The sequence below is a fragment of the Gossypium hirsutum genome, chromosome A03 (genome assembly GCF_007990345.1).
Source record: "Gossypium hirsutum isolate 1008001.06 chromosome A03, Gossypium_hirsutum_v2.1, whole genome shotgun sequence".
Lineage (NCBI taxonomy): Eukaryota > Viridiplantae > Streptophyta > Magnoliopsida > Malvales > Malvaceae > Gossypium > Gossypium hirsutum.
Genome location: NC_053426.1, coordinates 2549020 through 2621108, shown reverse-complemented (window position 1 = coordinate 2621108; position 72089 = coordinate 2549020). Strand labels below are relative to the sequence as shown.

General features: G+C 32.7%; 5 protein-coding genes and 1 pseudogene across 5 annotated transcripts; 2 read left to right on the top strand and 4 right to left on the bottom strand.

The window, feature by feature from the left end:
* The first annotated feature begins 10770 nt into the window (after positions 1-10770).
* On the top strand, positions 10771-15056 carry LOC107963667 (maspardin). The gene is made up of 8 exons (XM_016900099.2): positions 10771-10988; positions 11757-11882; positions 12331-12429; positions 12720-12862; positions 13335-13443; positions 13909-14016; positions 14253-14393; positions 14498-15056. Exons 1-8 carry the CDS (start codon positions 10917-10919, stop codon positions 14900-14902), a joined length of 1203 nt encoding a protein of 400 aa, XP_016755588.2. The 5' UTR covers positions 10771-10916; the 3' UTR covers positions 14903-15056.
* Positions 15057-15103: 47 nt separating this feature from the next.
* Positions 15104-17393, bottom strand: LOC107963668 (putative transferase At4g12130, mitochondrial; annotated as a pseudogene).
* A 4433-nt stretch (positions 17394-21826) lies between these two features.
* On the top strand, positions 21827-22713 carry LOC107963666 (uncharacterized). The gene is made up of 2 exons (XM_016900098.2): positions 21827-22046; positions 22123-22713. The coding sequence occupies exons 1-2, from the start codon at positions 21987-21989 to the stop codon at positions 22711-22713; spliced, it is 651 nt and encodes a 216-aa protein (XP_016755587.1). The 5' UTR covers positions 21827-21986.
* A 21-nt stretch (positions 22714-22734) lies between these two features.
* On the bottom strand, positions 22735-25580 carry LOC107963665 (peptidyl-tRNA hydrolase ICT1, mitochondrial). The gene is made up of 7 exons (XM_016900096.2): positions 25055-25580; positions 24664-24723; positions 24487-24569; positions 23643-23707; positions 23524-23557; positions 23280-23350; positions 22735-23174 (listed from the first exon to the last, which is right to left on the bottom strand). Exons 1-7 carry the CDS (start codon positions 25344-25346, stop codon positions 23084-23086), a joined length of 696 nt encoding a protein of 231 aa, XP_016755585.2. The 5' UTR covers positions 25347-25580; the 3' UTR covers positions 22735-23083.
* A 743-nt stretch (positions 25581-26323) lies between these two features.
* LOC107963664 (myeloid leukemia factor 1) lies at positions 26324-28439 on the bottom strand. Its single transcript, XM_016900095.2, has 6 exons — positions 28219-28439; positions 27436-28004; positions 27276-27356; positions 27132-27207; positions 26924-27016; positions 26324-26831 (listed from the first exon to the last, which is right to left on the bottom strand). The coding sequence occupies exons 2-6, from the start codon at positions 27982-27984 to the stop codon at positions 26623-26625; spliced, it is 1008 nt and encodes a 335-aa protein (XP_016755584.1). The 5' UTR covers positions 27985-28004; positions 28219-28439; the 3' UTR covers positions 26324-26622.
* Positions 28440-53027: 24588 nt separating this feature from the next.
* LOC107963663 (deoxyribodipyrimidine photo-lyase) lies at positions 53028-55696 on the bottom strand. The gene is made up of 9 exons (XM_016900094.2): positions 55255-55696; positions 54734-55077; positions 54414-54654; positions 54160-54317; positions 54051-54087; positions 53894-53952; positions 53691-53772; positions 53552-53623; positions 53028-53442 (listed from the first exon to the last, which is right to left on the bottom strand). Exons 1-9 carry the CDS (start codon positions 55573-55575, stop codon positions 53260-53262), a joined length of 1497 nt encoding a protein of 498 aa, XP_016755583.2. The 5' UTR covers positions 55576-55696; the 3' UTR covers positions 53028-53259.
* Positions 55697-72089: the final 16393 nt, after the last annotated feature.

The following is a 72089-nucleotide window of genomic DNA, read 5'->3' as shown; positions in this document are numbered from 1 at the left end:
TTAAAAGTTACTATTATAGTTATTTTTTTAATTCAAAAGTTATTTTTTTAATTATTAATAAATAGTCATAATTATTCATTAGATATCTATTAAATAATTATATTTATTATTAAAAATATGACTGTCCATTTAGGTAATAATGTCTCTATGAAGAGAAATAAGACTTTCTATAAATAAGAGTGAATTTTCATTTGTATAATACATCTAAAAATATAAAAACAAAGTTTTTTTTCTATTTCTGCCACCATTTTTTGTATTCCTATATTGTTCTATAAAGAATTATTGCAAAAATTCTTTATAGAAATTAATATCATTGCTATGATTTACTCATTGTTCAGTGAACTGTTTCTATCAGTGTAAAACGTAGACAATCATTGGGTTTCATTGTATCCTTGATATTCATTTGTCAGTAACTCTTTTACACACCATAATATAGGTGAAGGGCAAATAGAACATTAAAGAAAGTGATATTGATACACGCCTTGAAGTATTCGTTAATTTCTCATAAGTTTATTTTTATCTTCACACACCAACAATTTTAAGGTTTTTATTTTCGCATTTTATGATAAATTAAAAAAGACTTGTCAGTCACCACTCATTCACATGCCACTACAAGCATGGTACTATGAGGACGGATATTGGCAAATGTAGTTGCATCAAGGTTAGTGACCTTGTCAAATTTTGATTTAAAAGAAATCTTTATTGCAAGAAAATGTATGTTAAAATTATTGTTTTACTCTAATTGCATGATTTAGATTTCAATTATTATATGGTTATTGAACTGTATTATGCAAAAGATATAGGTAGTGGCGGAGCCAGGATGTTAATCTTAGGGGGGGCAAGCTAAAATTAGATGTTTTATGTAACAATCGATTTAAAGGTAAAACACTTGATTAAAAAAAGCAGTATTTTAACATGACAATCGATTTAAATATAAAAAATCGATTCAAAAGAAGCAATTTTCCAAAAATTAAAAAGAAATAACATATCATTACTTAAAAGTGTACACGACATTTTTTCCGGGGAATAAAATTACTAAATATAGAGTCTAAATCAAAAGTTTCAGCAATCTCTCTCTCAATATAAACAACAAAATTATCTATAAGAAACTCTTCCTTCATTTTGTTGCGAAGCCTTATTTTGACAATTTTCATCACCAAAAATGCTCTTTCTGTAGTTGCAGTTGAATCAGGAAGAGTCAACAAAAAAAGGATTAATCTATCAACAAGAAAAATACCTTTGATATTTGTGTCTGCTAATCCTTGACAAAGATCAGAACTTGTGGACAGGTTTTACTATTTCAGATGATTTGGAACATTTTACTTATAATGTTGTAGCTGATTCTTAAAGATTACTTTCTCTTGCTCAATGAAATAAATAGGATAATATTTTTCCACAATACAAGAAATATAATCCATATTGAAAGATTTATAAGCATCCTTAGGATCCAAAACAGAGCTAAGGGTAAGAAGATCAATTGCCAGTTCATTAAATTTACTATTTAGCTCAAGAAGTTGAGAATCTATAGCAGCATTGAATATCTCAACCTGATAATGGTGCTCCATATTGAAATCAATATGTTGGTGATGACCGTGGTTTGCCACATATGGAGAATCCATTTCAAGAACCTCAATATAGTACTTTTCACAAAATGCTTTCACAACTTCCAACAAATTGTCGCAACCATCTTCTCTCGACTTTTGTTTCAAAGTTTTGGTGTTTGAGACTAAAGACATAGCATTTACTATATCTTGGGTTTTTTGTTGTAGATGCTAACAACTAATATCTATAATACTCATTAACTCTTTCACTAGTTGTAACGCCCTAAACCAAGCCTAAATGTTATGACTGAATCTCGGAAGTTACTTTAACAATACTTGAAATTGACTAGGGTTGAGGTGTTTTGTGAAAACATAGAAATTTAAATATTTAATGATTTTTTTCTTTGAAAAAAATACTTATTAAAAATATAATCTTTTGAAAGTAAAGTGCGACATTATATTATAATGTCATTTTAAGTTATTTGAAAATAAAGATTTTGTATTATAATTATTTACTAAAAAGGTTGTGTAAAAATCTTTCACAACAGACTTTCATAAAACTACTTAGAAAATTACGAATTATAATTTTGTTTTAAACCATGTAAAATTGTAAATAGTTTAAATAAACTCCATATTTTAAAATACTTGAAATCGCATGATTTTTTTTTATGCATGCATAGCAGTTCTAAGTTATAAAATGACCAACAACTCAAAATAAAAAAAGTGTCCAAAGTCACAAACAGAAACCATATAGTTTAAAAATCCATAAAGTAAACTATTCGAGAGGCTCCACCGAATGCTGAATCCAACCCTATGTCCGAGTATTACTTGAAAGGTTATAGCACTAAAGGGGTGAGCTTTTAAAGCCCAGTGTGAATCTTTTAACAAATAAATGTAAATAAACACATAATGATCAATCAAGTAAACATTTCACTTTATGCACATGATCATGGCGATGTTGTTTTATAAAACATTTAACACATTCTACCCCATCATCGTTGCGCACCACAATCAAGTTCCCTAGAACTTGTCCATCCAAATACTCTAATTTGTAAACAGTTTCACAGTAATGCAGATAAACTGTCACTTAATAATATTGTGGATAAGCCACCACTTTTGCAAATAAACCACCACTTTATAATATTATGGACAAGCCACCACTTTTGTAGATAAACTATCACTTCTTCATTCTTTCACATATCTCACACCATGCATGTGATATTGCAACAAAAATCAGTTTTTCACTTTGGCATGTGAGACATGCTCATTATATCACTTATCACTTAAAATCACATAGGCATGCTTAACATGCTGATCATATATTTACACAATATATATATCAATATTTCACATTTTATAAATCATGTGAAACTCACATATGCAATAACATCACATAACATGATAATGAGATTTTCATACATTTTATATCAATAATAATAATCAAGATCACACATCATACAAATCACAAAAAACAACAATTTAGTTTCACTTACTTAAATATTCCAATTCAATGGGTTTTTATTCCTCTTTTCGAATACATAAAGTATTCTTGATAAGCATCATTTAATAATACTAATAAAATTTTAACAACATGAAATATATTTTCATATTTTTTTAATTAATGTAAAAACCCACACCTGATTGTAAATCTGATGTGTTACAAATCTCTAAGACACCTACACTTAGATCTATCCAATGGATCAACTAGTCACACAAACGGTAGTCCTTCGTCAAAGTTTACCATGATCATCATAAAAGATAAGTTTATTAAACGAATCTCCCATTTGACACTTACCCTTGTGAATTAAGAATCATGATTCCTTTCACGAGTTTGATGATTTTTTGTATTGATGTTGATTAGCTCTTCAAAAAAACATCATAACTAAATGTTAATAAACAAGGGAAAAACTCACCATAACTCTTATGAATATTCGGTCAAGAGAGAAATAGTGAGGGAGGAGTGGTTCTCATTCAACCCTTGTACTTACTTTATCTCGGTCGAAAAAGAGAGATCGATGGATCGTCTTGATTTCGATCCAGAAAAATTGAACTATCTAAAGAGGGGCTTGATTAAGAGTAAGTTTATGAAATAAAGACTTAAAATATAAGAAACTAAGTGAAATAAATAGTGTATGATTTTATTTACTAAAAGAAATTGTGTAGGTTAAAAAATGATGAAGAAAAGAGGAGGAAACACATCCGTCAGCGGTGGTGCTACAGCAACGACAATGGCGATGGTCCGACGACGGAGGCGGGAGTTCGACGAAGGAGAAGAAAATAATATGGGTTTAGTCACTCACTTAAAAGAGTAGAAATGAGAAGAGAGAAAAATAAAAAAATAAAAAGCAAAGAGTTGCATAGTGGTTACCATAGTGGTGGATGCTGGCGCTAAGGACGATGAAAGAACAAAAAGAAGAAGAGAAGAGGAGGATGGATGATGGAATGGTGTTGTTTAGGTCAAAAGGTGGTGGCTAACAGTGGAGAAAAGGAGACCAAATCAAAATAATGGTGGTTCATGTGAGGAAGAGAGAAAATAGAAGAGCAAATAAGAGGAATGACAATGAAAAGGAAAAGAATGAAAAGATGGAACAAAAGGGTGTTCTTCATCTTGTCTAGGTTTAATGAATCACATAAGGTAAGGGTGAAGAGAATGGTATGTTGAAGGGACAAATGAGCAAAAAGGGGATTATGGGAGTGAAAAGAGAGCTTAATGAGGGAAAGTTGACTCACACATAAGGAAAGAATTTGGAATTGAACATAGAACCTTTAGGAAATTAATTAAGCTCTTAACGACTTGACCACTCGCTTGCTTGTTCCCCTTTTAACCAAAAATATTTAAAAGCATGGGATGACCTTTGTTAAAGGTTTAAAACAAATTTGCACCAAATAGAAATTAACAAGAGGGAAGGGATTTGTAACAGCCTGGTTTTAGCTAAATTGAAACAGTGGTTTCAAAATCATAAATCCGATGTTGAAAAATTATTTTAATATTATTTTTGGTGTTTACAGCATGATAGCATGCATGTGTAAAAATTTCGTGAGCTAATTTTATCGTTTAATAGTTCAATTTGAGAAAAAGGACTAAATCACTTAAAATGCAAAAGTTGCATTCTATTTTTTAAAGGTGTCAATTGGCCTTGGATTTTAAGTTTAATGGCCTTAAATGGTAATTAGACCATTCTATATGTTAATGGACATTAATGGACATCCATTATATGATTTATATGTTTATTATTAAGGTTAGTATAGTAATTCATTAATAAAGGTTAATATAATAAAAACAAATAGAATTTTGTCCACCTGTTCTTCTTATGACCACATATTGAAGAATAAAAGAAGCCATTGATGAACACTTAGGGTTCGGCACACATTAGGCTTGATTAAGGTACGATTTGAGCTCGGTTTTTGATGATTTTTACGTTTTTGAGATATTTGCTTTGTATTCTAGCTATCTCGTACCATAGATTTTGAACTTGTTAAGGGTTTAAAATTTTGAAATTGTTGAATGCTTGAGTAATTTGATGAATTATGATAGATTATGAAAGTTTGTTTATAGTTAAACTAGTTTTGTAAAATGATTTTTGACAAAAAGTCAAAAAGGGATTAAATTGTGAAAAGTGCAAATTGAGTGGTTAAAATGTGAAATAAATGAACTATGTGGGCTACTAGGGACACTAGTGAAATTTGGCTATGATGAAATTGGATTAAATTGTTTGAATTTGTATTTTTGTGAAATAAGGACTAATTTGTAAAAGTTGTGAAACATTAGGGGAAAATGTGTAAAAATGCCTAAGTGTATATTTTTCGATTAAATTGAATGAGTATATGAATAAATAAGTTAATTTTGAATTTATAGATCAAGAAAGAAAGCATTCGAATTTAGATCAGGGGAAAAGCAAGGTTGTCGAATAGTTGATCCGATTCGTCAATTCCGAATAGGAGGTAAGTTCATAAAATTGAACTTAAATGTGTACCTATCTATTTTGATGGATGAAATTGAAACATTAATTATTCTATTGAACAAATGTTGAGATATTAAATGAAAAGTACGAATTGAATAAGGCAAGTTGCTGAACAAGATCATGGCCTGGCTATGACAATCGAATAATAAGACCATAACCGGGTTATGGCATACGAATGAAAGACCACGGCAAAGCCTTTGCAAAGTATGTGTGTAAGACCATAGTTGGACTATGGCATTGGAAAATTGATGAAATTGTATTGTGAGCATTAGTAAACCGGAGTGGTTTGATAAGGGTATTGATAAGAAATAGAAATGTATCGGTACAGGTATGTACGGAAAACTATTCAAGTATCGAGTTGTTAAAGTTGTGAACTTAAAAATTGAGATATGGATAAGTTTTATTTAATTCATGAAATGAAGCTTTAAATGTTAATGATATTTTCCAATTTGAGTTGTTAATGAGTGTTGTAATTATTTCATGTTCACATACGAACTTACTAAGCTTATAGCTTACTTTGTTTAATTGTTCCTATGTTTTATAGTTCTACGAAGCTAGCTCGGATTTGGGAATCGTCAGAGACTTCATCACACTATCGAACATCTATTTTGGTACTTTTGAATCTATGTATATATGGTATATAGCATGTATAGGCTTGAGTCATTTTGGTATGTTTGATGTATATGTATTTTGGCCATTTGTAATGGCATAAGATGATAAACTTAATGATGCTTTATGAAACTGCAAGGGTTTTACTTTTAATGTTTGGTAATAGACTTATAATGAATGAATGGAGTTGAAGTGATTATGTATATTTGAATTGGTTTAGTTAGATGAATTATATATGTAAATTATGTTTAGTATAGCAAGTTAAATTGTTTGGTATTTGATTGAGTAAATGGTATGGAATTGGGTATTGAATTTAGTTGAAATGGATAATGTATGATTATGTGTTGATTGATGAACTTTGGTTACATATTTGTGACTTAAAACATTACCATATGAACTTGTGTAGGTATGTGTAAAAAGGGTGGCAAATTGGCTTTGCAAATGACCTATTTTTGTCCATACAGGTAGAGATACGGGCATGTGTCTCAGCCGTGTGCAACACACAATTAGGTTACACGGTCGTGTGTCCCTTGGTGTTGAAATTGAGTTGAAATTAGTGTGCTCCACACGGCCTCACACACGGGCATGTGACTGACCGTTTGGCACAAATTAGTATACCCCCCTAAATGGCACATGGCCTAGCACACCGGCGTGTGACTTGGCCCTGTTACATAAGTCAGTATACCCTATAGGATTGGCATGACCTAGCACAAAACCTGGCACACGAGCATGTGTGGCCACTTCGAAGGGCACACAGGCATGTGGTCGGCCGTGTGACCCAAGTCAGTATGTATTCCCTATTTCCACATGGCTTGTGACACGGGCGTGTCTACTAACCGTGTAAGGCACACAGTCTGTTCACACGGGCGTGTGACCCTTGTATAGATGAAAAATTTCTAAGTTTTTCATAAATTTTGTATGATATCGGTTTAGTCTCGAACCACTTCTAAAGCATGTTTAAGGCCTTGTAGGCCCTTATAAGGGACAATGTGAATATGATTGAATGGCATTTGAGTAAGAATGCATAAATGTATGAATTATGTATGTTAAATGATGTGATTGATCGATAATACCTTGTAACCCTATTCTGATCATGAATACGGATGAGGAGTATTACAAGATTTAAACTCAGATCATCAAGGACAGCTTTACCTCTACTTAATCATTATAATTGATATTTATTATCAAATGTGATAAGGTCATCTAAAAGAAATTCGGATGTGACCATTCTCATTTCATTAACCTAGTTTCTACTAACCCGATTTTTGGGATATGACACTAGATATAAGATAAAAATAAAATCAAAAGATGTAATCTTCTTATATGTTGCAGCTGCATCCCCGCAGATAGAATAATTAGAGCCACTTTCAATACTATTTTCTAGAACAAAACAAGTAGCATCAAACATGGTTATCAAGCTACAAACATAACTAAAATGAGAGCTCCAACGGGTTTCTCTAGCTCGTTTCATAGTGCTAATTTGGTTAAGTCATTTATCAATTTCAAGTTCATAAATTGCCAACATATTTGCCATTTCAATTGCTTAGGCAACTTGTAATTGATCATGGCATTTGCAAGATGCACTAATTATATTAATAATAAAGTTCAAATCAGAGAAAAAATTATGAATAGGAATTACCTCTCGAGAAGCAGCAACTAGTGCCAACTAGAGTCGATGAGCCAAACAATGAACATAATATGCATAGGGATAATCATTTAAAAACAATGCTTGCAAACTGTTCCGTTCACCCCGTATGTTGCTAGCACCATCATATCCTTGACCTCAGATATCAGATATTTTGAACATCAAGACAATGCCAAGAAAAAATAACACATACTTCCTCTTTCAAAGTTATTGGTGCAGTATTTTAGACATGTACAAGATCAAAGAAACATTTTTTTATAAATCCTTTCTAATTAATATATCTCAAAATAATATCCATTTGATCCCTTTTAGATTCATCACATGCCTCATTAATAATGATAAAAAAATTTAGAATCTCCAATGTTTTCACGAATTTTATGATGCACTTTATTTGCAAGAATATGTAAAATCTCCTTTTGGATCATATGAGAAGTATATTTAGGATTTTTTAGAGCATTGTCCTAAACAACTTTGGAAACTTTATCAATATAGAAAGCTAACAGTGTAATTAATTCAAGAAAATTACCTCGATTTCTTGAATTAGAAGTTTCATCATGACCTCTAAAAGCACATCCTTGCAAAGTTAACCATTGAACAACATCAATTGAAGTCTTAACTTGTAAGCGGTTATATTTTTTTTTATCTAAATTTTGTGCATCAATAACCTTATCAATGTGCCGAGATTGATTTAACAAATCTTGACAACTTTTCTCAGCATTATTATGTGAAGAGCATGGATCTTGGCCAATATGATTCAAGAAAGCAAACTTTTTTCCATAATTAAGTTTTTTCCAATTATTAAAACCTTTAACAGAATATGCATCCGTTCCATGATGAACAATTTGTTTTGAGAAAAGATAGCATGAGAAACACATTTTTAGTAGGAGAATACTCCAACCAAGTAAATTTGCAAAACAAATTCGGACAAACTAGGAGATAAGATTAGGACAAGCTACGTGAAACCACTACCACAAACAAACTTAAGTGTAAAATTAGAGAGAAAACAAGCAGACCAAACAACAAACTCCCAACATTTGCAACCATACATAGCCAATAATGGCGAAACACAGCCCAAGAAGTAGAGGAACGAACAACCCGAGATCAGAGGAACATGGGATCCTCCTTTAGACTCCACAGCAAGTAAACCAACACTTACAAGCCAAGTTCAGTCATCGTAGTCGATCAACTTTCAACTAAGTTAAGCTTATTTGTTTTTTGTATAAAATAGGGTAATCTACAAAAATAGTCACTTTTGTTTGCCTCAGGTTACATTTTAGTCACTTATATTTGAAATGTTACGTTTTAGTCACTTATGTTACTATTTTGTTATGAAGTGATCACTTTACCGTTAAGCTCCGTTATCTCTCAACGGTAATCCTACGTGGCAGTCCAACTAGATTTTAGATGCTAACTTGGATTTCTAAATAGGATGAAAATAGATTTCCAATTAAAAACTTTAATTAATTAAAATTTTTAAACCTAAACCTTAACTAAAAAAATGTTCATCTCCTCTTTTTAATTTTTCTTCAGTCTCTCCTTTTTTTCAATGGTTTTTTTTTTCATTTGACTAGAAAAACTATTATTAAGATCAAAATAATTGAAATCAAATTGACTGCTTCATAAAGATGGATTCAATGGAGGGTTCAGGTATGTCATCTTTGCATTCCTCTATCTTTTTTATTCAATACTGAAAAACAAAAGATTAGATTTTTTATTGTTTAATGAAAACACTAAATTAAAATTCTTGATATGAATATTAACAACTAAAAGAATTTCAGATAAAAAAAAGGGATACCTACAAAGGGATTGTGAACAAACAAGCCGATTCAGATTAGAAAAAATCGGATTGAGAAACTAATTATTCAAGAACGTGAAGAATTGGAAAATACAATTATTAGGAACAAAAACAATTACCATCTTCTTATTTGTCGACAACCACTTCATTTTAAGTTTTAAAACATAAATTTGTCGGTGAAGAAGACATACATAGACCCTCCATTGAATCATCTTTTGTTTTTGTACGTGAATAAAATTTTTTGATGATAATAGCTTTTTTAGTCAATTGAAAAAGAAAATAAAAAAAATGGGGAGATAAACGGTTTTTTAACTAAGATTTAGGGTTTAAAATTTTTAATTAATTAAATTTATTTAATAAAAAATCTATTCCCATCCTATTAGTAAATCCAAGTTAGCACTTAAAATTTAGTTGGACTGCCACGTAGGATTTCCGTTAGGGAGATAACGGAACTTAACGGAAGAGTGACTCTTTCATAACAAAATAATAACATAAGTGACTAAAACGTAACATTTTAAATATAAATGACTAAAATATAATCTAAGACAAATAAAAGTAACTATTTTTATTGTTTATCTTATAAAATGATGTAGATACCATTTTTAATGAGAAAGTCATTCAACCTATTTTGTCTCGCACGCTAAACGGAAATATTCATATTTTTGTCATGTTTGGGGTCTTTGATTGTTGTTTTTTATTTGGTTCTTCTTACTTTGCTACAGTTTTTTAGCTTTCATGAAAGTACTACTCATTGTGTATCATTTATATGAATCACCTTCATAGATATCTATGAATATTTTTTTTCTCAAGATAAGAAAACAATTGTGCTCTGAATTCAAAAAAATTCAAAATTAAATTATAATTTTTACGATAGTAAAAATATACTTTCTTCATTTTAATAGTTTATATCTTTAAATTTTTTAAAAGATTAAATCAAAATTTTATCATTTTTAAAGGGGTCAAAGTATAATTTTACTTTTATTAATTTAAATTTTTAAAAATTTTAAAAAAACTTAAATAAAATTTTTTTTTTATTTTAGGGACCCCTGGCAGCCCATAGTTACGCCGGGACCAAAATATATAAATTTAATACAAGTAACAGATTAAACTAAAAATATAAGTACTAAATTAGAAAAAAATGAGAAACTTATGCATCAAATCATAGATTAAGCCAAGTGAAAAGAAAATTAAAGGAATAATAATTAGAAAGAACAGCTAATACTCATTGAAAGTTAGAAAACAATAATAAAAGGGACAAATAAATAAATAAAAACGGAGGGATCATCGATCGAATATCGATTTAATTGATTGATTCAAAACAACAGAATCGAATGGAATGAATGTAAGAGTCAGTGGATTCAACAATGAAAGGCGTCTACTCGGCGCCCGGAGATTATATCCACTTCAAGTCCCAAGTCCCTCTTCACAAGATCCCTGTAATTTATTTTTTTTATTTCGTTTTTTTAATTTTTATAAAATTTTGATCATAGGTTTAATGGCTTACGCTTACTGTGGTACTGGGTATGTTTTTGTTTTAGCTATGGTCTATTGTGTGGTTGTCATGTTGGTGATAATTTCGATTGCGGAATTGCCAAGTGTTGTTCGAGCTGGTCCTAGAATTTGTTTAATTCTATGTTTTACTTTTATACATTTATAATTCAAGTTGTTTTATTAATTTTGTTTCATCTGTGAATGTGTTTTTCTTTATTAAGCCACTGATCCATATGAACTTAGATTTCCCCATTGAGAAATTTTTTTTAAGGGATTTCAATTTGATATCTGAAGGGTTGGTTTTGGATTATGTAAATTTTTGAATTTTTATCTGCCCAGGTTTACCAGTTGACATTGTTATTGCACTGGGGAAGAATGTATTTTGATTCTATGAGACGTTATTAACCAGTTTGTAGTTGTCTGGTTTTCCTTAATGCTGCTGAAGTTTTGTTATTATTTTTAAACTTCTATGCTTATGATTTTGGGTTCCTTATCTTCTCTATGGTGTAACTTGGCAGCTGTTTTTAAGTATATGGTTGGTCATACAAGGTACATTTTGATTTCTGATAAGTTATGCTTTTTTTTCAAGTCTAGGATAGTTGACCAGTCCTTGGTTTTTATATTGCTTAGCATGTGTCTCGAAAGGAGACACACAGCACGTCTCTGCTATTACTTCTTATACTTATCTTTGAAGTTTCATATTGTTTTCACAGATTGGCACAAAGCAGTGGCGATATTATGATTTTGGTCCCAAAGTAGTTCCTCCACTTATATGTCTTCCTGGAACTGCTGGGACAGCAGATGTCTACTACAAACAGATCATGTCCTTGTCCATGAAGGTTGTAAGATATTTATTATAATCTCTTTGATAATATCTTGGTACTTTTTTCCCCCTTGTTTTAGTTCTTGGAAGAATTCCTTTGGGAGCTGAGATAGGCTGTTTTATCTCTCTAAACCCACAAGAACAATAAAAGGAAACCTTCATAGGCTATCAGTTCTTTTTTATGGCTGCTATATTTGTCTCCTTATTGCTTTTTGTATTAAGATATACTGGATGTTTTGTAGTTCTGTAACTTCTGTTTTGTGTGAGACTTGGTTCCTAATTCCTTATAACCACTGCCAGCCTGAAAGGCTCCCATTTCATTTGTTGGTTGGTGGAAACATTTTACTTGTTTCTTGTAGATGGTTTTTCAAATAACTATATGGTCTCTTACCAAACATTACGTTTATGACGGTGACGTATTTTTACTTGTTTCGTCTAATAGTTTAAATTTCACAAATGTTCAGGGTTATCGGGTAATTTCTGTTGATATTCCATGTGTTTGGAATCATCAAGAGTGGATTCAAAGTTTCGAAAAGTTCTTGGATGCCATTGATGTTCACCATGTGAGAAATTATTTAATTTTTTGGCATATCCTTCATTCCTTCCCTACCTACAGCATCTGTTTTTTCCTTTTCTGCGGATATTTGATATTTATTATTCCTTTTATATCTTTCGGAATGAAGAAGAGGCTGCCTACATAAAGTGACACAATATTTTACTTAATTACTCTCATAGTAAGTTCGTTTCATGGTTCTAAAATGGCAATCGTATCCCAATTTGCTGGTTTATGGCAGCAGCTGTTAATTTGAATTCTAGCATTTGCGTAGTAAACTAAGTAACATATCTTTTACAGATACATTTATATGGCACATCTCTTGGAGGCTTCCTAGCTCAACTTTTTGCCCAACATCGTCCTAGACGGGTTAAATCCTTAATTCTATCAAATACATTTTTGGAGACAAGCAGTTTTTCAGCGGCAATGCGTTGGGCACCTATGTATGTCTCTATTTTCTTCTTATCAACTCTAGGCTGGATTATATTATAGTTGTTTTATTTGTTGGATTGTGCATGCAGTGATCATTTTCATAAGGTTTGCCTCATAGCGTGCTTTAAATTTATTGGCATTTTGAAAACAAATAACCATTCATGTGCAGTTTAGTGTGGCATCGAGTAAAGGACAATTTTCCTTGCAATGAGTCAATTCCTGTAAATTGACCACCTGCTTGCACGCGTGCATTTATTGGGTGAATGAAAAACTGTATTCATTCTGCTTTCACATATTTTTTTTCTATATGAGCTAGTATTGCCTGTGATATAGGTTTACCTATTGCTATACATAGTTGTATATTAACTATTAAGTTTAATCAATACTTTTTAGTTTCTGTTCAGTTTTTTCTCCTTTCATGATCTTTATTACTTGTTTCTTGTAAAAATGAGTGTTCCTAAAATATTACCTTGTCACATGCAGTGTTGGTTGGGCCCCATCTTTTTTGTTGAAACGATACATCTTAACAGGAATACATGATGGACCTCAAGAACCTTTCATTGCTGATTCTGTAGATTTCGTTGTTTCACAGGTAAGTTTCTAGGAACACAGACCATTTTTCTTTTTTGGTTTATTGTGACCATCATTTTGTGTGAGGCATGTGTTGCTTTCATATAGTTTTCACATGAGATCTTGAAGCAATCTTGCATCAAGTTTATAAATGTACAATGCATTTTTGGTCTTCCGCTTGATAGTTTATAAATGTACAATGCATTTCACATCCTCTTCTGCTGTTAGAATTGGTCATCCTGGCAAGAAAAAGTTCTTGTTTCCATAAGCTAGATGTAATACTAGTACAGTTTTGCTAGATTTTTAACTTTGTTCTATCAATTTAGAAATGTAATCAGGTAAGGTGGATCTCACTCCGTGTATCATCTTTATGTTCAGTGAAATTCTGAACGCTTTTACTTTTCTATAGGCTATTGCCTTTCTGTTAGAAGTCTGCATTATGTATCATGCTCTTGCCATCTGAGGCCATATATGACAATCATTTCAGGTCGAAACTCTCTCAAGAGATGACTTAGCATCCAGGTTGGCTTTCACAGTTGATAATGCTTCAGTTGGGCCTCTTCTACTTTCAGATTCATTCATTACTATAATGGATGTAAGTTGTCTGAAACTCACTTTTCATGGGTTTGTACACAAACATATTTCAAGTATTCATGCTTTTATAGGAAACAAGGGTTATTTCCTACGTACATCATTAGCTTTTTTTCCTTTAAAAGTGAATGAAATATATATTGTAATTCCTTTTAAGTGTGATTTTATAATAATTTTTCGTTGAGTTCTTCATTTTTAGCTGATGGCTCCATTATTAACATTGACTATGTGGTCTTGTAGACAAATGACTACTCTTCAATTCCTCAAGAACTCAAAGATCAGCTTGGTGAGAGGTATCCCGCTGCTAGGCGAGCTTATCTGAAAACAGGCGCGGATTTCCCATTTCTTTCCCGCCCAGATGAAGTTAACCTACATCTTCAGGTACATAACGTGTAATGCTTAAATACATGACTTGTCTCATAATGTTTAGTACTGTCAGTATATTTAGAAGCCTGTTATTTCTACTGGTGTGTTAAACATGGCAGCTGCATCTTAGACGAGTTGGAGTAGAAGCTAAGCCAGATTTGGTTCGAACCATCCCAAAAGATGGCTCTGGTGGGAGCCCCGGCAAAGAGAATGATGAAAAGAAGGATCATGATGACCAACCAAACGGCAATGGGGGCAATCCCGAAAGTACTTCCAAAGAAAGCCAGTCACCTCCGGCTCCTGAAAGTTCAGAATATCACGGCCTATATGATCAGCTACTCAGCAGTGCAAAAGTCATTTCCATAGGTCGCCAAGATTCAACATTGATGAAGAATCAACACATTTTAGCCACCGGAGTCCTTCAGGTGACTTGGGAGTTCTTTATCTTCTCATTGCTTCCCATTTATGTTTGCTCGTTGTACATTACTCAAAATAATGTTTGGAAATTCAGAGAACTGGTGTAAAATAGAACATAACTTAGCAGTTTCTTTCTCATTGTTGTTGTTCACTGATTTTTCTCATGTTTTTTGTTAGCTATTTTAGTATTGTTAACTGAGTTGATAATTTTTAAGAGTTTATTGATCATGAAATCACGTGTAATATAATTACTTAATCCGAGGTTATGGTTGTTGGATTTTTTATATTTAAACATTATTTTAATTCAATGAAAAATAGATTTGCATTTGCAAATGTTCTACTTTCTTCTTGCCTTTATTTCTATTTCTTGAAGTTACAGTTAAACTGAAATTCAAACAAAATGGCATCAAAGCTCTCTTCTAGAAGAATTTAAAATCTATGAAACACGGACACGTGGAGGAGCCCCTTGTTCCGGTGTCTTGTGCCATGTGAACAGCCAAGCCAGGCCGAAAACCTGGTGAACTTATCAATGCATGTAAGGCAGTCTATGCGACTGCTGTATGTTGCTGATCTCGAAACCATTCTGAGGGCCACCATGCTGCTCTAATTGCTTCAACCTTTATATCTTCCTGTCCCAGTATTGTCAATGAATCAGACCCTTTGAAGGCTTCTTCTAGCCGCAAGACACCCATTCCACAAAAACCAAATGCAGTTGTCACACTCCCTGTTTTCTTACCGGAGGCAGTGTTAATCACCTCCGAACCAGCAGTAACTTTCCTTTCTACCTCTGAAATAACAGAAAGGTGTTAGCCGTGTCGTTGCAAAGATAATTAACTTTGTCAAATCCTACCCGAGGGAGATTACCTTTTCCGTTATTATCAAGAAACTTTAAAGGAAGCAAACGTTTGCGAATAACCCCCCTGTGGTGTGTACGAGCTATATAAGCTCTTGCCCGACATAGCACCCTTTATCGAAGCTGATTGCATTTAGGCCTGCAAAATTGTATTCAAGTGGATTTGCCTTCCCTAAACAACATAATAACAATGTCACAAGCAGATGCAAACTATAAAATTGAAGTTGAAACATGCAAGAAATATTCGAGAAACTTAAGTACGCCATTAGCAGCAAATCAAACAAGCACCTTTTGGAATTTCAGTTGAGCCTTCTGCAACTCCCTTTTCTAATCTCCACAAAAGGTATTTCTCTTCATCCGTTTCTTTATCGGACTCAACTAAAGGTGCTGCAACAGAGAAAATAACACATATAAGTGACAAATAGGTAGCATGCATGAGCGGTGCGACTCTTACGAAACAATACATCTTAAAACTGATTGTTATCTCAAAGCCAATGACGAAAGTTCGGTGAACTCACGCGTGGTACCAGATGGGAAAATTCCCCTAAAACCGAGACAATCCAATCTAGGATCCTTAAACCATTGCCATCCAACACCATTTCCATGTGAAGCTGAATTGCCAGAACGATCATCGCCACCCGTCCAACCAACTGAAGGTGCCACTGGTTCTTCAACGGATGGGGTATTTTTCAGACAGACCCCGACCATACCTCTGCCAGCAATAGAAGTCTTCTGCCACATTCTCAATATCAACTTTAGACCACAACCGGTATCTGCAACATTAAGTAAATGCAACAAGCAATAACAGCAATTTTAGAGTTCCTATTACTATAAAAGACGAGCACACATCACACTAGTTGGTATAATGATCAATGCCTTAAGAGATACAAGAACAGTTTAGATTTAATTCAACAAACAATATAGAATTCATGCTGATTGTGAGTTATAAAAACAAGAGCATACTAATTACTTATCTTCTTTAAACAACAAAAAAAAAAAAAACTGTTCTTTGAAAATCTAAATTCAATCAAAATTATAAATAAATAAAAAAACAATCTTTAAGAAAAACTAAAAATACCCACATCTTAAGAATAGCCAACAACTCATCCAAGACCGACCCATCAACATCGGCCAAAATCTCCACCGACCCATTCCTGTCCTGCTTCTCCTCCGGCCGGGATTGTCTATACAAGAAAAAGTCATACGAAACCTTCCTTGAGGAGTCAAAAGAGCTGCATACATAGGCGGAACTACGGGCGAGTTATCTTCATGTGGGGATTCACCGAACCTCCGTACATCGTTGGATAAAAGACCCTGAAGGAATTTGATGGTGTCGGGTCCTGAGAATCGTATTACGGACCGGGACTTTAAGTGAGAGCAAAGAGGAGCGGCATTTTGAAGTTGGTGAAGGTGACGATGATGGATGAGAAGACAAGGCCTGAAACGGTTCATTTTGGAGTCCTTTTGGGATGAAGGTTTGGTTTGTAATACTTGTTATAAGTTAGTATGCAGGTTCACACGTAGCCTTCGTTCAAGTTTTAGGATCGTGACATAAACACGTTTGGAGCAAGATTACTACGAAGTACACACAACAGATGTTCGACGAATTTCCTTAATGAGATTTGGAAATGTTTGGATTTGAGGCATATATTAGGGTAAAGTACATAGTTGATAAGTTCTTGGAACCAAAAATAAAAAAAAATTACAATTTAGACACTGTTATTATATATTTTTTATCATTTTATTCCTTGGTCGTTAATTTGTTATTAAATACATTAATTTTAGTTCGTCACTATTTTTTTTTGTAGATTTTAGTTTATTTTTAATCAAATGAAGACTTGTGCTATTAAAGAATTGATTTATTCCTTATAAAACTTCAGGTTTTCTTTTTCTAAAACTAAAATTAATTCTAAAAAAATTAATCAAAATGAGTGTATTTAATGGTAATTTAATAATGGATTGATTAAAATGAAAAATTTATATAATAACATTGACTAAAATGATAAAAATGTGTAACGACAATGCTTAAATTGCAAACATTTTAGGCCCTCCCAAAGATTTTAGAAAATTGTAATCTTATCTCCTGATAAAATATCAAATTATAAATTAATGTAAGAGAAAATTATGTTTTGGCCCCCAAAATTGAAAAATATTTTATTTAATCCTTTCAAAAATGATAAAATCTATATTTGACATCTCAAAAATTTGTAATTCAATTTTAACCCTTCAAAAAAAAATAGATTCGTCCTTGCCAACTGTGTAGTTTACCCATATATTATATTGTCACGTCAACTAAGTTTATTTATTCAAACGGACATTGTATTTTATTTCAATATCGTAAAAAAATATTTTTTTCAAAATAGGTTTTTTTTAATTTACTTTTAAAAATATGTTTAAAATGGAAGAGGAGTTTGTTTTTTTTTTTAACTCATAGCCAAATTTGTATTTGAATAATTTGTTGTTAATGAGATGATCTTATTTGATTATCGAGGTCAGTTTTTAGGATTCTTTTTTGAATTCTTATACTTAGTTGATCTAGATTGTAAACAGATATAGCATGACCTTTACATGTACAGGTGTTTGAACTACACAAATTCAAGGTCGATGCTTGACAAATCAAGCATAGGCATCCTTGTTATATTAGGAGTTGCACAAGTTGTGTAGCTTGGGTAAGTTCACCAAGTACGAGAGCTTGGGTGGATTCAAAATATATGAGAGCTTAAGCAATTTAAGCAGCATGGCCTCTGCCTTAATCACGACGTCACAGATTTCTTCGTTCATCAAGTTGGCCAACTTTGGCAGCTTCACCACACACTTTCATCTTCTTCTTTCGATGCCATGAGATTGCATGAATTCTTGGAAAGTGAGGAAGATCTTTCAGTTGATATAGATATGGATTACTGTAAGCCTTCAATTATTTGTTATAAACTGAGTATGGTGCAAAATTATCTTCTTCTACAACCTCTGAGTTATGCCCAAGACAATTGGCCCGAAACATACAACAAATTGCGCTCCTCTTTTCTCTGTATCCATAGCAAATCCTTACCATGATACTGATAAAAGGCATGTCATAATCGTAGACTTCCTTCCAATTGTATGTTTCAACTGTTAGGAAATAAGCTAAAGATGGGAGATATGTTGAATGAACTTTGTTAAACTTTTATGGCAGCATCACACCTCCAATCAATGGGAGGATGTAAGCTCCAGCAAGACGCTCAATATTAAAAGGAGTTGGATGTTGTGGGAGCTGGCTGAAGTACCTCCTTAACCATGTAAAATTAATTTAAAAACCATTGGAGTTGGAACCTATAGTCAGTGCCCTTCTGAGCACTTCAACTAGTATAGTTGCGAATTTATTAGCAAACTTTTCTGTTGTTAGTAGCTCGTGGACTAAAAGATTCATTAATAACGCTACATCTTCTAGTATTATTGTAGAGAAGAAATATATAGATACCAGATCTGTATCATTCAATCAAAATAAAAATAAATACTAGAACGGAAATAAAATCTCCCAACTTGACAAACATGATAGAAATTACCATCTCTTAAATGTTAGTTTTCTAAGTTACTACGACATCAAGACACTAAAGATCTTTCCATTATTGTTACATGGTAAGCAACATGTTCTTCCAATTTCAATAAGGGAGCAACCATTATACAACTTTAAAAAATAAATTTAGAAAATTTAAGGTATACAAGATAGTATAGAAGATGTATAAAGGATTTTAAGATTTTGAATAGAAAAGAAACAATTGGGATAAGATTTCGACACCCACAGGTAGTGAGGTTAATTTAAATTTATATAATTTTCTCTTATTTAGGAGTTTCTTTGAATTTTTAAAGAAATCTCGACATTCATGAGTGTCAAGTAATCTTAAATATTTTAAAATTTTCTTCGATTTAAACTAAACTAAATCTTAATAATTCAAGTTAAATTTTTTTTTAAAATTATATAAAATTCTCAATTCTTTCGAGTTTTATTCATAATTTATAAATCATGAATTAGGCAAAGAATTGTACCATATTTAAATAAGAAATTCTGTTGGTGATAAACATCAAATTTAGAAATATTATCCAAAGAAACTCAAATCCAATAATTAAGAACATCTGACTTGGCAAAGCTTATTCAATGCAAGGTATTCAAAGCAAAATCGTTTAGTTTTTGGAGCCTAGTGAAATTCAAGCTTAATCCAATTCATCATCATTAAAATTCTTTATATATATATATATATACTTAATATCAACATTGAAAACGACAACATATTATATACTCAAACTCAACTGCTATTTTTTAATCTTTTTCTATAGTTTAGTGGTAAATAACAGACTTAATATTTGTCAAAAACTTAATCATTAATTTCATCATTTTGCCTCCACTTGGGACTAATTAAATTACATTAAATCATTGTAACAAATAAATTTAATATAAAAATAAATAAGGGATAAATATTAATTTTTTTATTTTTTTATAATTTATATAAAAATAAAAAATAATATTCTCAAAATGATATAATTTAAGTGATAAATCTAACATTAATTTAATTAAAACATACAATAATACATTGTTGATTTGGTAGTATTAAATTAATTTTATATATAATTATTATTAATTTATGGAATTTTTATTACTTTGGGATGACGAAGACTATGATTAAATTAAGTGAAGATGATTGAATAGATATTTTCTTTCTATTTATTTTGCGTGCCAAAAATAAAATCCAACATTCACACTACCAATAAATGGGCTGCCATCGTCTTCACACTCACATTCACATGGAAGCAAAATCACATCCTACATATGCCTTATTGCTGTCGACCTCAATCCAAACTTGTAAAAACTTTGAATCTCCAAAGTGATTAAAATTAGAAATGAGTTAGAGCTGGAAATTGACTTAAATTATTCGAATTAACTATATATAAATTAATATGAAAATATAATTAGGAACTGTCGAAGGGTGATAAAGATCTTAACCTCTTAAAATGAAAATTTTCACTTTTAATCTTTTAAAATATATAAATTTTTAGGTTAGTACATGATTAAATTATATTTTAGCTCTTAAAACGATGATCTTTTAGCGATATAAACTATTAAAATGGTGTAATTGTATTGCAGTTCTTATACAAATATACAATTTAATTTACCCCTCAAAAGAATTTTACCTTCACCTTTAAATATGATGATCCGGATCTAAATGATTTCAACAAGTAAATCGAAATGATTTGTGCCTAAAATAGTTAAAACTCGAAATTGACCCAAACTCAAAATTAGCTTAAACTAAAATTATCTAAAAATTTTAAAATATGAATTAACTCATCCAAGTAAAATATCTTTGTATATTTAAGTAGTAAATTTTGATTTGGTTTAGACAATTACTTTTACACAATAACATTCAATATTCTTTTATATATATCCACTTATACCGAGATAAAATTATTCTAGTTTTATGCACTTTAAAATTTTTTGTATTAATAATATTTTAATAATTCAACCGTCATATTTCATATTTCATTCATATAAATTATGCATGTCACGTTTGGAGTAAATTAAAATTTTCTAAATATTTATTTTATATAAAAAAAACTTTTAACTGTTAAATATATATTAATATAGACATATTTTAAATTAATATGATAGAGATCTAAGATAAATTCAAAAATTTTCATGCATAATAAATACAAATATTATAAAAATTTAACGGTCGAATTATTAAAATATTAATCGTAAAATAAAATTAAATAACACGTGTGAAAGAGTGAAAAATAGACAACTTGTTATATATACGGAATTAGGTTATGAAATGAGGATATACAGAAAAGGACATCAATATAATGAAAATTATGCATGTAAAAGTATCTAAACAACGGCTAATAAACATGAAAACAAGCAGCAAGCAAGGTTGTACGTATAAAACACTGATTAATCCATTGATAAACAGGCTAGCATTAACTTCAACTTTAAATATTTTTCTCAAAGTAGGCTAAGCCGCGTAAATACTTCCCTTTCATCTCTTTTGAATAATCAATTTTAATAAACCCAAGTTGCCAAAAATCAAGGCCAAGCACCGAGAAATGTTGCTTTGAAATATCCGTTGATCATTTGGGTTATCTGCAATGAATGTACTATTGAAACAGACAATTTCAAAGGTCATGAAATAACCAGGTTGTTTCACATCAGTTATGGTTGAAACAATCTACACGTTGGATTTGTCTTTGTCCTGTTTTGTTTTAAACGGCCCAACACGTATCAGTTTTTATAAAATTTTGTTTGGTCTCCAATATAAAACCTGACACCTTACGTTCTTTTAATTTTCGGATTTATCTTGAAAAACGTTTAAGAAATGAAGCTGGTTTGGTGTCCCGAGACAGCAGCCAAGGCTTATATTGATACTGTTGAACTTGTAAGCATTTAATTTAAGCAATTTTCTGAAATTTTTTTATTTCATTGATTCCTGGTTAATTGTTTTTGTTTTGCAGTGTGGTGTTTGTAATGATTCTGGTATAGCGGAGCTTGTTTCGTCAATGGCTGCAGGGTGGAATGTGAGCTTCATTGTGGAGGCGTGGTCGCACGGTGGAGGTACCGCGACAAGCATCGGTTTAGCTGTTGCTTGTAGACATACAAATGGAAGACATGTATGTATAGTTCCGGATGAAAGATCGAGACTAGAATACGTTAAAGTCCTGGAAGTGGCCGGCATGTCACCGGAAGTGATTGTTGGCGAGCCTGAGGAGCTAATGAGTGAATTAAACGGCATAGATTTCCTGGTGGTGGATAGTCAGCAAAATCGCTTTTCCAGGGTATTGAAGCTAGCAAAGCTTAATAACAAGGGGGCAGTTATGGTATGCAAGAACACTAATCCCAGAAGTACCTCAAGTTTCAGTTGGAGAAATGTTGTCGATGATGGATCATATCGGCTCATACGCTCCATCTTTCTTCCGGTTGGGGAAGGATTGGATATAGCACATATAGGGACCTGTGGTGGAAATTCGAGTTCAAGTGAAGGTAAAAGGCGGTGGATCAAGCATGTCAATCGACGAACGGGGGAAGAATTTGCCATACGAAAGTAAAATAATGTCCAATTACTCCTCTTGAAAAAGAGACCATTCATTTATTTGTTGAATTGTATTTAGATTCTTGATTCTTAACATGATGAGAGATTTTAGACCTTAGAACATTCATATTTACTTCATTGAATAAATCACTAATGGTTTCCATGCAAAAATTTTGGCGTGTAATGTCTATAACAATGATGTGTCTCGGTAGCCTATGTTGGATATATGGTTATATTACATCAAGAGATGGTAGCTCTTTTGCCTAACCATGAATAACTTTTAAGGACGAAATACTCCTTCAAGCTCCGTTCCAGCCACCTACTTCTGGACTAAGATTCAATGATCTTCAGACACTATGAACTTTGATGAGTTGTGACACCACAATTTAGTCCCAACTGTCCCTGCTTCTTCGAAATGCTTTCTTGTCTGAAAGGACCTTCTTGCTTTTAAGGCGTTTTTGCTCCCCAATTGCAGCCCTGCAGGAAGCATGGAAACACAAAAAAAAATCGCAATCAGCACAGGTATTGCCAAACAGGTAAAACAGCTGCGCACGTGCACTTGTAAATGCAATGAAATCATACATCTTTGCGATTTTCTTCTTTTGTTCTTCCGATGGAGGTGGTGGCACATAAGCAGCAGCGTCAATGATTGCCTGTTTGGTTCAAGCAAAATGGACAAAAATATGATCAAGTCATCACCAGGTTCAGAAACCAAAAGATCAACAGCAAATCATACAACTCTGAAAATCTCACACTACGTTCAATTCAATTGCATCTTTGATGGATAACAACCAAATGCTAGGCATTAGAAAGACTGTTAACGAACCTGTAGTTTTGCCAAAGCATCATCGATGTTTCCCCTGAACAAAATACAATTCAAATGAATACATACATAACGCACTAAAAGGAAACAGAACAACAAAAATAAACAGGAGAGCGACAAACTTTTGAGTCCTAGTCTTGGTTGATGATATCACGACTTCTCCATCCTTGTTTATACGGTTCTTTTCCTGTTCATAGTGAGTTTAGGTTATTGAAAGATGAGAATTCCTGGACATAACCAGATGAAAGGAAATCTAAACTGCAAGCAAATGTGAAATAGTACGATCGAGGTCATATCTCTGAAACCAACAAAGCATTGTTAGCACTCCAAATTCAAGCACTTTCATCCATGTTGATGCTGTTTACAGTTCATTTGCGCTAAAGTCAGAATAATTCTTCAAGAATCACGTTTCCCTAGCTCTCATTTCTGTCCGTATAGCGTGATTTTCTTCTTGCCACTTTTATGACCTCTGATCATATTGTCACACTTTATCTTCTACCTTATGCAAATTCCCAGGAGACTTAACCAAAAGTACCATTTAAGTTCCCTTGAACAATCCTGAACTAGCCACGGACTTCACATAGCTACTATTATGCTGGTTTAGCTATGATCTCATCAAACAGTTCTAAATTACTACCGTATAAAAGCTACATTGCTCGATGATAATACCATAACTCCACAAACAAGACAAGCTATAAATAAAAGGGAAAAAAAAAACGAAGAAGTAAAAGTTGCTTGCTTCTGCTAGTCTTTGCAAAACATTGCTTAAAGCCTTCTCATTTTCAGCCATGGCACGATACTTTGGAGCTTTTCTCGATTTTGTGAGAATCAAGTATAAAATCACAGAGTTGTAAAAGTAAATTCAATGCACAAGTACCAATCAGCTTCATTTCAGTTCTTATCTCGGTAGTAAATGATTAGCAATATCATAAATTCTTTAAAAGATAATAGATGGCAGTGACAAACCATTTGCATAATCCTCTCTCTAATCCTGTCACTAAGCCAATAAGCCTGTTTTACATTGAACCGCATGTCCACCTTGGTGTTAACTGCACATGTAGCAACAAAAGTAAAACCACTATAAATCTTAGCAACAAGAGATGACATAGCTTCTCAAACATGAAGAAGATATATACAATATACCCTTGTTTACATTTTGACCACCAGGGCCACCACTCCTTGCAAAACTCACCGTAACATGATCTGTAAACAAGAATTCAGCACCATAAATGTTTATTGGCTCTTTGTAACTGCCCTAAAATGAAAATTTTAAGTTTTAGCCCCTCTAAAATCTAAAAAGTTATGAATTCATACATGATAAAATTGCAGTTCAACCTCGAGCTCCTAAAATGATAACATTGTGATTTTAGTCTTTCTAAAGATCATAAAGTTTAAAGCTTACAATAAAAATAAATAAATTTTGGGTCCATACAAATTTTTCATTTAATTTCGGCCATCCAAAAATAAATCCCGACTTTTCCTCTGACAAAAACAAACCCTATAACAGTAAAGCATATCGAATATCATTAGTTACCCAAAGTGATTTGAGGAGTGGGCTCATTCCCGGCGGAGCTGGCTCGCTCTTCCGCTTCCTGAAGGAGCTGCTGCATTTGCGAGAGACGAGCGGAGACTTTTCTGTCGGCATCGGCTTCGGGTGCGGCGCAACGAATGGGACTAAAACTGATTCTACGATTGGGCGTCAGTCGGATGAGGGGGTTACGGGAACAGGGAAGAAGCGGCCAACCGGAGAATGAGATGGGAGATAACGGCGGGTGATGGAGGAGTTGTTTCATAATCATGTTAGCACTTGTCCTAATAACTGACATTTGGAACTCTAGAAATGGCACTTTTGTCTTCAAAAACTTTGAGAGTTTGTGGTTCAAAATGTTTGTGCACAGCAGTTGTTTCTGGTTTGGGTTTTGTGGAATTTTTGGGGTTCGGGTTTGTTTTTAGGGAGTATTTGAGTGAACTCAGTGGCTTGGGTTGTTGCTTCTTTTTATGTGTGTTTTTGGTTTGACAAGGCACGTGGCACGTTGTCTTTTATGGATTATGAAAGGATTTATGTAAAATTATAAGTTCAAAAAATAGGAATTAAAAAAAAATGAAATTTGTTATCTAAATGGGTCGGATTTCCCAACTTAGCTCGGCTTAAATTTGTAAAAGGAAAAAATTACACTTGTGTTTTGTTATTATTTTAGACATTTTATTATTATATTGTTACTATTTTGATATAATTATTAATTTTCTATTATGTTTATAGTTATAAATTTAGTTTATTTTCTCCTAATTAATTTAATTATCTAAATAATATAAATTAAAATATTTGACGCATAAAATTTTAAAAATAATATAATTTTATTTAATAATTATTATTTGATGAGAAATTTAAAAAACAAATAAAAATACAAGAATTAAATTACTTTGAGTAATGAGAGAATTTAACCAAATCAAAGGGCAAATTGCAATACCTTGTCTAAACACTGATACAAGTACCAAAATTCAAACATTTAATCGCACGGGTACATGTTCCAATCCGTGAGCTAATGTACCCATACCTGATTATAGTTTCATGAACTAATTTCAAATATTCATATAATTCATCCTAGATTCAATTTATTTTGAGATTGGTGTAATATTTAAAATTTATGCACAGGTTAAAACTGCCCTACACTAGAAGGCATAAAACTTAATTTACAAATGTAACTGAAGTTTCCAATTCAATTCAATTAACCATTTAAGCTTTCAACAACAGGAACATATTAATATCCAACACAAATACACAAGGAAGAAACCATGAAAAGGGTAATCATCTCAACGTGCAAAGATTTATGCATTTAAAAATCCATATTATAATGTTGTAATATCCATACACAACCTAAAAGGGTGTCCATTTGCAGAAATTGTCTACACCTCTCTGCATTAACCACCACAACACCAAAAGGTCTTGTACTACAGAAACAGACACATGACAAAGATATGCTATCAATGGTCAGGAAACTGAAGAACTAGATAGGTAGTTATGTCCAAAAAAGGGCATGTTCATATGTTATATGAGAAAACACAATATAAACTCTATAGATGCTCAACTCAGTGCTTCAAAGTTCAAACTTGATTCTTTTTCTTCCCTAGTGTCTGAGAAATCTTATCTTTAAGGGCTCCCAAACCTTTCGCCTTTGTAGAATTCTGGCCGCTTGATAGCCCTGCACTGTCTTTGGCATCCATCATCGCTTTTCCCGACTGCTGAGAACGCTCGGTAGAAGGAAGTGCCCGTCCTCCATGACTCGCTTGCCCATTCTGACCCCAACATGTCCCTGAGACAATACTTCATGATGGTTAAATCAAATCGCAAAGTCTAGGTAACACAAAAACGAGCATGTTTAATGCATTCGAAGACGAATCTTACCTGTTGTATCATGGACATTAGAACTTCCAGACCAACCAGGCAAATGCTTTCTAGCATTACCATTCCAAGCTTCTTCAAAACCAGTAAGCTCATCTGTGTAACATTCACAGATTCGGATCATATGCATTAACTGCCCTGGACAAGTATATCTACCTCTACAAACAAGTATAACATACCCGATTGTCACATATAACTGTTCTTATCTTACCTTCATTCAAATTGTGCAAGGTCTGCATTGTTTCCACCCTACCATCCGAATTCAGCTTTCTCGTAAACGAATGACCCTACATCGAAAATTCTCATAAATTAACCCTACCATCACACTAATAGCAAATAACATCTTGAGAGGTACCTTGTCAAGAAGTCCCCTTGAAACCCGGTGGCTTGCTTGACCTGTAGCTGTGTTAGCTTCTTTGCTTTCTTCAAAGGTAATCTACACCACAACAATGGAATGTGAAACACATAAAAACAAATACAAGGGCCTATAAATGAACATTTCATTACATACTTACCCCATCACTTCCACTCCTCCTTGTTTTGGATGAAGTATAGTAAGCCCCATTAGCACCACCATACGTAACGGTGGAGCTTTGAAACGTAAAGCTACGAGTTTGAGGTGGTTGCTGTTGTCGTTGATATGAACCATTATAGCCATTCATATACTGCAAATGCCCATTCCTTCTCTCAGATTGTTCAGTTTCATCATCTGGTACCTCGACATGAGGTTCATCCTTAGACCTACCTTGTTTTCTGGGATTTTCTTTCATCTCTTTTTCATCATCAGAATCTAATTCTTGGATAATAGGACCCCTTGGTCGTTTTGGCTCTGGGGCTTGTTGTTCAATGAACCCAGATGGGTGCCTATCAGGGAAAGGATTATGACCAGGGCCAAAGAAGCTTGATTCAAACATGCTATCAAAAGGACGTGTGAAGAAAGGATCATCAAAAGGGTCCCTTCCATTAAAGAAATTGGATAGTAAACTTTTATGACCCCCAAAACCACCAAAGGGATCACCACCAAATTCAAAGAATGGATCCCTTCCGCCTCTGCCGCCCTGCATTTTCTTTTATCTTCTAAACTCTGCAACGAAATTTTAAAAAAAATTTACATACAAAAAGATGAAGCGATCGTATTACATTTCAGAAGCGATAATGTCGTTCAAAAACCAACCATTTCAAGGAACATTTTCACGTAAAAAATCACTGAAAGATAATACATAATTAGCAAGAAACAACGTGATCATCGTAACATAAACGAAAATTAAACCCCAAAAAGAAATAGAGAAAGATTGTACCTTTGAAATGAAAAAGAGGGGAAATTCAGGCAAATTTGGGGAGATGATCGAAAACCCAAAGTGCTAGGATGAATGATCGAAATGTTGTTTTAAGTGTCTATTTATTTGTATGGATTATTTTGAGGATTTTTTTAGAAATATATGTTTATGGTTTCTCTGATTTTGTACGAAAGAGATGGAAAGAAAGTTCTAGTAGATGGCCGAGTTCTCCCGAATAATTAACACCTCGATGCCCACGTGTGAAGCCATATATATGTTAATAGTAAATATATTTTATTTGGTTCTATCAATCCCGCAAGCTACGAAAGAAATAAATAGTTAATAATTAAATATGCTTTATTTAAGAATGAAGTCAAGGGTTGGCAACGTTCCGTCTCTCCAACAAATTTTTAAAATTTTTTATAATTTATAAAATTTTAAATTAATAACATTAAATTTATAATTTAAAATTTTAAAAATTATAATGATATAGATTATTAAAATGATAAAATTATATTTTTATTATGGTAAAAATATATAACTTAATTTTGATCTACAAATTTTTTAAGTTTTACCCCTAGGGATGTCAATTAGGCGGGGTGAGTGTAAGGGTGCTCCCTCCACAACCATTCCCGCCAAGAATTTTCATCTCCATCCCCTCCCCATGATCCACAAGACTAAAATCATCCTCGCCCCACCACCCACGTAGGCCGCAGACCAACCTAATCTCGGCTATACCCACCCTGTGACCCACTTCATATAATATATTTATAAATATCAATTAAATAAATATAAAGTAATTTTTTTATGAAAAAGTATGAAATACCTATCCTCCAGACTCCTATCACATATGTGACATTATTCTAACTGCCACCATTTAAAAATAATAATAAGTCAACGCGATCTTTTAATTGGTAAATAAAATATAACTTTAACACGAGTTTAAATTTCAAAAAATAAAGTCCTTACATAATATTCAAATGCAGACAATGTCTCAAATGCATTATAAATGTCTTTAAATGCAACACAAGTGCAAAAATTAAATACTATTAAATTAATAAAATATTATTAAGATAATTATTAAATTAAATTTTTATAAATATTTTTTATAACGACTCGATAGTCAGGGGTGTCAAAAAATGTATTTTTGGAACTCCATTTCGTAAACTAGACCCGTAAATATATATTTACGAGGCTAGCTTAGTAGCTAATTAATTTTTGGAATAATGAATTTTGTGAAATTAGGAGTTATTAAGGTATAGGGACTAAATCGCGTAAAATTTAAAAGTTAAATTATAAATTAAAATAAACTAAAGGAGATAAAGTAGCAATTGTATCACTTAATTATTGTTTGTGTGTAGGTGGCCGGCCATGAGCTATGTAACGTGCATGAATTATATTATATGTTATAATAATAATAATAGTTATAATAAAAGAAAAAAAAAAGAATGATAGTGGATGCATGCAAATTAAACAAAGAAAAAGAAAAAGAAGGGAACGCACCGCACTTGGGGCTTGGCGTTCAAATCTAAATTGGTTAGTACAATTTAGTCTCTATATTTGTAATTTTTATGTTTTTAGAATTTCGGTACTTAGGGCTACCCGACTTATATTGTAATTTTTAGTATTATTCAAGATTTTAGATGTTGACATTGTTGAATATTTATTTTAAGTATTAAAGATTAAATAGATAGATTTTTTAAGTTAAAAATGGAAAAGGACTAAATTATAGAATTAATTGTTGATTTTGAACAATAGGGACTAAATTGTGAAAAATTAAAAATTAAGGGGTCGAATTAGAAAAGAGGAAGCTAAATGTAGTCTAGAGTGAAATTAATATAAAAATATGAAGTTAATTGTGAAGGTTAAAATTAGTCTAGGTTTAAGGACTAAATTGAAGAATAAGCAAAATATAGTGTGAAAATTAAAATTTAATGTGAAGTTAAAATGTGTAATATTAATGTGATTTAATTGTTTTATTTCAAAGCTAACGTCGTACCAAAATCCTCGAGTAGAAAGGTAAAGGACAAAATCGACGTCGAATAGCTTGGAAATCACGGTTTGTGTTTCTATAATCTGAATTAAATAGTAAATTATTACATATATAATTGTTTGCATATGGTAAGCATTTGAGGTGAGTACTTTGGTACTTTGGGATTGAATTAAATTCATAATTGAAATGAAATAGATTGATTTTGTATATTATGAAATATATTGATTATGAATATATGTGTATTGAGAAAATTGTGATTATTATCAAATTGAATATATGCTTATATGTGATGATATACGTTCATGAAATTGAGACATTGGTTGTATTGAAAAGTGAAATGAATCCCTATTAACTATATCAGGCTGAGTCGGATATAGATAGCATGCCATAAGACAGGAAGAGTTTAGAGATTACTTCGACCTCAAGTCGATGAGGCACTGGGTGCCAATTTGCTTCAGTTTAAACCGGTGAGACACTGTGTGTCAATTTATATAGCGCTGGGCACAGTTATTATTTCGCATTTATCCGATGAGGCACTGGGTGTCAAACTAGTGTGTTGGTTGAATTCGTGTATCCATCTGAGTCTATGTCGTGTTAATAGGAGAAAGTAAAATAACAATTTATGTGATTAATAATGAAATGGGAAAGATGAGAAATGAATATGAGATGAGAAAATATTGAAATGGAAAATATGAGAAATTATTATGAAATGAGAAATGAAATATGAAATGATGAATTGAGATGTGAAACTTGAATGAATTCAAGTATTGATCAAAGATATGAATCATGCCATTGCATGAGATGATGTATTCAAATGTTGAATGAAATGCCATTGATATATACTTATATATTTGAACATGTGAAAAATCTTAGTAGATGTGAATAAGGAATGAGCAAAAATTATACTATTGAATTGAAACACATGAACAAAGCTTACTTGTCGCATTTTGCTTTTTTAAATACTTAAATCAACTTATGTTATTTAGATTATAGAAATACCACTGAGTTTTACTCAACGTGCAGTTTTTTTTCCGTCCACAGGCTAGGTACTGTTCGAATTATTGCCGACTCAGTGATGATATTTCATTTTGTAATAGCATGTACCTAGGGAGTCTTTTGTTGATATTGTTTATAAGATGTTGTTAACTTAGTTGCTAGTGAATTGATGGTTAAATGTGTATATGGTTGTGGTTGAGGCTATGTTGGTATGTTAGCCTAGTTTATATTTTGGTATGTGATAGTTTAAAGTCTAGTAGCTTAGTATAATGCTTGGTATGTGCTTAGCTTCATATTTGGTAACTTTAGAAGTTGAAAGTTAGTTCAAATATGGTAAATGTGTTATGAATGAAAGTTTTGAATGTTTGAGGTGTTGTTGATGTATTTGAACATATAAAATGTGGTCCCAATGAGGTAAATTGGTTCGGCATATTAGATGATGAATTTGGTGTTTTTTGGGCATGTTTAATCGTGTTTTGAATAGGTTGAATGATTGGTAATTGAGTTGCTTAGTGCCAAGTAAGTAGGAAACGATAAACTTTAGTTTTAAGATACTTTTGGGTGCATACGGCCTGGCTACACGGGCGTGTGTCACACACGGACAACACACATGGGCGTGTGACTCAAGTCAAAAAGTTACACGGCCTGACCACACGAGTGTGTGACCCTTGAAATCAAAAGTTTTGTAATTATTTTTTGAACTTCCAAATTGTTTCAAATTAATCCTTTCCTATTTTTAAACTATTTTTAGGGTCTCGTATACTTGTAATAGGGGCTATAAGAGTAACTTTTACTCTACATTGGAGTAGATTAGCAAACCTAAATTAAGTGCATTCCACTAACATCATTGAAGATAAATTAAAAAGATAATCGTAAACAGAGTATGGACTAATACTCTGATGCTAATAATTGGAATAATCTTGTATGTATCTGAATTTTGACATTCTAGAAAGGATAAATAGTGATAAGATTGTAGACAGTGGAAGACCAAGTTTAGAAATGCATAGCATAATTTATTATTCAAATGTATAAGGATCTAGCATGAAATTATTAGATTGTCGTAACCTGCCCCTGCATATTATAATGCTATTAGTTAGTTTATATGTTTATTATAATTGAATTAATTGTTTGATTTGTTACTAATGCTCGTGACCCTAATTCGACGACAGAAAGGGGTTTGGGGTGTTACATTTATTTTTTAAATATGTTTATTATATTATGCGAGGCGGGCAAGGATGGGGCGAGGTGGGTGGGGATGAGGCAGGTACAAGTATCATGGGTTGCGCATGGGAGCCCGCAACCATGACACATTTGTGCGATCCATCAAAAGGGAAGGACGTCATTTGGCCTAATCAGACTGGCTCATTGCTTGAAGAGATTGAAGGTCCATCTACAAGCTCGACAAATATGGAAACATGATCTTTGAAGATATGCAATCTTAGATATGATATGTAATCTTAGAAGATATGATTTTGCAATCCTAGAGATTTGATTTGTAGATACCCTTTAATCATAGCCGTTGATGTACTTGATTTGTACCGTTGGATTTGGAGAGGCTCAACTATAAATAGAGGCCTCTCCCCTCATTGTAAATCACTTGAGTTTTTTTTGAGCAATAAGAATTCTTGAGAGCATTCACTCAAATTTTTCTCTCTCTCTTGTGTTCTTATTTTTTGTGGCTTGTTCTTGTCTCGTTCTTCATTCATCTTGTTTGGCTTTGAATTGCTTTCGTTTGAGTTGTGTTTTTGAGAGGAATTCTGTTGAATCCTTCTTTTGTGGAAGATAGGCTGACTTAGGCATTTTTAGAACAAGAAACTACCTAAGGCCGTACGGATTGTGAGGCAAGAATCCTAAGTCCGTGACAGTTGGTATCCGAGCCAGTTCGAAAGCACTTTTGAGAGATGTCGAAAGAAGTTGTTGATCAGAATGAGCCAATGAAGACCCGTGGGAGGGCTAGAAAGGCTAGTCGATCGAGGGATATGCTGTCGAGCTTGGAAAATCGAGTGGTTAGTCTCGAGGAGTCCGTCGGTGACATGAAGGAGACACTCAAAGTGGTCTTGATCCGTATGGAGGAACTGAGGGAAGATAGCAATGAGTTTGTGTTGGACACCCTCAGATCCGCTTCAGACAAACTGACAGTGAGGGACGAAGCTCTTGAGGCCCTGGTGACTGCCATAAAGGAGGAAATTGCTGAGCTTAAGGGGGAGCTCAGAATCTGTAAGGCTGCCCTAGAAAATGGGATGTTCGCTTCGGGACCGAAGTAATGTCATGTGTGTTGACACCATTTTTTGATGAAAGATGGGGTTGACTTGGATTTTGAAAAAAAGAATGAAAACGGGAGTCGCCACCAATCTTTTTTTGATGAGGTGTGATCGGGTCACCTCGAAAAGTGGTTGTTTTTAATAAACAATTTAATTTTTATTAAAACAACGATTTTGGTCTGCGAAATTCAGAAAAACGGGTTCGGGAGCCGGTTACGCACAAGGAAGGGTTAGCACCCTCGATACGCCCAAAATTGGTACCTGGTTGATTACTTAATGTCTTGGTGTCGAAAATTAAAAACTCGAAAAGAATTTAAAAATACGATCCTTGTATTAAAACGTTGAAAATTTTCAGGAAAAAGGGAATATTTCACATTATTCGAGAAAGAGAATCATATCCAGTAAGTTAGGACACAATGTCTCAAATTCCCGATACGCGGATGAAAAATGCTTATTTAAAAGATATTTTATTATCTTGGTTTTAGAAATAAATCAGGCCCAGTAAGTTAGGGCACGATCTTTTCTTAATTCCCGAGATCGTTTAAAAACTTGAGTTTGAAAAGATTCGTGTTTTTAGATTTATTATGAAAATCGAAACCCATTAAGTTAGAGTACGATCCTTTTGAATCTAAACACGGAATATTTTTTAAAACAAATTTTGTCATACCGAGTAAAATAAAACACGAAAATCGTAGTAAAAAAATGTGAAAACAAATTACATTGTTGTTATATGTGGTAAAATCATAATACATATAAAAAATAAAAGATAATACGAGCAATAGCAACGATATAAAATAAATAAAAGTCATACCTACAATCATATAAAATAACAATATATATAATCAAATAAATTAAAACATTCATTCAAAATAATAACGAAAATGAAATAAATAAGTAACAAATACAATTAAATATAAAAGGATATATATAGACATAAACTAAAATATGTATATATATAAATTAGCAAAATGTATAAAGTATATTTTAATATATAAAAGAAGCGATGAATATGTATATATAAAAATATGTACATATATATGGGTGTATAAAACTATGGAATATGAAAATAATAAAATACATATAAAAGTAAGTACATATATGTGTTGAAAAATAAAAGAAAGTATGTATGTACAAATTAAAGTTTAAAAATAATGAAAATATACGTATGTATACGAATAAATACGTTAATTTTGATACATGTTTAAAAAATATATTGAAAATGTATATATGTATTTATGTAAATTAAGATATACAAAAATATGTATATACGTACATATAAAAATATATATATACTTATAAAATAAAAGGATATGTATGTATATAAATTAATAGTAACATGTGTGTATATACGGATTAAAAAAAGGTATATTTTAAACTATAAAGATTATGTATAAATATGTATATATTTAGGAAAATGAAAATATATAAATGTATAGATATATACATAAGTTGAAAAATATATAAACTATATAAGTATATATGTTATAAAAACAATGTATGTATATCACAAAAATATATGCATGTATATGTATATGTGCCGAAAATCTAAATAAAATAAACATAAACAAATAAGTAATAATAATAATAATAATAATAATAAAATAAACAAAATAATAAAGTGGCTAAAAAAAGGGGCTAAATCGAAATAAAAAAAGAAAATACTGGGCGAATTTGGAATGACAAAGGACGAAAAGGACCAAAATGTGACTCGCGCGAAAGGATGGAGGGTCAAAACAGAAAATATTCCCACGTGGTCCAAACGACGTCGTTCTAACAAAGCCTGAGCAGACGGTCGATGGACCAAATCGTAAGAAAGATGGAAATTTAGGGCAAAATTAAAACAAATAATAAAAGGGAATAGGACCCAATTGTACGGCCTCAAAAAGCGGAAGGACTGAGGGTGCAAATAACCCCTCTGGTCCAAAAACACGCGGATCCCAGGCGGTACGGGTCGGGTCTCGGGTCAGGAGCCCAAAACGACGCCGTTTTGGGGCTGTCCTGACCCTATCAAAACGGTGCCGTTTTGCATTTACTATAAATATTAAAAAAACTTAAAACCCATCAGTTTTAACCATTTTAAAACAGAGAGAGAGCCTTCTCCTCTCACTTTCTCGGTCCCTTTTCGACCGGTCATCGGGCCACCGTCCAACGGCCGCCGCGCACGGTGGTCGGAGGCCCAAAATCGGACCTTTTCGGTCCCTTTTTGAAGCCAATCGCCTCTAGACCATAGATCCATGGCGGCATGTCGAGAAAGATGAGCCCAGAATCGGAAAACGAGGAGAGACCGCTCGTCTCCTCCTCCACCGGCGACGACGAAGACGGGCTCCGACGCCGGCCTTCGAAACGAAATGGTCCATTTCTTTTCCTTTATTTCTTTTGTTTATAAGAGTAGTCAAACAAAAATGAATAAATAAAAAAAATGTAGAATGCCCGAATAGGAAAGAAGAAAATGCTATCAACCTTCAATTTTCTTCTCTTTATTGAGTTGTTTTTTTTTTACCCAAAATCGGAGAGCCCCCTTGTTACATTTTTCTTTTTTATTTATATAGCCGATTACAATGCCTATTTCTATTATTTTGCCCTGTTTGTGTCTCTGCCTTGCGTGTTTGTTCCTTTCCTTGCAGGTGGAGCAGGTGGAGCGACGTCAGAAGGGCAGGTGATCGGCGGAGTTGGTGGCGGTGGCAGAGGGCAAGTGGACTAGGTGCGGCGGCTAGGGTTAGGGGTTAGGTCTAATTAGTGTTTTGGGCTATTTGGGCTGTGGTTTGTTGTAATGGGTAAATTTGGGTAGATTGGGCTGAAATGGGTTAGGTCAAAATGGGCCTGGGTAGTTTTTAGGCTAAAATTTGTTATTGGGCCCTGGGTCAAAAATTGGGTTTGTACAGCTGCCCCTCTTTGCTCGTTGTCGTGTAACGATAACAGAGCAAAGACCAAGAAAGGCCAATTTTGTCCGGTCTTGCCGAATCTTGACTTCTTCTAGTGCTTCTTTTCTTCAAATAGCCTCCTTCCAGTCCACTATGTCTTGTTGCTTCGATCCACTCCACTGCACTTCAGAGTGATGCGTCCTGTAGCCTTTATCTTCTTCGTAGCAACTTCAGGGGGACGAGGTTTGTGGTTTTCAATCTATTCCACTGCATCTTCAGGGAAATAAGACTTGATGCGACCTACTCTGCTGTAACCTCAGAGAGATAAGATCCTTTATTTTAACCCACTCCACTGTAACTTCAGGGAGATAGGATAGTGTCTTCGATCTACTCCGCTGTAATCTCCGGAAGATAAGATCTCTCATTTTAATCCGCTCCACTGTAACTTCAGGGAGATAGGATTTCTGGCTTTAGTTTGCCCCACTGACTTCAGGGGGACAAGATTTGTAATTTCCAACCTATTCCACTACAGGTCAGGGATATAGGACTTGTGGTTTGAATCCGCTTCCTTACACTTGAAGATAAGATTTGCTGTCTTTGATCTGCTCTGCTACGGCTTAGGGAGACAGAATCTGTAACCTTTAACCAGCTCCAATGCAACCGATGGAGGCAAGGCTTTGTTTTTTTTTTTGATCTGCTTTGCTGTTAATGCAGGAAGGCAAGATCTGCTTCTTTAACTAGCTCCACTGCAATCGATGGATGCAAGGCTTTGTTTTCGATCTGCTTCGCTGTTAATGTAGGAAGGCAAGATCTGCTTCTTTAACCAGCTCCACTACAACCGAGAGAGGCAAGGTTTGTGTCTTCGACCTGCTTCACTGTCAATGCAGGAAGGCAAGATCTTTTGTCTTCAACCAGCTCTATCACAACCGAAAGAGGCAAGGTTTGTGTCTTCGATCTGCTTCGCTGTCAATGCAGAAAGGCAAGATCTTTTGTCTTCAACCAGCTCTATCACAACCGAAAGAGGCAAGGTTTGTGTCTTCGATCTGCTTCGCTATCAATGCAGAAATGCAAGATCCTTTGTCTTCAACCAGCTCCATCACAACCAAGAGAGGAAAGGTTTGTGTCTTCGACCTGCTTCGCTGTCAATGCAGGAAGGCAAGATCTTTTGTCTTCAACCAGCTCCATCATAACCGAGAGAGGCAAGGTTTGTGTCTTCGACCTGCTTCGCTGTCAATGCAGGAAGGCAAGATCTGCAACTTCATTAATCTGTTCTCTGGGGAACATGGCATGTATGTTCTATTTTATGAACCTAATTATGCCTAGTGATTAGGATGACATGATCAAATGCTCCTAACTAGATGCGTATGAATGACATTTGAATGAATGCAAAATGTCATGAAAATGACTCCTTAATGCTTAAGTTATCATCACGCAAAAGCTTATTAAGGTTTTATCACTGACGTACTACAACGCCTTTTTGCTCGTCGGGTATATCCAAAGAAACACTTAATCTGGTTGCCCCCCACTGTAAACCTTAAAGTTTAATCTATTAGGGCACAAAATTTGTACCATCATTCTCCCTCTACAATCCAAGGGTAGAAAGGTATGACTTTTCTCAATCTTCTCCTATCGCAATTCAATGATATTGAATGTGAAACTCTTTGGTCATTTACCTCATTCCCAAGGTGTCATACCAAATGCTCATGCACAATTGCAAAATTTTCTTCTCCCAGAAGACCTTCTCCTTTTGCCTGGTAAACATCGCTTGTTGGCTCATTGAAGCTTTGCCACCAACACGACATCTTGTCATTTTGCTCAATCAATATTTGGACAACAAAATCTGAAGAGAAAGTCCAAACTTAGACTCTTCCTTCTCAAATTTCCAACCTTCAAATTTGGCATGTTCTAAACAATAGTCCTGTTTCAGGTTCCTGTATTATTTAGAAACTTTTCAGAGTAATATGCAAAACTTCCTTTGTGAAAGTTTTATTAGTCCATTAATCATTATTCCAATGCTTGCAAAAAGGTCATAACAATGGATAAGAATAAAGTTGGTTCTGAGCATAGCTCGAAAGAACAAATTATCGAAAATAGTGAAGAAGGACAACAAAAGAATTAATTGGGAATGTATATCTTGGAAAGAAAGAAAAAGTATTCCAAGAACAACAAATAACATGAGAATTGGGTGCCCCAGATATCACAGCTTGGATTTCTCTACACAAACTTTCTGAAGACCCTTTTGAGTTGGACATGTGTTTAGGGGATCTACAATGCTCTGTCGATGCCCCCAAGATGTCGCCTATCCTTTCCTGTTGATTCAGGTATGGCAAGATCAACACATGCCTCAATATGAACAAAACTTGAGCAGCTTATATCACCTCATGCCCCATTCTGATCAATATTTGAGCCGCCCTTTTCGGGTTTTCAACTCAAATCCCCTTTGGCCTAAGGTGCCCTTTGCGGGTTTTCCCCTTAGCCTCTCCATTTTTACTTTTTCATTTTTTTATTTTTCATCTTCTTCTTCTTCTCTCTTTTTTTTTTTTGAATCAAAGTGCCCTTTTGCAGGTTTTCACCTTGGTCCTTCCTTCTTCTTTAAACGAAGTGTTTCTAGACTGGATCCGAGTTTATAGGATTAGCAATCTCACTCAGGATCAGTGCTCTTCTAAAAATGGTCTTCTTTACAACATAGGGACTTTCCTAGTTTGGCATTCATTTCCCTTTAGAATCCTTTCGTTTAAGGAAGAGTCTTTTTCAACCTCCAGCCCTCTTGTGGAATTCTCTGAGACGAGCACGTTTATTATGGGCTTATATTATTTATTTATGGTACATCTGACCCTGATGAATAGCTTTTAACCCTTTTCCTAGGGCCAACTAATCACATTGCGATTGGATCCCTTCATCAAGCAACGAGGGGATTTTAATAGGTAGAACTACCTCAATCCTGTAAACCAAAAAGAGAAGTGTTGCCCCAATACCGATGTTCGACAAACAATGAGGGTAAATGGTAATTTCTCACATCGATCCTCGTAAGTCTCAGTCATTTTCCTTCAATTTCTGATGTTCAACTCTAGGAACTTCAGTGACGAATCGTGGTGTCCACTTCTGAGCTAACTTGAGATTTCAGCTATCGTGCTATTGTTTAACCTCAATGCATTCTCCAATACTCTCTTCTCTGAAATTCTGTATCGGTATACGATGCCTTTAGCTCATGAAACAATGCCCATTAGAAGTCTTCGATAATGGCGATGTCCATGCCCCATTGTGCTCAAAATTTGAGTCACCTTTTTCGGGATTTCATCTCAAAACCTTATTTGGTCATAAAATGCCCTTTGCGGGCTTTCGCTTTGGCCTCTCCTTTTTTTTCTTTTCTTTTTCATTCTGATTTTTCATCTAGGTTTCTCTTTTTTCATTCTTCTTTCTTTTTCTCATTTTCATTTTGATCTTGATTTTGATTTTTTCTTCTTTTTGTTTTTTTATTTTTATTTTTGATTTTTTCATTTTCATTTTGACTTTGATTTTGATTTTTCTTTTTTCCTTTTTGATCTTAAGCCTTTTGGGGCGCAACTGCGACAAAAACTTTGGATCTTCCTCTTTGATCAGGATGGACCCAACAACAACCTGAAGAGATGGAAATTCGACTTCAAATGGGCAAAGCTATGCTGAATTGACGAGAACGGTATTGCCCCGGTAAAGAATTGCATCGTTCGCACTGTAAATTTCTGACATCGTGCTGTTGTGCAGGTTTTATTATAAGAATCGAGGCATACCCTGGTATGATCATACAAAGACATCTTTGAATTTTTCGTCTCTGTAGGCAGGTCAATTCTAGTCTTCATCGAGCTCACAATTTCTAATGATTCACTGAGAGGTAGGATCTGTTTATCCTTTTGTTCTACCATCCTCAACAAGTTTGGAGATAAGCTACGATCTGTGTCATCTTCAAAGTCGTGAGATCCCTCAAAACACATATCTCGCTCAAAAGGAGGTTCTAAGTCTGTGGCAGTGTCATTCATGTCGTTGATATCCAGGGACCTATTGTAGGTACAAAATAATATATAAAGAATGTATGAATTTAAGAATAAGTATCTGCACAGTATGATTATGAATGAACAAAAGAATGATTTGGATGGAAGAATAAAAGAATGATCAATGAAAAAATATTAGTTCAAAAGATCGCAAAGATGCATTCCAAAAGCCTTTTTCACAAAAGACTTCTTGTTGCTCTAGGCTGAAAGCAACAAGTGTGTTTTGAATATTACTCTGAGTAAGCTCTAAATACTACAAAGGTTTCTTTAGAAAACTCCCAGGTTTTATAAGAGCGAACATCTAATAAGATCCCTTTTCAATTATGCCTTCATATATGGTATTGATGTGACAACTTCCCAACACTTTCTCATATATTGCGTTCACCCCATTGTTAATCATGATTGGGTGGCGAATTTTCTGCATTAGATGAGTCACCAAACTTGACGACACCCATGTTGATGAGCTTTTCAACCAGTTTCTTGAAGGCTATGCAGTTCTCTATGGAATGCCCCGTATTTCCCGCATGATACTCGCATTGTGCATTCGCATCGTACCATTTGGGGTTCGGAGGCTGTGGAGGTTTCGTGTAGAGAGGGGCGACAATACGTGCGTTGAATAAGCTTTGATACAACTCCTTATATGACATCGGAATTGGCGTGAATTGAAGGTTCTCAGTGCCTTGCTTCACATACGACTCTTGTCTAGATGAACCTTGCTGACTAGTAATCACCTTTCTTGGCTGTGTAATCGATTTGTTGTAGGTGTTCACATTGCTCACATCATTTTCCTTCTTCTTCAAGTCTGACCTTCTATTATTCTCCCCAGCATCAATCTTTCCACTTCTCACGGCACTTTCAATCATTTCACCGCTCATGACTATGTCTAAAAAACTCATCGAAGCGTTTCCCAACATGTGAGTGATGAACGGGGCCTTCAATGTGTGGATGAAGAGCATCGTCATTTCTTTCTCCAGGAGTGGCGGCTGAACTTGAATAGCGACCTCCCTCCACCTTTGTGCGTATTGCCTAAAACTTTCATTAGGCTTTTTCTCCATATTTTGAAGGGTAACTCTGTCAAGGACAATATCAGCTACATGACTGTATTGTTTCATAAAGGCTTGTGCTAAATCCCTCCAAGAACTAATCTGGATACGTGTCAATTGATTGTACCACTTAGACGCTGCCCCTGTGAGGCTATCTTGAAAGCAGTGTATGAGCAGTTGGTCGTTGTTGACGTATCCGGCCATACGCCTACAGAACATAGTAATATGAGCTTCTGGGCAGCTGGTCCCATTATATTTCTCGAATTCCGGCATCTTAAATTTGTAAGGAAGTACCAAATCCGGAACTAAACTCAGATCTTTCGCATCTATTCCACCATAGCCGTCGATACTTTCTATCGCCCTAAACTTCTCTTCAATCCATTTCCATTTCTCCTCAAACTGCTTTGGTAACTCCTCCTTCGTCTTGTCTTTCTCCGCTACTTCATCGAAGTCCGGGACAACCAGATTATCGTCAGGACTAGAACCAGATCTGACCTGAAGGTTCTTCGGTATTGAAGCGTCACCTTGAAAGTGTTGAGGCCTAATTGAAACAGAAGATCTTCGTGGATGTGGTTCAATCTGAATTTGCGCTTGCGGAGGCGTGTATCCTGGAGAAAAAAGTGGCTCATCATTGTTTCCTTCTTCATCGCAAACCACAGGATTTTTCCCTTTATCCACTTCCTTGGTTATTAATTGCGTCAATTTAGTCATTAGTTCATCTTGAGACTCCTTCACCTTTTGTGCCATGTCTTTCTGGATCTTTTCCATATGTTCTTTCATTTGCACCTGTAACTGGTCTTGCATCTCTTTCTGCGTTTGCTCCAGTTTCTCTAATCTTTGATCCATTTCTTTGGCTTTGCGACGAGTACCGTAAGGATGTTTGGTTGATTGGTTTTCCAGATTAGCTGAAATAATTTTACATAATTAGGGTCACTTCGTGAAAATCTAATGCATATGATGCAATGTAATGCAAATGCATGAAATGAATGCCTAAAGAGACGTTGATTCTGATTCAATTACATTTAGGAAGCTTTTCTAGAAAGCAAATTCCCTTACATAAAACGGATACATGTACGACCTCACCCTCATATTCCAAGAAACAACATCGATTTTTTCTTCATCCGCATGTTTGAGGTAATCTCACCAATAGATGCCATTGCTAGCTCATTTTCTTGATCTTGGTCGCGATCCATCATCTGCCCATCTTCATAAGGCTCGTCAGCTTGTTGAAGGCTTTTGGACAATCGTCTTGAATCCCCAGGCCACCAAGCAAGGTCACGAACTCTTCCATCGCCATTCTTGTGTTTCTCAGAATATGTTTGGGAAGTCGTATTGTTTTCCACTTTATCAAGGAATTCGTATTCCCCAGTGGAGTCGCCAAGCTGTTGACACCATTTTTTGATGAAAGATGGGGTTGACTTGGATTTTGAAAAAAAGAATGAAAACGGGAGTCGCCACCAATCTTTTTTTGATGAGGTGTGATCGGGTCACCTCGAAAAGTGGTTGTTTTTAATAAACAATTTAATTTTTATTAAAACAACGATTTTGGTCTGCGAAATTCAGAAAAACGGGTTCGGGAGTCGGTTACGCACGAGGAAGGGTTAGCACCCTCGATACGCCCAAAATTGGTACCTGGTTGATTACTTAATGTCTTGGTGTCGAAAATTAAAAACTCGAAAAGAATTTAAAAATACGATCCTTGTATTAAAACGTTGAAAATTTTCAGGAAAAAGGAAATATTTCACATTATTCGAGAAAGAGAATCATATCCAGTAAGTTATGACACAATGTCTCAAATTCCCGATACGCGGATGAAAAATGCTTATTTAAAAGATATTTTATTATCTTGGTTTTAGAAATAAATCAGGCCCAGTAAGTTAGGGCACGATCTTTTCTTAATTCCCGAGATCGTTTAAAAACTTGAGTTTGAAAAGATTCGTGTTTTTAGATTTATTATGAAAATCGAAACCCATTAAGTTAGAGTACGATCCTTTTGAATCTAAACACGGAATATTTTTTAAAACAAATTTTGTCATACCGAGTAAAATAAAACACGAAAATCGTAGTAAAAAAATGTGAAAACAAATTACATTGTTGTTATATGTGGTAAAATCATAATACATATAAAAAATAAAAGATAATACGAGCAATAGCAACGATATAAAATAAATAAAAGTCATACCTACAATCATATAAAATAACAATATATATAATCAAATAAATTAAAACATTCATTCAAAATAATAACGAAAATGAAATAAATAAGTAACAAATACAATTAAATATAAAAGGATATATATAGACATAAACTAAAATATGTATATATATAAATTAGCAAAATGTATAAAGTATATTTTAATATATAAAAGAAGCGATGAATATGTATATATAAAAATATGTACATATATATGGGTGTATAAAACTATGGAATATGAAAATAATAAAATACATATAAAAGTAAGTACATATATGTGTTGAAAAATAAAAGAAAGTATGTATGTACAAATTAAAGTTTAAAAATAATGAAAATATACGTATGTATACGAATAAATACGTTAATTTTGATACATGTTTAAAAAATATATTGAAAATGTATATATGTATTTATGTAAATTAAGATATACAAAAATATGTATATACGTACATATAAAAATATATATATACTTATAAAATAAAAGGATATGTATGTATATAAATTAATAGTAACATGTGTGTATATACGGATTAAAAAAAAGGTATATTTTAAACTATAAAGATTATGTATAAATATGTATATATTTAGGAAAATGAAAATATATAAATGTATAGATATATACATAAGTTGAAAAATATATAAACTATATAAGTATATATGTTATAAAAACAATGTATGTATATCACAAAAATATATGCATGTATATGTATATGTGCCGAAAATCTAAATAAAATAAACATAAACAAATAAGTAATAATAATAATAATAATAAAATAAACAAAATAATAAAGTGGCTAAAAAAAGGGGCTAAATCGAAATAAAAAAAGAAAATACTGGGCGAATTTGGAATGACAAAGGACGAAAAGGACCAAAATGTGACTCGCGCGAAAGGATGGAGGGTCAAAACAGAAAATATTCCCACGTGGTCCAAACGACGTCGTTCTAACAAAGCCTGAGCAGACGGTCGATGGACCAAATCGTAAGAAAGATGGAAATTTAGGGCAAAATTAAAACAAATAATAAAAGGGAATAGGACCCAATTGTACGGCCTCAAAAAGCGGAAGGACTGAGGGTGCAAATAACCCCTCTGGTCCAAAAACACGCGGATCCCAGGCGGTACGGGTCGGGTCTCGGGTCAGGAGCCCAAAACGACGCCGTTTTGGGGCTGTCCTGACCCTATCAAAACGGTGCCGTTTTGCATTTACTATAAATATTAAAAAAACTTAAAACCCATCAGTTTTAACCATTTTAAAACAGAGAGAGAGCCTTCTCCTCTCACTTTCTCGGTCCCTTTTCGACCGGTCATCGGGCCACCGTCCAACGGCCGCCGCGCACGGTGGTCGGAGGCCCAAAATCGGACCTTTTCGGTCCCTTTTTGAAGCCAATCGCCTCTAGACCATAGATCCATGGCGGCATGTCGAGAAAGATGAGCCCAGAATCGGAAAACGAGGAGAGACCGCTCGTCTCCTCCTCCACCGGCGACGACGAAGACGGGCTCCGACGCCGGCCTTCGAAACGAAATGGTCCATTTCTTTTCCTTTATTTCTTTTGTTTATAAGAGTAGTCAAACAAAAATGAATAAATAAAAAAAATGTAGAATGCCCGAATAGGAAAGAAGAAAATGCTATCAACCTTCAATTTTCTTCTCTTTATTGAGTTGTTTTTTTTTTACCCAAAATCGGAGAGCCCCCTTGTTACATTTTTCTTTTTTATTTATATAGCCGATTACAATGCCTATTTCTATTATTTTGCCCTGTTTGTGTCTCTGCCTTGCGTGTTTGTTCCTTTCCTTGCAGGTGGAGCAGGTGGAGCGACGTCAGAAGGGCAGGTGATCGGCGGAGTTGGTGGCGGTGGCAGAGGGCAAGTGGACTAGGTGCGGCGGCTAGGGTTAGGGGTTAGGTCTAATTAGTGTTTTGGGCTATTTGGGCTGTGGTTTGTTGTAATGGGTAAATTTGGGTAGATTGGGCTGAAATGGGTTAGGTCAAAATGGGCCTGGGTAGTTTTTAGGCTAAAATTTGTTATTGGGCCCTGGGTCAAAAATTGGGTTTGTACAATGTGGATGTTTCAAAACCCGAGAAGTTCAAGGGGGCTAGGTCCGCGAGAGAAGTAGACAACTTCCTGTGGGAATTGGAGCAATATTTTCGAGCAATGGGCATTGAGGATGATGCCACCAAGGTAAACACTGCTTCAATTTACTTTTATGATGTTGCTCTCTTATGGTGGAGACGTAGGTCCACGGTTGAGAAATGTGGAGGAACGGCTATTAGGACTTGGGAGGAGTTCCAAAGAGAGTTGAAGAAGCAGTTTTATCCGCAACATGCTGAAAAGGAGGCTCGTGCTAAGTTGCGCCGGCTTATGCAACAAGGCACTGTTCGAGATTATGTTCGGGAGTTCAGCGAGTTGATGCTTCAGATCTCAGACTTGAACGAGAAGGAAGCATTCTATTGGTTCGAGCATGGGCTAAAAATGTGGGCTAAGCAAGAATTACGTCGCCTAAGTGTCACCGGATTGACCGAAGCCATAGCCGACGTAGAAAATTTCTACGATGTTGGGGGAAGAAAGTTTGAAAATAATGATTCTTCCAAGCCCAAGTCGAGACCCAAAGGCAGTGGTGGGGGAGAAAAGGATCAAGGGGAAAAGAATGGTGAAGTCCCAAGGTCTAGTCAAGGTAAGCCTTGGGATAGGAAGGGACCAATGAAGTGCTATCTTTACCAAGGCCCACATAGAATAAGCGTCTGTCCGAAGAAAGCCACTTTCAATGCCATGGAGGCACGCGAGGAAGCCGAATATGACACCAAAAGCCTTAACTCAATATTAGGAGGTGTCGAAGAGAAGTCAAGTAATGGGTTGATATTTGTGGACATCATCGTAGCTAGCAGAAGATTGAATGCACTTGTTGATACTGGCACATCTGATTTATTCATGTCCGAAAAGATGGCGAAGGAACTTAGCCTCAAAATCGAGGAAGATTAAGGTCGAATCAAAACGATGAATTCAGAAAGCATTCTCATAACGGGTGTGGCAAAAGAGGTGGAACTCCAACTTGGCGAGTGAACGGGCAAAGCAACCATTAAGGTAATCCAACTTGATGATTACGATTTTGTAATTGGATTAAGTTTACTTGACAAGCTTAATGCGGATATTCATCCTTCCGAGAGTTACATGACGATCTCCGATGTGAACAAACGATATATGGTGCGAATGAAAAGGAAGGGAAGCATGGAAGGAAAAACCTTATCGGCAATCCAATTTGCCAAAGGAGTCCGTCGAAATGAAGTCTCCTACCTAGCTACCTTGAGGGACAATATGGATGATAAATTTGAGGGGGAAGTTCCAAAGGAAGTGGAACGGTTGCTAAAGTCATTTCAAGATGTAATGCCAATAGAGTTGCCCAAAAGATTGCCACCTAAGAGGGAGGTGGACCACAAGATTGAGCTGTTGCCCAATGCTGAATTGCCAGCAAGGGCACCATATCGGATGGCTCCACCCGAGCTAGAGGAATTGCGGAAGTAGTTGATGGAGCTTTTAGATGCCGGGTTCATTAGACCATCTAAGGCCCCATTCGGTGCGCCTGTGTTATTTCAAAAGAAGCATGATGGATCTTTGAAAATGTGCATCGACTACAGGGCCTTAAACAAAATCACTATAAAAAACAGGTATCATATTCCTCTTATTACAGATTTGTTCGATCAACTTGGTAGCGCAAGATGGTTTACTAAGTTGGATTTGCGATCGGGGTACCACCAAGTGAGAGTAGCCGAAAGGGATGAGCCCAAGACAGCCTGTGTGACTCGGTATGGGTCTTTTGAGTTCCTTGTGATGCCGTTCGGGTTGACAAATGCTCCGGCCACGTTTTGCACCCTAATGAATAAGGTATTACAACCCTTCTTGGATCGTTTTGTGGTTGTTTATCTTAATGATATTGTGGTGTATAGTAAGACGCTTGAAGAGCATGTGGGACATTTGGGAGAGGTGTTCCAAACTCTACGAGAAAATGAGCTATATGTCAAAAAGGAGAAATGCTCCTTTGCCTAACGAGAAGTGTTGTTTCTAGGCCATATTGTGGGAGGTGGCACGATTCGAATAGATGAAAGTAAAGTTCGAGCAATTGCTAATTGAGAACCACCAACCAAGGTGACGGAGTTGCGGTCTTTCCTTGGATTAGTAAATTACTACCGTCGCTTCATTGAAGGCTATTCTAAGATCACTGCACCCTTGACAGAATTGTTGAAAAAGGCAAAGTGTGGGATTGGGACCCTTCGTGTGAGAAAGCATTCAACCAAGTGAAGCAAGCAATGGTGAGTGAGCCTGTACTCGCATTGCCAAATTTTTCAAAGGCGTATGAGGTACGCACGGATGCTTCGGAGTATGCGATTGGAGGGGTGTTGATATAAGATGGACATCCGATTGCTTTCGAGAGTCGAAAGCTTAACGAGACGGAACGAAGATACACGGTCCAAGAAAAAGAGATGACGGCGGTGTTACATTGTTTGCGCACATGGAGACACTATTTGTTGGGTTCCAGGTTCGTTGTATTCACTGATAATGTTGCAAATAGCTATTTCTTAACCCAAAAAAAGTTATCCCCCAAGCAGGCTCGTTGGCAGGTTTTCCTAGCGGAGTTTTATTTTAGCATGGAATACAAGCCGGGGAGTGCCAACATTGTAGCCGGGGAGTGCCAACATTGTAGCTGACGCATTTAGCAGAAAAATAAAATTTGCAACCATAAGCCAACCCGAGAGTCCCTTATTGAAGCGCATTCAAGAAGAACTGCCCCATGATCCCACGGCCAAGAATCTGATGGAGCTTGCCAAATATGGAAAGACGAGGCGGTTTTGGCTCGAGAGAGAATTGCTATACACGCATGGGCAACATCTATATATGCCTCAACATGGGAATTTGCGAAGAAAAGTCATGAAGGAATGTCATGATTCAAAATGGGCTGGCCATCCAGGAATACACCGCACCTTAGCTCTATTGGAGGATCGATTTTATTGGCCTCACATTGGTGATGATGTGGAGACCTATGTGAGAACTTGTTTGGTATGCCAACAAGATAAGGTTGAGTTGAAAGCCCCTGCTGGTTTGTTACAACTGTTGCCCATTCCGGAGCGCCCATGGGAGAGTTTATCCATGGACTTTATCTCAGGTTTGCCTAAATTTGATGGATTTGCGAGTATTTTTATTGTGGTGGACAAGTTTTCGAAGTATGCAACTTTCATCCCTGCAACCAAGGAGTGTCCCGCTGAAGAGGCAGCACGCTTGTTCCTTAGACATGTGGTGAAGTATTGGGGAGTACCACAGTCCATCGTTAGTGATCGAGATGGGCGATTCACGGGACGGTTTTAGATGGAGTTGTTCAAGTTAATGGGCTCAAACTTGAACTTTTCCACTAGCATGCATCCCCAAACTGATGGGCAAACCGAACAAGTGAATGCATTGTTGGATACGTATCTTCGGTACTATGTAAGTGCGACACAAAGGGATTGGCCGAAGTTGTTGGACGTGGCCCAATTTTTGTACAACTTACAATGAAGTGGGGCGATGAACCAGAGTCCGTTCGAGATAGTGACGGGGCAACAGCCGCTTACATCCAATACTGTTGCAACTCGTTATGTGGGACCGAATCCAACAGCTTATCGATTTGTAAGGGATTGGCAAGAGCAAAATGATCTAGTTAGAGCTTATCTACATAAGGCAAGTAAGCGAACCAAGAAGTGAGTGGATCGAAATCGAAGGGACGTGCAATTTCAGGTCGGTGACCCAGTTCTTGCTAAACTACACCTGATTTTGCGACATGATAGGTTACACAAAGGACTCGTGCGACGATATGAGGGGCCATTTCGAGTTGTGAAGAAGGTAGGCAAGGTGGCCTACAAGCTTGAGTTACCTGAAAAGCTCAAAGTTCATCCAGTAATTCCATGTGAGTATGCTTAAGCCATTTCATGAAGATGGAGAAGACCCAAAGAGAAGTAAGTCCGACGAGTACCAATGGGGGTAAAAGTTTCCTATGATCTAGAGGTCGAGAACATCGAGACGGATCGTGTGGTCAGACGGAAGTACTATCGATCTCGGCATGAATACTTAGTTCGATGGAAGGGATTTCCAGATAGTGAGACGAGTTGGGAACCTGCTGAAGCCTTGTGGCAATTCCAAGATAAGATAGATCAATACCATGCGAAGGACGCGACGAGGGCGTCGCTAGATTCGGTGAGGGAGAATGTCATGGGTTGCGCATGGGAGCCCGCAACCATGACACATTTGTGCTATCCATCAAGAGGGAAGGAGGTCATTTGGCCCAATCAGACTGGCCCGTTGCTTGAAGAGATTGAAGGTCCATCTACAAGCTCGACAAATATGGAAACATGATCTTCGAAGATATGCAATCTTAGATATGATATGTAATCTTAGAAGATATGATTTTGCAATCCTAGAGATTTGATTTGTAGATATCCTTTAATCATAGTCGTTGATGTACTGATTTGTACCGTTGGATTTGGAGAGGCTCAACTATAAATAGAGGCCTCTCCCTTCATTGTAAATCACTTGAGTTTTTTTTAGCAATAAGAATTCTTGAGAGCATTCACTTAAATTTCTCTCTCTCTCTTGTGTTCTTATTTTCTGTGGCTTGTTCTTGTCTCATTCTTCGTTACTTTCGTTTGAGTTGTGTTTTTGGGAGGAATTTTGTTGAATCCTTCTTTTGTGGAAGATAGGCTGACTTAGGCGTTTTTAGAGTAAGAAACTGCCTAAGGCCGCACGAATTGTGAGGCAAGAATCCTAAGTCCGTGACAGTACAAGGTCATACTAACGCCTGCCCCGCCATCCACGACAAGTCTAATTTTTGTACCTGTCTTCATCTTCACCCCACCACCCACAAAATCTGTACCTATCCCTATCCAATTTGGTGCAAAGTGGGCCGGACCCCACAAAACTTGCCCCATTGACATTCCTATTTACCCCTAATTTCATTCTCATAAGGGAGGATCAAACCCCAATCACACAATTAAGAGATAAAGTGACATGATTAAGAGATAAATTAATATTTGAATGGTATTAAAGTCTTTAAAATAAACATGGTTAATGTTTTAGTAATGTTACAAACAAATAAAATATCTAAGATAATAAAATTTTCTTCCAATAATAAATAGTTTATTCCATTACTTAAAATTGATAATTAAATATGGGTGATGTAAACATTATTTTTTATTCATGATGCACATTCTATTTTTATATTATAATTTTTTTTTATCAATTGTAAAAATATGGCTAAATTTTGATGTTGTATTTATAACAGAATTCTAAAATCACCATATTTCTACAATTGATTCTTGATTCTTGCATATTTAATAATATTCAAAATATCATCAATTTTGTAAAAATATGGTGAAATTAAATTGTATATATGTATAATAGTATAAATGTAATTTCACTATTTTAATAATTTACGACTAAATAAATTTTTTTATCATTTTTAAAAAGATAAAGTGTAATTTTACCATATACTAATTTAAAATTGTATAAATTATAAAATGATTAAAAGTAAAAATTTTCATTTTAGCCGACCTCCTAAGTCTACCCCCTGTGGCTGGTCCTTATCGAACAATCTAGTCGATAACTCCCCAAACGTAGTGATGTTGTAAACTAACCATTTAGATTTTAACCTATAGAATATACGATAACTTAATATACAATAACTTAAGTTAGCAGAGACTCAATAATAATGATGGTAGTGGTCTGATTAAGTCTTAACTCAATTGGTATGGGTATTGTTATCAATGTAGGAGGACATGCGTTCGAGTATACTCAAGCGCATTATCGATAGTTTTAGGCATTGTTTCAAAAATAAAACTACAGGATTGAAGCATAATCTTTTCTTTAGCTTAGGACTACATGATTGTTCAGCCTTTCTTGAATAAATTCTCCCATGAATACATGGTTCACAAGCTGGTCCATATCATGTATACCTCTTATTAACAACAACTTCATCTTGTCTCTTAGATTTTATTTTTCAAGAATTACCCATCTTAATTCAATCTAAAAAGATGGTTGGTGAATTTAGATACATGAAGTTTAAATTCAACAAAAATCTCAAATTCATTAAGAAAATAAATCAAAGATTACATAAAATTTAAGCGAAATGCCAACATCCATTGTAGCCCTAGAAAAATAAATTTAGTTCATGCTAATTAAAAAAAAAAAACAAACACAAAACCATGGAGTTTCACTATCATAACTATCATAAGAAAGGATGTTTATATAAGAAAAAAAATTAAGGATGTTTGAATTTGTCTAGATCAGTTAGTTAGATAGGTAAGATTGGAAATCAGTTAAAGTATTTGTCTGAAGAATGGTTTTAAATCAGTTAAATTGATAGTCGACACGAATCAATTGAATTGTGCTTTTTTATTTTTTATTTTTTGAAATTCTTAATGTTTTTTAATCGGACGCGCAATGCAATTTTAAAAACATTGGAAAAAGGAGAGTTAAGGTAGACATGTTAACAGATCAAGTTGGGGTTTGGTCCTTAAAAAAATTTAGGACTTGACTTGAGCTTGGTCCAATTTGATCAGTCAAAATGACCTATTTCATTATTCAAGAAAAAAAATAATTTTATATTAGGTTATATTTTACTATGAATTCTTGTACTTTATAAAAGTTGTGGAATTAGTTCATGTACTTTAATTTGATATTTTTAATCTTCGTATGTTTCAAATTTTAAAATGTTGATCCTCGCCAAATAATAATAGTTAAATCATTAAGTTCTGTTATTTTCAAAATTTAATATGGCATTAACATGTGTAATATCATGTTAGTCTATTAATTCTACATACTACTCATTGAAAATCCAATTAATCGATTAATGACGGTGATTTGCATCAAAACTAGAATTTTAAATTTTAAAAATTACACCGGCTGAAATTGATTGAATTAAAGTACCCAACACCAATAATAAATTTAAACTTTTATATTATTTAAATGAAAATATTTTAAAATTATTGCCCAATATGACCAAAGCGAGCGGGCCATCGAGCCCATGAACATGTGTAAATCAAGGTTCTTTGCCTTCCTTTTTCTTCACTTCTTCTCCCTAGCAAATTTATTGGTAGGTTGATCTGTTCTTGAAAATTAAAATAGGGACTTGTTTAAGGACCTTACATGAAAATAAACATACTAGTCTAAGGGAGCTTTTAGCATTGGAATTTCACATTCAATGGGCTCATTAAGGGGGTAAATGCTAGCAATGAGTTTTACAGTTACTCCAAGGCGAAAATCAAACTCTCAACCACCGGTTAAAATAAAAGAGACCCTTGTCATTTCACGTAACTCCCGTGTTTATTTACCTATTACCACTACAAATAATAAGCACTAATAATCACATGCAAGATCTTGAACTACACCAACACCATGACATTTTATGTACAAATATTTATAAATCACAGATATTTACTAGTCTTAATTAAAAGAAAAGTCATTTCAAATTAGCTTAAGCACAAACTATTCCAAAATTCAGTACATCAAATGAAAAATCATAACTAAATCATACATTTCATGAACTAATAATTATTTGCACTTCCTACCAAACCAACAAAGCCTAGCATGTCATTGTCATTTCTAACACAATATGGTTAGTGGTACTACAGCCATGGAGTTTAGATAAAAGAGTTTCTCAACAGACAGGCCGCGACATGTTAATGTTGTTCGTTGCGCGGCTGCTTTATCTTTTGACCCACCGGGCTTTCTGCTTTTCTCTTCTTGATTTCACCGACTAGTCTCTTGACATAAGCTGTGTATCCGTCAACATTGAATTTCCTTTTGCATCCAGCATAGTTCATGTATCGTATTTTCCCAAAAACGGGTCTTTCTCGCCATCCCTAATTTAATTGCCAGTGAAACAAATGTAGATAGCACGAATGAGAAGGCAACTAGAGGCACTGTCATGAATCAAACCATAAGACAGAAACTAAAACAACAAAGACAAACCTGGTCGTGCACGCCGCATATTGACCACATGCAACCAACGTAACCATTTGGATCCCTCCCATCAATTTCGTACTGCAACGAAGAGTTTCATGCCACTTTTGCATTGATATCAAGGGAAGGAAAATGTATCATTACTTACCTTGTCATTTAGATATATGCATATTTCAAGTGCCTCTTTAGGTCCCTTTGTCCACTCCAGAATCTTTTTTGCCCAATACATGCTGTATATGGTTTTGAAATTTAGAACAAGCAGATCCCAAATAACCGAGAAGAGATATGCAAACTACATTCTCAACTTGTAATAAAAAAGAAAAAAGTAGAGTTTATCGAGAAGTCACTTGCCGCATAAAGCCGTGCATTTTCCCATAATGAACCATCTCAAGCTGTGAAGCATTCCAAAGCTGAAAGTAGGGGCAGAATAATAAAAACTTAGAGCGAAAACAAAAACAAAAACCCTCGGCATAGCAAAGAACACAATGAAATTCAACAGTTTGCTTACGGGATCAGCCGTTTGTGCCTTCTCCAATTGCTCCATCCTACAAATTCAAGAGTTATTTGCAATTCACTCAAAACAGAGTGAATGATCAAGACAACAGAAAACCACTCACGTGTAAGTATGTTCTCGTTTATCAGACGCATGGTCCATCAATGTCTTTCGTGCCCATTCCCATGCCCCCTGCATAGTATCATAATTCGGCTGATAATAGCAAAAGTTATCGGCAAGTTCTCTGCGCACAATCAACTCTTCTAAAAATGTATCAACTGCCTTCAGCGTAGCAAGTAAGATGAAACAATGAACACCATGGATCAGACATTAAAAAAAGCAAGCTATAGAATGATAAGAGAATCAATTGCTACAAACCTGAGCATTAAGTTTCCGAAAACTACGTGCCTCTAAGGCACATCTCTGTGCAGATATCTGACCAAAATGCAGATAAGGAGACAAACAAGAAAGAGCTCGCGGTTTTAAAGGATTATTCCGGTCCGTACTATAATTCTTCAACCTTTTTGTCAAGAAACCATCTTTATTTCCCATCAATACTTCCATTGCTGCAGTTTCTCCGGGTTCGCACCATTCAATTTCAGGTACTTCAGCCCCATTCCTGGCCATAAAAAAAATCAGCATTATCAACCCAAAAGTAACTCTCATCTCAACTCCACCCAAATGTACAAATTTCTAACCTCAAAACATCGGCAATGAGACCATCCCAATCTAAAAACTGATCCGTTGCATCATCCCATTTCTTATTCGGTGGTTGCAGAGTCGGAAAATCGATTAAGTACTCAGGAATCAGTTTATTTACCTTACCCCTAATTGTCTTAGCACTATACTCCAGCTTATCCGATGCAACCCAAACAGGAACTACATTATGAGCATCAACCTCATGTATAGTCACTGAATCACTCACTCTTTTACAAATTTCATCTTTACATTTTCGAATCTGCCTTAATGGTGAGAAATCTGTAACTAAAAGTGAAGCTTTACATTCTCCAAGAAACTTTGGTATTGTTTCTTCAGCTGTTCCCTAAAGTATAAACACATAATTCACAACCTTTTACATGAACAATGCTAATAAAGTCATTCATTTAATACACAATTTACTTGAACGTTCAAAACAAATTGGTGAAACACTTTGGACTATAATTGCCAAAACCCTAAAACAAAAAATGGGCTTAATTAAAAAAACCATAAAAACACTTACTCGAAACAAGAAGAATGGAATCTGAGTATGTTCAATACTTTTCTGTAATTGACGTAAACCCTTAAGCATGAACCCTAATTGCCTTGCTTTAGCCCCTAAGAATTGATCAAAAAGATTGAAAGCTATAGCGACGGGCACATTGGCCTTGTTGGCTTGATCAACGGCGTGGATCAAAGCCCAGTTGTCTTTCAACCGTTGATCTCTAAACATCCAGTACACAACGGGACCATTTTGCGGTGGATGAGACCCTTCCTTAAGGACATGAATCCGACCCAGTTGTACGGAGGTTGGTTTGGTTGAAGCTGAAGGTAGAGAAGCCATGGAGAGGATAAAGAGGGAGGGAAGCGAAGGGCGTTTGCTAAAGTGCGCCAGTAGGGTGGAGGGCGTAGTTTAGCAAGGCCGGGGGGGATTGATTGAGGAAGAAGAGAAATTGGAGGGAAGCTGGCAACCAGATACCGTTTGAGGTTGTGGTTTTGAAACGATATACGTGGATAAGATAGAAATATAACACGTGGCACTTAGTCACGAGATAGACTTAATTTGGTTAGTAACTTTACGCGCGAACTATAGACTTCAACTGTTTTTTAATATATAATTATAGTTAAAATTTGCCACAAGTCCCTGTAAGTTTAGAAATTAGGAATTTAGTCCCTGTACATTTATTTCATAGAATTTAGTCCTTTACTTTTCACATTTCAAAATTCAGGTCTACTCTTAACACTATTAATTTTTTTGGTTAAATTCAAGTTAATTACAAAGTCATTTTTTAATTACATGACTACCAAGTGAGTATGTTTATTATTTTAAAAATGTCATAGTAGCAAATTTAATAAAAAAATATCATTGTTAACAATTTGACCTAATTTTTAAAAACCAAAAAAGTAAAGGGACTAAATTCCATGAAATAGAAGTATTTGGACTAAATTTATAATTTTTGAAAGTATAGGGACTTATGACATATTTTAACCTATAATTATATATCATATGTTTATTAAATTTTAATATATAATTATTGAAATAATTATAAGACTTAATTTCAAATTATGACCATTATTCTAAATTGATCATAAACTTCAAAACATTCTAATTACAACCTAAACAATCAATGTTATATAAATCAAGTATTTTTGTTATTAAAACCGTTAAATGACACGTAAAATCTTATGTAGCTGACTTTAAAATAAAATTTTTATAGAAATAGAATGTTGTTGTATAACTTTTAAAAGTAAAAACTAAAAAACAAAGCAAAACGGGAAAAAAAATGAACGGTAAAGTTTTTATAAAAGTTTCAAAACCGTAAAATTAAGGTTTTTAAAACATCATTTTTACAATATTCATTTTTTTTAAGTTTTCATTTAATATTATGACACATAAGATCTAGCATGCCATTTAATAGTTAAATTAACGATTTTTAGTAATCTAAGGGCCTAAATAATATAACCTTGATAGGTTGGGATGTAATTAGAATGATTCTAATAATCATAGTTTGGGGATGTCATTTAGAGACCAATTTAGCATGGGGGTCATAATTTAAGGATGTTTGTACAATTAAATCTAATCATAATGGGTGAAAATATTTTTATTGATTAAAAATATATTTTTTTAAAATATCAAATCAAATGACGAATTATTGTGAGTACAAATTATTCTAGGTTAAATTATGGCTATGGTCCCTCTATTATGTTTAAATTTAAATTTTAATAATTATTCTTTAATTTGACATAATTTGATTCATTTACTTTTATAATATTATTAGTTAATCTAAATATATGACACTCTTAATTATTTTGGTCAAAATAGTAGGGTAGATTTTTTTAAAAAAAAATACTAATTCAAACTTATCATGATGAAATAATTTTTTTGTGTGTGCTAGAAAGATATTTTAAAGAAAATTTGACGTCAATATTTTAACTATAATTGTTGAGGATATTAACTATATGGACTAACTAATGTCATTGTAAAAATAGATGAACAATTTATGTTAAATTAAAATATAAAAATTAAATCCGAAATGTGAACAAAGAAGAGGGATCAAAATTGCAATTTGATTATTACCATATATGGTGACTAAAGAAAAGAAAAAAAGTGTAGAGCTGGGCATGCATAATGTAGAGAAGTTCTTATGGTATTCCTTTAGTATTTAGTTGTAGAGATTATAAAATAAAACTTTTTTAAATAAAATTTATAAGGTTTGAGTTTTAATTTTTTTTAATATAATTCTTAACATAAGAAATCCTCTTAAATTACATAAAAAAATTCATTTAAGTTACTAAACTATTCAAAAAAAATTATTTAAGTTATTAGACTATTAAGCCTTTTTATGTTCGATTAGCGAGCTCCAAATAGCGGTTTGACGATCGGTACAATAAATTAGTACCCAATGACGAGAACAATAACATACCTTAAATTAAGTCGATTTGACAGTTAGCATTGAAGATTAGAGAATAAGGTTATTTAGATTTTGGTTCACAAACTCAAAACTTTCTATTGGTGCAGCTGTTGTGAATATAGAAAGCCATACAACAAGTATTTTGTAATTTTTTAAAGTTAAATTACTAAAATATAAATTTATTAATAATTTAGTGACATTTAGTGTAATTTACCTTTTGCTATTATAGTAGTTTTAAAAATAATAATTTAGTTTTGTTTGGAAAAGGAAAAAAAAAACCCTCCAAAATGAGACGTAAGTATATTATTCTTAATTTTGCTGTATTATTTATGTTTACATGTTTTAATTTGGTTTAATTAAAAGGAAAAGGTAATGAAGATAATTCTTTAATTACAAGTTCCAATTGATATCCAATATATCCCCAATTAAAGATAATTGAAAAAGGTTGATGTGTCATTAATTTTTAGGGTAAATTTCACCAATAGTAATCTAATTATAGGTAAGTTTTCGTTTCATCATTAAATTAAAAAGTTATAATTTGGTCACTATTTTTTTCAAAAAAAAATAATAATCATCCAACTGTTAAGTGACGAACAGAACAATAATGTCATTTTTTTAATTGGCATAATAACAAATTTAATACTCAACATTTATATTATCTCTCAATTAAACCTTATTTTTTAAAATTTTTAATAAAAAAACATTTTTTAAAATAAAATTAGAATTTTCTTAAAAATATATAAAAAAAATATAAACCCATAAAACTCAGCTCTTCTGTACCATAATACCATAAATTGATGTATTTTATTTTTTTAAACATATATAATTGAATCAAAGTCAAAGTTTCATATATACTTTTAAACATTCTGATGTTATTTGTTGGCATCTCTGGATTATAAAAAACAAATTTGTTTTTAATCAGATTTCATTGAATGTGATAGTGTCTTGGAGAAGAGTTACAGAGAGATGTTTATCTTCATTCTAACCATGGGATGGCGAGTTCTATGAGGGAAAGACAAACTAAAATTTGTCGATTACTTAAGTGGATTCCACCTAAGAACGGATGACATAAGGTGAACACCGATAGTGTTGTTAGTAATGTATATGGGAATGCTTCAGCTAGTGGTTTAATCCATGACCAACATGGCAATTGGATTGATAGTTTCGCTAAAAATATTGATCATTGTTCTGTATTCAATTTGAGCTTTGGGGTGCTTTTGAGGGATTGCAAGTAGCTTGGAATATAGGGCTAAAAAGGATGGTGTTTGAGATGGATAGTACTGTAACTATTCATTTGATTCAAGCAACTTCAATAGAACAACATCACCCAACTGTGTTACAAGTTATTAAATATCTATTCCAACTATCTTGGATGGTTTAGGTTACACATGTATTTAGAAAGGGTAATCGGGTAGCCAATGATTTAGCATCAATGGCGTCCTCAAGACCTCTGGGTAGGTATATTTACATGCAACTGCCAGATAAAGTTCTTCAACTGCTACATGATGATTGCTCTAGAATTGCTTGACCTCGCCTAGCCTAGTTATGATTTTTATCTTTCTTCTTGTACAAAAAATAAATCATGTGTATAATTGTACCAAATCAAAGTTCATGTGTCAAACTGCATATTTAGTCAAAGCTTTTGTATAGTTTTGAGATTTATCCTTTTTTATATTTTCATAATTTTCTATATATATATATAGAAATCTCTAACTTTTTTAAAGAATTTTGATATTTTATAATTTTTAAATTAAATTAGAGTCAAATTTTGAAGAGTAAATTTATTATTTTATTAGTTAAAAAAATTGACATGTCATCATTTTGTTAGTCACTTAACAGTCAAGTGATAAAAAAATAATCTCGAAAATATTGGTGATAAAATCATATTATTGTTTTTTAATTGAGTGATGAAAAATGAAAATTAATGCATAATTGGTAGATTATTAATGTAGTTTATCCGAAAGTTAAAATAGGAATGATGTTATATTATGTTGGATAAGGGTATCATAAATTTAACATATTTTTACAATTTATAATATATAAAAATAAAATCTATAACTTTTAAAAATAATATTTAGCTAAGCCTAAAATTTATGTGTATTGTTTTATGTATTTAATGTATTATAAATTTATATAAATTTACAAGTAAAGAAATTGTTTTATGCATATTTTAATTGATTTATGCATTTATGTGTTTTTTTATTATGCGATAAGTAAGTATTTATCTATTTATAATTTTTTACACTTTCTAATAAAAATAAATTTTATCAAATAGTTTTTTTGGTGATTTATTTAACTTATTTAAAAAATAAATTATTGAAAATATTAATTTTAATGAATTATTTTTTTTTCCAATAATTTATTGAACATAACCTTAATTAATTATAGTGATTTAATTTTAATATTAAATGCATTTAGGTAAATATCAAATCATTAAAAATGTCAACTACTATTAATATCATATTCCAACCTCAAAACTGTAAAATGATTAGTTTGTTTAAATTTATTGCTTGCAAGTGTTGCAACTTAAAAGATATTAGATTTTATGAACAAAACTTTTAAATCATTTGTCAATTTAAATTGATGATGTGACTTGATTTAATAACAATAAAATCTTTGAATTCACAAACGAAATTAAGTGTTATTTATTTCTTACTTTTGACTAAAAAATATATGTTACCCTTCTAATCTGTGGGGTATATCTCGTATTGATTAGACGTTTTGTAGGCATTTGAGAAGATATTCGACGATTTACCAAAAAAGAGGTAAAATAGAGGTGACATAGCAACATGAAGACAAGAGACAATGCGATGAAATCACAAACGAACGTGGTAGCAATGTCGTGATGAGCATGCATGGGACGTCATGACGATTTTTCCAAGTTATGCAGCCTCATTTTAGACTCCAAGCAGGACTTCTTCTCCCAAGCAAACTCTGATTATTTCAGGGATATTTTAGTATGATTAGAAATCTAATCTAAGCTTATTTAAAGAGGCCAATTAAGAGACAATTAAAGATGTAGTATTATAAAACTTTTCTTTTGGATGGCGACAAGATGTTATAGCCGATAAGTTTTGGTGGCAACTTTGAGAGAATTTTATGAAACCTCTTTTGTGAGAACTTTGGATGTGAGCTTTGTATTTGAGACTTGGATTTTAGGGTTTGTTTGTTTACATGTAAAAGGTTTTACGGAAAATGTTTTCTGTATTTTCCTGTATTTGTTTCACAGAAAATAATTTGGTCAACGGAAAATAACTTACAAGTCAAAGTAAAATAAGCCTTTTTTTTCCTGTAAAATGACTTACCCTCTTGAAAAGCGTAAGTCATTTTACAGAAAAAAACTCATCTATAGATAATTTTATTTTTTTTATAAAAATTAACTTAAATATTATTATATTGATAATAAATTTTATTTTTATTTTTAAAAATATCTAAAATATTATATTTTTCAATATTATTAACCATACATATTTAATTATTTATATTTAGTCATATAATAAATTATTAATATAATAAATATAATTTATTATTTTAATAAATTATTTAATATTTCAATTTTATTTTAATAATAAAATTTTAAAATTATTCACATATTATTGAAAATATTCAATATTAATATTTTAATAATAAATATTTATTACAATTATAAATATATTAATAATAAATGTTTTGTAGTATAAAGGTTAAAATATGTCATAAGTCTATGTATATTTCACAGATTTGTAATTTAGTCTTTATACTTTTATTTTCAAGAATTTAGTCTCTTTACTTTTCAAAGTTGAAAATCAAGTCTAATTGTTGACATCGTTAATTTTTTTGTCAATTTTGTTGATGTTACATTTTTAAATAAAAAATACTCACTTAGTAGTCATGTAATTAAAAAATGACGTTGTAATGAATCTGAATTTAACATAATATTTTTAATATATGCAAAAACAATCTAAAATATAAAATTATAGATAAAAATAAATTCAATTAAACAATGAAAAAATAAGAAAATCTCAAATGTATGTTTGTTTAATTGAAAACAACTTTTATGAAATATTTTTAAGAAATCTACTAAACAACAGAAAATAATTTACACAGATTCATCTAAACACCAGAAAATATTAACTTTTCCAGGAAAGTAAATCATTTTTTAGAAGTCATTTTCAATGAAACAAATGGAGTCTTAGTATTTTCATTGTACTCTCGTTTTCCTTACACCATTAATGATAAGTCAATGCCTCATTTGCTCTTGGTTTTTCCCTCTTTGAGGGTTCTTCACGTAAAATATTTATGTTCGTTTTTCTCCACTTTTACTATTTTATTGTTTATATGGGTCGATCCTCTACATAATCCTATTTGTAACGTTTAAATATTCCATTAATACCAGATAATCTTATTATTTAAATTCACTTAAATGAATACCGAGAAGATATGAAATCAAGTTTTCGATACAATGCTTACTTTTATGCATAATTTTTTCAACCTTTAAATTAAAAGAAAAAAAATCATTTAAACACATTCGAATCACATCTTTCTTGCAATATCAATAATACTAACTGTCAAAACTATTTTTTATTTGAAAAACGGGAGTCGACTTAAAAACAAAAATGGAGTCGCCACCGATCTTTTTTCGAGGTGTGATCGGATCACCTTGAGATTGATCATTTTAATAAAACATTTTGATTTATTAAAATAATGATTTTGGGTCTACGAAATTCGAGAAAAAGATTTCGGGGGTCGGTTACGCACGAGGAAGGGTTAGCACCCTCGTAACGCCCAAAATTGGTACCAATTGATTAATTAATGTCCTAACGTTAAAAATTTTAAAAAAATGTTAAAATATGATCTCTTTAAAAATATGCGAACAACTCGAGTTGGATTTTAAGATTCTCCTGTTCTGAAAGAACAAAATATCACGTCCAATACGTTAGGATGCGACATTTTAAACCCTCGAAACCAAGATCCTCTCAGGGCTTACAAAACTCATGCCTTAAAAAAAGGATATTCAGTTATTTAGTCAAACGGAAAATCGACACCCAGCATGTTAGGGCACTATTTCCCGAATTTCCAAACACAAAGTATTACCTTGTTTTTTAATTTAAGAAAGCACGGATGAAATTTTAAAAGGATACTTGGTTATTTGGTCAAACGGAAAATCGAAACTCAGCTCGTTAGGGCACAATCTTCTTGAAGATGCCAAATACCGAGTATTGCCTTATTTTGAAAGCTTTTGAATAAAATGATTTTAAAACTTAAACAATATTAAAACACGACCTTTTAAGCGAATAAAATGCGATGGAATACTAATGTACAACGCAAAGTAATAATTCATAAACAAAATGTTATAATAATGAATCACAAATAACAAATAAATACAAAGGAAGAAAATCTAAAATAAAATATAAAACAATTCTAAGCAAATAATACATAAAAATGATTTAAAATGGATGTTATAAAAGCGATCTAAAATATATAAAATAATTTTAAAAAAGATTAGTATCCATTCAAGATAAAATAATATATAAAACTCTTCAAATATATAAACAATTCAAAATATATAATGTGTAAAAAAATTTAAAATACATAATATATGAAAATATTAAAGTAAACAATGTATAAAAATTTGAAATGAACATTATATAAAAAGTTAAAATAGATAATAACAAAAAACGTAAAAATAAAAATAAAAATAAAAATAAATAGAATGTTAATAACAAGAGTAAAAATATATATATAAGAAAAATAATAATGAAAATAATATTAGTATATTAATAGAAATAGAAATATAATAAATAGAAATATAATAATAGTTGAAATATAAATAGATAAATAAAAATTAGATAAATAATAATAGTATTAGAATAACAAAATAAATATAAATAGAAACATAATAATAATAGCAATAATGTATTAAAAATAACACTCTCCCCCTCCCTTCAAAATTCGGCCATCGGTCCGGCCTTACTCCGGTCACCGGACTTCCACGCACCGCCATAAATTCACTGTACTCGGCGGCTTGACCTAAAAAAAAAACTCTTTTTTCGGCAATTTCAAAATGGGTAAGCTTCTTCTCCTTTTTTTTTTACTTTCGTATGTAAAAAACAAAATAAAATTGAAAGATAAAATAAAATAAACAAAGTACTTAAAATGAGAATAGAAGGAAAAAAATACCTCTTTTGCTTTGATTTTTGATTAATCTCGTGTATTTCTTGTATTGAAAGTCTCTATTCAAATCTCTCTCCTTTTTTTTCCAAAAAAAAAACCCTTTTTACAATAATTTTGAATGACTTTTATAGCCAAATTTTACAACTGATTGCCTATTTCTTTTTGCAGGTAAGTGAGGTGATGGAGTTAATGGGATAGTTTAGTGGGGTGGTTTAGTGGTTGGTTTAGTGGGATGTTAATTAGTTTGTTAATTTATTTGGTATTTTGGGCTTTGCTTGTTGGGCTCGGACAAAATTTATATCCTACACTAACTAAATTAAAATTGAATCAAAAGTTGGGTTGTAAATTCTAAATTATGCATTTTGTTTTTCTAAATTTTGTGATAGTAGTTGTGTCATCATGATCAAAGGATCTCTTTGACATTAACTCTTTATCTTAATTATTTTATTTTATTTTATTTTAATCTAAGCACAGGTTTTACAATACCAAAACATGCTTCCATTCTCGCGGTATAATTACAATTTTAATTCTTTTTAAATAATAATTTAATATAATCCCTTTTCTTCTTCAATAATTAAAAAAAATACCTTTTCCAATGTCAAGGAAATTTTCAATTTAAATAATTTTGATACAACTTATTAACTTCAACCTTCAAATTAAAAAAAAATTATTTCGAGCTATCACATAATTCCCCATCGCTTTTGCTTGCAAGCTCAGCTGAAGATCATACAGCATTTAATCAGAATCCGACATAAAGCATGACTAAATTTGCTGCTTTGCTCCTTGTTTTCAATGTTGTCTGTCACTATGTCGTTATCATACACATCCAGTTTGCTTTAAAGATTTGAAGTTTTGCTATATGTCTTCAAAACATCATACACTTTTATTAAGTTGGGTGCCTGAAATCTGCAGTAAATTCCATGTTCCATTTAGGTTTCTGTCACTTTCATTACAGCTAGAAAATCTTTCACACTTTTAGACATTTGTGCTCTTCTTGGTCGGTTTTGTAAAGCTATCAGGGGCTTTAGGGTTCTTTTTTTCTTCTATGAAACGAAATAATGATTTGTTGGAAAACTATTTAGAGTCATTATTATGATATGAAATTAATGTTTTTTTAATTTCATCCCTTACTTAACTTTTTTTTACACAACCCTTTTAGTTAGTTTCTGTTGGGTTTTGTTTGTTTTTTTATCTGTTTAATCAAATCATTGTCTGTTTTCGTTTAATCTATAACTTAAGAATCTTGATTTAGTTCATAATGTGCTTATTGACAAAGTTAATTATATCATTCCATCTTTTCCCAGTCAATAGCAATGTTGCTTAAAATGGATTATATCGGTTAGTTGAATTAATTGGATTGAAAAATTAAAGTATTGTTTTAAAGAGAGACAAAAAAAAAAGTTTGACTAATTCAAACACTGGTTCTGTTTCAAAAGCAGTGATAAACAGTCAAAAAGCTATATATACATACATATATGTTGAATCGTTAAGTTATAAATATATAGAAGGGTGAAACCATAAAATTTTTTAAAGAAAAATTAAATTATTAAAATTTTATTAGAGTTAAAAATATAATTTTATCATTATTTTTATAAAGATTAAATTATAACTTACAAAATTTTAGAGGGTTTAAAGAGAAATTTTTCCATTTTAAGGGATTAGCCACTCATAAAACCCCAAGGTCACATCACCAAAAATTAATTGCCAAGTGATGGTCCTTGCAAATTAAATGACCAAATCTGTTGAAACTTTAAATAAACCTAGACAAGCAACCTTCCTACATTAAATAATTACAATATTACAAGTCAAAAACGTTGGCTACGCTATTATTTTCTCTTGCACCTAAGTTGAAAAACTTTTGAATTATTTTGGTACAACACATTTTAGGTTAGGGTTATTTTAGATTCGGTTTATTTTTTTAGTTTGGGTTGGTTTTGTTTTGTTTTTCGGTATCACATTTAAGTTTAAGTTATTACATGTTTAGATAATTTCAAGTTTCAATCACTTCAAACTTAAAGTACTTTAAGTTATTCGGGTTTAAATTATTTTGGATTCAAATCTTTGCGATTTAATTTATTTTGAATTTAGGATTAGCTGAGGTTTAAATAGATTTGTGTTCGAGTTGGATATTTAGACCTATTAAATTTTTATCGGGTTAAATTAAATTTGAATTTGAGTTGATGGAATATATTTTTCAAAATTAAAATTAAAATTTTTATTTACTTCTACAAATAAGATAATATAGTTTGATAGAGAAAGACTATACATGTGTGTTCTCTTAATAGTCTTGGAGTGGTTCATAATTTAAATAAGTTATTTTACTTTAAAATCATATGGTAGATAATATCAAGGCAAAAAAAAAAATTATTTGAGATCATGGGATTAAATTATAAATTTTAGGGGTCAAAATATAATATAACTATTAAAGAGATGAAAATATGCTTTTTACCATGACTAAATATTGCAATGCCGAGTTTGAACATATATATTATTTTCGGTAGATTTAAACTTATATTTGTATTTTTAAGAATTTAGTCTCTCTATGTTTCGGATTTTAAAATTTAAATTTAATTATTAACACTGTTAATTTTTTTATTAAATTTGTTGCTGTAATATTTTGAAATAAAAAAAAAACTACTTACTTAACAACCATGCAATTAAAAAAATATTAACAATACTTACTGTTAGACTTAAATTTTGAAATCTAAAAAGTAAAAAGACTAAATTCTTAGAAATACAAAAAGAAGGACTATAAGCATATTTCAACCAAAAGTTGATGATATGTGATTGGTACAGAGATAAGACATGTTTGGTTAGATCTGAAACAAGGACTACATAGTATTTACTCGAAACTTTAGCAAGAAAAGACTGATATATTAGCTCTCAGGTAGAAAGTCAAGGCTTGTGAGTCATTGTGACCCTATCCCAACAACTTAAAAAGTAAAAGATAGCAAAAGAAGAACACAATTTTCAACAAGAAAATTATGTAATCCTATCCTGACAAATTGAGCAACCCATAAGCAATTCAGTTGTGGCAATGGTTAGCTACCTAAATTCCAAATTCCAACCCGAACCCGAAAACTTAATTTAATTGATATGTATCAATTTGATTTAATGATAATTACTTAATCGTTCGAATATATTTAATCCGAGCTCAAATGATTTGTATAAGTAACTTGAAATTGATTCAAACTCATAATACATCAACTTGAAAATTTTAAATTTTTGAAATAGAGGTGTTTAAACATTCAGCCGACTGATGTTTCGATTCTAAAAAATTATCCAAACTCAAACTTAGCTTAACTTGATTATCCTTAATGACTGATGTTTCCAAATTATCCTTCATGAAATCAATATCAAATAACTCATATTTAGTAATAGTCTACGAAACTTGAATTTATTTTAATTATATAATCTCGAATCTTCTAAGCTAAGCTAAAAGAAAAGGAAAAAAAATTCTTACAATTAATTAAATTAATTCCTTGTTCTTCATTGGGTAAAGAATTGATGAAAATAAATATCAAATTTATATATGAACTTTGATTTAATGTGCAATTTGATACATAAACTTTGATTTAGTGTAACTATACACGTGAAACTTGAATTGTGGTTTATATGTATACATGAAAATTTAATTTTGATTCAATTGTATACATTTAAAGAAATGAATACATAAATTTATTTCATATTGGATGAATATAATTGTTTGTGTATAAATATATCAACATAAAATGGTGCTAATTTCATAATACTGTTAGTGATTTATGAAAATTGAATCAAATTAAAATTTTATGTATAAAATCGCACAAAATCAATGTTCATATATGACAATGTACGTTAGATGAAATTGCATATATAGTTTTACTATTTATCAATTTTCTTTTCAATAAACCTTAAGTTTCAACCTTCGTCTCTTATTTTTGAAATTTTTAATTTTTTTATTCTCAAAATAATTTAATTTTAGTTAAATTGATTTAGAGAGGTGATTTTATATAGATATATTTTACGTCTTTAAAAAATAATGACATATTTTAAAAATCTATATCACTTAAGTCCCTGCACTAAACTCAAAATTCAACCAATCCGATTCACAATTCAACCATATAAGCTCAATTTCAATTTCAATAATCACATAGTTCATCATAAACTCTTTTTGAATAAGGCAAAACTTTTAAGATTAAAACAAAAGTATCCAAGTTCTATATTTAGGTCCATTAAAACATTTCATTTATAACCAACATTACCTATACATGCCAAAACTAAAACCAAAATGTTAACCATTCTCTCTTCCAAGCTTGAAGATGTGATGAGATGAGCCGTCAACAACCTTGATCCTAGCTCTTCAACTATTGATTATCTTTTCATGAAATTAGGGTAGCTAATAAACTCCTCCATTAAATTCACTAAGGATTCACAGAAGAAATTTGAGAAATTGAGCTTGAAAGACTTAGATATGGTGGGAAGGACCAATTTGAAATAGAAACAAAAGATAAAAAAAGATAGTGGCATTGGAATGGAGAAAGATGAATGGAATCTCTTCATCTTTCTCAACTTTTCTAAACAAATATCTAATTAATTTAATAAATTTAAAATGATAAATATCAAAATAATCCACCAATCAAATTTTTACACAATTTAGACCTTAATCATTGAGTTTTTCATAATTATCTAATTTATGTAATTGTCATGTAGTCCTTCAACTTTCTCTACAATACCATGCATGATTCATACTTTACTTTGGTAAAATTTCATTTCTGGTTCTTCCTCCTTTTTCCTCTAATTCAATGTAATCATTTTAAACTGTTGATTTTCTTACTTTTAACCCAACACTTTTCATTCTCTTACAATTAAGTCAATACCTTGAATTAATTTTTCCAATCTCGAAAGTATTTCTAATTTTCTACCAGCTTTAACTATTTTTTATACTATTACTCGAAATTTATATTTTATCTATTTTATAAATTCTCTAATATTCCTAACTCAACTTAGTATTGTTCTTAACTCCGAGGCATAACGAGGATGTTACAATATAGCTTGAGAGTATCAAAGTGGTTGGGTTGAAGACATAAGGCTGCTTCATAGTCTCTAACTACGGATGCATGATCACCCTTCGAGTCATGGAAAGCAACTCAAAGATGTGGTCTGGCTTGCAAGCTAGTGCTCTTATGTGGACATGATTATGTGGATTATGTGGAAACTATTTACCAGCAAGGAGTGCTTATGTGGGCATGAAGTGTAATGCCACATCAAACATCATTAATAAGAAAATGATTGGGTGACTAAAACGATTAATTATTGAAATGGCAGTAACTAAATTACAAGTTTTTTCATTTAGGTGACTAAAATAAAAGTGTTTAAAAATTTGGGTGATGAACCAAGTAATTTACCTTTTTTATAGGATGCCTTCTTTTACGCAGTGGCTTGGCCTTAAAAATGGGAAAATTGTTATGTTATCCCTTCAAAATTTATAATATTACAAATTAGTATAATAAAAAATTCACATTTTGCGCCAAATAAGTCAGCATGACCGAAAAAAAAAATCTTTTTTTTTTTCATTTTCTAAAGCCTGCTAATAAGTTAGCGTTACCAATAAATATTTTAATTCTCAAAAGCCTTTTTCTTTTGGAAATGACGAAAATACCATTGTGGAAAGAATTTCAACCTAATTTCAAGTTTTCAACCTAGGATGTAGAAGACATTTTAAGATGTCTAAGTTGATGAAAATAATGGGTTACCAAATCCTACCCCTAATGTTACTATACTTGTGGACCCACTAAAATAATTGTACTCATAAAGAAATAATAATAAAATCAAACAAGATTGACAATTAGAATTTTTTTAAAAAAAAATAAAGTAAAAAGTAAAATAAGGGATTTTGAATTTTTGATCAATCAAATAATGTTAATTGGAGACCAAGGACTTTTTCAACACACCCCATTAAACAACTCATTGAAACCCACTTTCCTCCTAAAAATTAAACTAAAATTAACCTCATTTCGTGATATTTACTTTTTATTTTTATTTTTAAAATTTTAATCCTCATATTTTTCATATTCAGATATTAAACACCATTTAACTTTTCTATTAAATTAATTGGTGTGATAATTTAAAATACAATAATACTTTCTACCTTAACTAGCGGTCGAGGATTCGATCCTCGCTTTGGGTATGAAGCAGCTTTAAAACTCGTGACCAACATCTATTCCTTACAGAATGCAGATGATTAGTTACTGGACTTGCTCCAGTAGATACCTTAGGAAATGACAAAAAAATAAGTCCTAAAAAATAAAAAAACTAAATTCCTTAAAATAAAAATAAAATAAAATAAATTCTAAATGTATAAACAACCCAAAGACTCAAAATCTATTTTAACTATTAAGAAGTGGTTGAGTATATAATAATAAAACACATTATATTTCGAAAAGAAAAATCTAAGTTCAAACATTAAAAACGACATTATTAAGAAATATAGCCATAAAACCCGATTATCAAAAAGAAATATATTTTAACCTATTAAACTCCAATTTTTATTTGAATATTTATGGACAGTTAGTGAACCAATCTACTATAACATTAAAATTGGTAAAACTATAACTTAAAAAAATAGCTTAAAGATTTGTTTAATCATTGTAATTAAAATACTAAGTAAAACAAATTAGTTATGAGATTAAGTGAAAAGAAAATATGGTTGGTTGGTTATAATTGAAAGCTAAGCTTCAAAAAAGAAGGTTTTTATTACTTTATTATGATTGAAATTTTATTCTATTAAAAAAAATTGAATATAAAAATGATTTTAATTTTTTATTTTTAAAAAAATTGTTTTAATTAAAGTAATAAAGAAGATACTTTTTCTTGTGATGATGTATGACTCTTTGTTGCAACATATTGAGTCTGTCTCGAAATTCCCCGGATGGTCACATGGGTGCAATTATTTAAGAATGTTTGATATAATTATTAAATTACTTTATAATATATATACTTTATTAGAGACTGAAATATCAGTTTCTTTTTATGATTATATATATTGTGGAGTGTGAGTTATATTTATTGGACACGTTATAAGAATTTTAGACGAGAATCGACGAGCATTCGAAGAAATGTCAAAATAAGCTTGATGTCAAGACGAAGAACGTCGGCTTATTGTGACGAGACGAATGGGACATTGCGAGTTGCAACGTAATAATGTGTTCTCCTATTTAGCAACTGCGTTTTAGACTTCAAGCAAAATTATTTTTCTCAATTAGATTCTGTTTATTCTAGAGATATTTTAGCATAATTAGAAGTCTAATCTAAGTATATTTAAAAGAGCCACTGTATCCCTATTTAAACATACCAATAAACTACATGGCTTTCTTTTTTGGGCGACAAGATATAGTCGTGAATGAATTTTGATGAGAATTTTTGTGGTAATTATAGAAAATATTTTATACCCCTTTTATGAGTACCTTATAAAATTTAAGGTTTTACTTATCAATTTGGTCCTTGAAATTTTAAACTTTTTCATTCAGGATTTTAGATAATATACCTTTACTACTTTTAGGATAGTAAAAATATAAACTAGTAACGGGTACAAAATAATTCCAACAACATATGAGAGACCATGCATTGATTGCCAATTTTTTTGCCTTAAATGTTAGTAGCACATGATTTGAAAGTTGTAACTTTTACACTAAATTGACGGCATTGAGTAAGGTATTATTATTCCTCACCCATCACCATACATCATACATTTTGTTTGAGGGGTCATACATCATACATAAAAGGAAAATGGGTCCAGTTTTTTTTTTAAATAATTTCATTATAGATTTTATTTATATTTATTTTTTAAATATAACGTCTAGAATTAATTATAATTATTTTTAAATTTATAATTTTATATCAATTAAATTAAAATTTAATCGATTTTTTTTTCTCCCAAGATCAACGATCATCATTAATTATTGATTTAATTAAATGATTTATAATTGAATAAAAATTATAATCAATTCAATTTGGTATTGATTAACAAACGATTTGTTTAATGCCTAGCGAATGAATAAGCAGATCCAAATCATCCAACTAGAATGGACTCTAATAATATAAATAATAAAACGTGCAATATTGAATTAAAAAAAACATCTCATAAAAAAAAAGTGACGTAAGGTGTGGAAAAGATGGTGGCGTGGATGGTACGGAGATTGACCAATAAGATCCAAATCCCATGAATCATCATCCCCCACAGTAGTTGACCACGTGACTATTCCTGTTCCTATTCTCAATTCTATTATATACTCTAGTCTTTTTTTAGCTGCGT

Coding starts and splice junctions, on each gene's coding strand:
- LOC107963667 (XM_016900099.2), top strand. CDS start 10,917: ATGAAAGGCGTCTACTCGGCGCCCGGAGATTATATCCACTTCAAGTCC. Junction 11,883..12,330: donor TCATGTCCTTGTCCATGAAG/GTTGTAAGATAT, acceptor ACAAATGTTCAG/GGTTATCGGGTAATTTCTGT. Junction 12,863..13,334: donor GCAATGCGTTGGGCACCTAT/GTATGTCTCTAT, acceptor TGTCACATGCAG/TGTTGGTTGGGCCCCATCTT.
- LOC107963666 (XM_016900098.2), top strand. CDS start 21,987: ATGAAGCTGGTTTGGTGTCCCGAGACAGCAGCCAAGGCTTATATTGAT. Junction 22,047..22,122: donor ATATTGATACTGTTGAACTT/GTAAGCATTTAA, acceptor TTTGTTTTGCAG/TGTGGTGTTTGTAATGATTC.
- LOC107963665 (XM_016900096.2), bottom strand. CDS start 25,346: ATGTCAGTTATTAGGACAAGTGCTAACATGATTATGAAACAACTCCTC. Junction 24,570..24,663: donor TGGTCAAAATGTAAACAAGG/GTATATTGTATA, acceptor CTACATGTGCAG/TTAACACCAAGGTGGACATG. Junction 23,708..24,486: donor GAGAGAGGATTATGCAAATG/GTTTGTCACTGC, acceptor CACTATGAACAG/GAAAAGAACCGTATAAACAA.
- LOC107963664 (XM_016900095.2), bottom strand. CDS start 27,984: ATGCAGGGCGGCAGAGGCGGAAGGGATCCATTCTTTGAATTTGGTGGT. Junction 27,017..27,131: donor CTTGCACAATTTGAATGAAG/GTAAGATAAGAA, acceptor AATGTTACACAG/ATGAGCTTACTGGTTTTGAA. Junction 26,832..26,923: donor TAATGTCCATGATACAACAG/GTAAGATTCGTC, acceptor GTATTGTCTCAG/GGACATGTTGGGGTCAGAAT.
- LOC107963663 (XM_016900094.2), bottom strand. CDS start 55,575: ATGGCTTCTCTACCTTCAGCTTCAACCAAACCAACCTCCGTACAACTG. Junction 54,318..54,413: donor TTCGGAAACTTAATGCTCAG/GTTTGTAGCAAT, acceptor GCTACGCTGAAG/GCAGTTGATACATTTTTAGA. Junction 53,773..53,893: donor AAAATGCACGGCTTTATGCG/GCAAGTGACTTC, acceptor AACCATATACAG/CATGTATTGGGCAAAAAAGA.